Here is a 72,089-nt window from a genome sequence, read left to right as displayed (position 1 = left end):
GATCTAGGTATTGCCATCTTTAGTAGGCAATTCATAAGTGGCTCTCATGATAGTTTCATATGGAAATTTTATTTTCTTTTTAGGTGTTCCATTCCCTTTTTTAATGGAAATTGGAATCTAATATTCCCTTCCTTCATATGAATAATCGCACCAACCGTTCTAAGGAAAGGTCTACCAAGAATAATAGGGCAAGAAGGATTGTAATCTATATCAAGAACAATGAAATCTACGGGCACATAATTCCTATTTGGAACAATAAGAACATCATTAATCATTCCCATATGTTTCTTAATAGTAGAATTTGCAAGATGCAAGTTTAGAGAGAAATCATCAAAATTACGGAAATCTAGCAAATCACACAAAGTCTTGGGAATAGTAGAGACACTAGCACCCAAATCACACAAAGCATAAAACTCATGATCTTTAATTTTAATTTTAATATTTGGTTCCCACTCATCATAGAGTTTTCTAGGGATAGAAACTTTCAACTCAAGTTTTTCTTTATAAGATTGCATCAAGGCATCAACAATATGTTAGGTGAAGGCTTTCTTTTGACTATAAGCATGTGGAGGATTTAGCATGGATTGCAACAAGGAAATAAAATCAATTAAAGAGCAACTTTCATAATTAAATTCCTTGAAATCCAATATAGTGGGTTTAGCAACATCTAGATTTTTATTCCTTTCAATCCCACTTTCATCAATTTCATCATAAAGATCTAAATACTCCATATTTTTAGAACGCCTTCTAGGTAAAGGAAGATCATATTCAGTTTCATCAAGATTCATATTGCAAAACAAAGATTTAATAGGAGACACATCAATAACTTTTAGATCTTCATCTTGATTTTCATAGGAATTGGAAGAACATGCTTTAATAAAGGCATCTTTGGAAGCACGCATCCTAGCGGTTCTTTCCTTGCACTCATCAATGGAAATTCTCATGGATTTGAGAGACTCATTGATATCATGCTTAGGAGGAATAGATCTAAGCTTTAAAGAATCAATCTCAAGAGAAATTCTATCAATGTTCCTAGCAAAATCATCAACTTTAAGCAATTTGTCTTCAAGCAAAGCATTAAAATTCTTTTGTGAACTCATAAACTCTTTAACACTATTCTCAAATTCAGAGGGCATCTTATTATAATTTCCATAAGAGTTGTTGTAGGAATTCCCATAATTATTAGAAGGATTACTAAGATATGGCCTAGTATTAAAATTCCCTCTATAAGCGTTGTTACCAAAATTATTCCTACCAACAAAATTCACGTCCATAGATTCATTGTTATTCTCAATCAAAGTAGACAAAGGCATCTCATTAGGATCAGAAGAAACACTCTTAGTAGCAAATAATTGCATAAGTTCATCCATCTTTCCAGTCAAAACATTGATTTCTTCTATCGCATGCACTTTTTATTAGAATATCTTTCAGTATGCCATTGAGAATAATCAACCATAATATTATCTAGGAATTTAGTAGCATCTCCTAAAGTGATTTCCATAAAAGTGCCTCCCGCGGCCAAATCTAAAAGATTTCTAGAAGAGAAATTCAATCCGGCATAATTTTTTTGTATAATCATCCACAAATTCAAACCATGAGTAGGGCAATTACGTCTCGGTCGTGGTATTTCTCACGGGGGGTTTGCGAGTCGATAGATGCCACAAGGGCTTAGTGTGAGGGTAAGACTGCTGCTGATAGGCCCGGGAGCGGGTATGCGAGTAGCACGCGCTAGTTACTGAGGTTCGGGGCTCTCCGGAGAGATAATACCCCTACTCCTGCATGTCTGAGTATATATGTGGGGTGTACATCGGGCAGTACAAAGTGCTCCTGGAGATGTATCTGAGATCAGTGCCAAAGGCATCTGATCTCGTATATATGTGTAGCCTGAGTGCCTTGTGGCCGGCTAGTCTCATGGCATGCATGGCCGTGAGGGCATGTGTGTCCATGCGTGAGTGTGAGCATGTGGTGGATGGATGGATGGGTGGTATATATATAGGTGAGCTAGCTTACTACCTAAGCTAGGTAGTGGCGTGGGGGACAAGTGGGCATGGGACACCATGCCCATGAGAGATGTGTATGTGACGTGCATGCCTCCTTGTCCCTGGGGCACTTTATAAAACAGTGCCCAGGGACAGATACACTATAGATGACGTCGCGGTATGACCGTCTCGTCGATGTCTTGTCGGTGTCAGGTCGGGCTGCAGTCGGCAGCCGGCTGGTTGGTGTAGTCGGCAGCCGGCCGGGCAGAGCAGTCGGACGGGGAGCCGGCAGGAGCGGCCGGACAGTCGGACTGAGGGGCTTTCCTGGCCCCGATGTCTTGAAATATCGTCTGGCCGTCCTCGGGGTACCCGTGGTCGATTACTCCGACAGTAGCCCCCAGGCTTCCAGGCAACTTGGCAAAGTTGGGTGGAGGTTTTTTTGGCGAGTGTTCATGGATATTGTCAAGAAAAAAGAAAAAGTTAGTCCATGGAGATATATCAAATGTTTGCTTTTAGCGTTGCAAGTTTTATGCGGAGGGTGCCGACTCGGTTTCGTCCGAGCCCCCTTAATCTTTTTCGTGTTCCCTCCGCTTTTTCGCTTGTGCTCTTGCTTGCCGAACAGCCGCTCTGCGGTCTGTGGCTAAGAGTGGGCCGCGAAGTGGAGTGTACAGTACTCAGAGTCTCGGAGCAGATTCAACCGAGTAGATACTTGTAAAGGAAAACGGACGGGTCCCCCAAACCGTTTTTCTTCCCGCACGTTTTTCGCGTGGGTGGCCTCCAGCATTCACCCTTGCTAGCCGGACAGCCGCTCTGCGGTCTGTGACTAAAAGTGAGCCTTTGGTACTGCGCATGCTACTAAGCCGTCTGCGGGAACTAACGTCTCAGGCCAAGCGGCCAGCCTCGGGCCAACTCTGGCTGGCGCCGGGGCGAACAGTGATGCAACTGTAATAAAAAATGCGGAAATAGCACCCGAGCATTGCTAGGGGTTATCCGTACTTGCGTGATGCAAAAATATGTGGGCGAGGAGCTCACATTGATTTTTGCGTAGTCGCGGTCGTCGAAAACAGCCGGCGCAACTCGGCGCTCGCGGAGCGCGTCGGCGCACCCGCTGGGTATAGCCTTTGAGCCCCCGGGTGCTCGAAGGGGGGTCCCGGCCGGTCAGGCTCGACTGGCCGGGCGGCGAGGCGTCTTGCAACGCCCTTTTTCTTCTTTCCTCTTCTGCCGGCTGCTGGCAGCCGGACATAACTCTTTTCTTGTCTGCAATCTTCGTGGGGGCGCGCCAGCGCACCCGCTGGGTGTAGCCCCCGAGATCTGGGCCGACTGCTGAGCAGTCGGGCCGGATCTTCCGGCAACTACTTTGTCTTCTTCTTCGCGGGAGCGCGTCAGTGCACCCGCTGGGTGTAGCCCCCGAGATTCGGGCCGACTGCTGAGTAGTCGGGCCAGATCTCCCTACGACTACTTTATCTTCTCTCTCTCGCGGGGGCGCGTCAGCGCACCCGCTGGGTGTAGCCCCCGAGATCTGGGCCGACTGTTGAGCAGTTGGGCCGGATCTTCCGGCAACTACTTTGTCTTCTTCTTCGCGGGGGCGCGTCAGCGCACCCGCTGGGTGTAGCCCCCGAGATTCGGGCCGACTGCTGAGCAGTCGGGCCGGATCTTCCGGCAACTACTTTGTCTTCATCTTCGTGGGAGCGCGTCAGCGCACCCGCTGGGTGTAGCCCCCGAGATTCGGGCCGACTGCTGAGTAGTCGGGCCGGATCTTCCAACGACTACTTTGTCTTCTCTCTCTCGCGGGGGCGCGTCAGCGCACCCGCTGGGTGTAGCCCCCGAGATCTGGGCCGACTGCTGAGCAGTCGGGCCGGATCTTCCGGCAACTACTTTGTCTTCTTCTTCACGGGGGCGCGTCAGCGCACCCGCTAGATGTAGCCCCCGAGATTCGGGCCGACTGCTGAGCAGTTGGGCCGGATCTCCCGGCAACTACTTTGTCTTCTTCTTTTTTCTTCATTTGCGCAGGCTGAGAACAATCGGACACAGCTGTTTTTTTTGCAGTCGGCCCGTCTCAGCCGGATTGGGCACTCGGCCTCTTCCCAGCCGGATTGGGCACTCAGCCTCTTCTATTTTCCCCGAGCACCCGACCTCATCTGGCTTTTCTTTTTCTTTTCTTTTTCGGGCACGCAACCGCAGCAGCCGGCCATAGTGGGAGCGCAGCAGCCGGCCTCTTCTTTTCTCTAGCCAGATGGGCAGCCAGCCCCTTTCTTTCTTCAACCTCTTTTTTTAGGTGTCGCTCACAGCAGACGGCCGGAGCGGGGACCCGGCGGGGCACAGCCGGCCACGGCGCTCGCGGCGGGAGCTATAGCCGGCGAGGCGGGGCCGAGTGGCGGAGTCGGCCAGGGGCGGGTCGCGGGCACACCGAGCCGAACGCGTGAGTCGCAGCCGAGGGGAGGCGGAGGCGGTGATCCGGCCACCCGTAGCCGGCCCGGGCCTGGCGTGGGGAGGCGACCTGGAGGAGCCGGCCAGCGGGTGCACGGCGACCCGACCGAGCACGGGAGGCGCGGCGCGCGGGGCAGAGTCAACATGCGGGAGGGCGAGGCGGCGCAGGAGCCGGGACCTGGTGCAGCGACGCGGGAGGAGCCGGACCCGGCAGCCGACTGGAGCGGAGGCGTGGCGCAGCCAACGCGCATGGAGAAGTCGGCACGGGGTCGGAGAACCCGGTCGCCGTCTTACGGAAGTGGAGCCAGCCGGACTGGTCGAGGCACGAGCCGTAGCCGGCCGCGGCAAGCCGGCGAGGGGCACCCGACCGCGGGTCGGCGCACGGGAGAGCGAGGCCGACGCGGGGCTCTGCAGCGGCGCGAGAGCCGGCAGTCGGCCGGGCACAGAGGCCGTGTGCGAAGGAGGAGGCGGCCCCGCGACGCGGATATGGTCCGGCACACGGGTGCAGCCAGAGGTGACATGACGGTGGGGGACCGGCCAGCCAGCAGCCGGCGCGCGCGCAGCCGCGGGAGCCGGAGCGGCGCGTGGGGACGAAGGCGCATGGGCAGCCGGCCGCAGCCGAACGTGCACGAGTAGGCCCCAAGCAGCATCCGTGCAACGCAGCGGGGGTCGGGGCGAGCGGCCCGACGCGGTGGGGTGGAGTCAGGACGGATAGCCGTGCACACGCGTGCGGAGCAGAGGCGAGCTAGGGTGGCCGCGGGCGATGTGGACGCGGACGGGGGAGCGGCAGTAGACCGGGAGGCCGGCGGCTCATGCGCTGGCAACGAGCGGGCGCAGAGGTCGCCCGCGGTCAACAGGTGAAGCCAGACGAGCTGCGTAGCAGGCCTAGCGCACGACCATTGTACGGCCATTGTCCAGGGATTATACGGTGATTATCTGGCTTGGGTATGGCCATAGTCTGGGATGCTCATGGCTATGGTTTGATGCGTGTTGGCTAATGGTTTAACCATTGTTGACTTGAATCTAGCTAGCTCGTATAGATGGGATATGGAGTGGCAAACACGTGTTCCGGTCGGAAGCAAGGCGCAGCGCGGAGGGGAGCAGATGCGAACAACGTGTGGATGGACACGGGCGACCGAAGTGAGCCCGTGCACGGCGCGCGTGCGGACGAACTGTCGGCGTTGCAACGGTGGTGATGAAGACGCACAGCCCAGCACGGACGCGCTGAGGGCGTGCTGATGTCGAGCCCTCAACCGGCGCCGGGGAGGTGGCGACGCCGCAGTGATGATGAATATGGCGAGGCCGATGGTGAGGACGCGCCGCCCCTCGTGACTGCTCCGCGGGCATGTCTATGTCGGGCCCCCGAGCGCTACCGGAGAGACAATGGCGACGTTGCGGCGGAGATGACGAAGATGGTCCCGCCCGGACTGCGAAACCAGCAGCAGCGCGGTAGCATAGTACCGCCCCATGATGGGCGCCAACTGTCGTGGTATTTCTCATGGGGGGCTTGCGAGTCGACAGATGCCAGAAGGGCTTAGTGTGAGGGTAAGACTGCTGCTGATAGGCCCGAGAGCGGGTATGCGAGTAGCACGCGCTAGTTACCCAGGTTAGGGGCTCTCCGGAGAGATAATACCCCTACTCCTGCATGTCTGCGTATATATGTGGGGTGTACATCGGGCAGTACAAAGTGCTCCTGGAGTTGTATCTGAGATCAGTGCCAAAGGCATCTGATCTCATATATATGTGTAGCCTGAGTGCCTTGTGGCCGGCTAGTCTCATGGCATGCATGGCCGTGAGGGCATGTGTGTCCATGCGTGAGTGTGAGCATGTGGTGGATGGATGGATGGGTGGCATATATATATATATAGGTGAGCTAGCTTACTACCTAAGCTAGGTAGTGGCGTGGGGGACAAGTGGGCATGGGACACCATGCCCATGAGAGATGTGTATGTGACGTGCATGCCTCTTTGTCCCTGGGGCACTTTATAAAACAGTGCCCAGAGACAGATACACTGTAGATGACGTTGCGGTATGATCGTCTCGTCAATGTCTTGTCGGTGTCAGGTCGGGCTGCAGTCGGCAGCCGGCTGGTTGGTGCAGTCGGCAGCCAGCTGGTTGGCGTAGTCGGCAGCCAGCTGGTTGGCGTAGTCGGCAGCCGGCCGGGCAGTACAGTCGGATGGGGAGCCGGCAGGAGCGGTCGGACAGTCGGACTGATGGGCTTTGCTAGCCCCGATTTCTTGAAATATCGTCTTGCCGTCCTCGGGGTACTCGTGGTCGATTACTCCGACAGTATCATTAATTTCATTCTCTCCCAAGCTTGTGCAACATGTTCATGATCAAGTTGCTTAAAGTCCATAATATCGTTTCTAAGAGAGATGATCTTAGCGGGAGGGAAATACTTAGAGATAAAAGCATCTTTGCACTTGTTCCAAGAATCAATACTATTTTTAGGCAAAGACAAAAACCAAGCTTTAGAACGATCTCTAAGCGAAAAAGGAAATAGCTTCAATTTAACGACATCATTATCGACATTTTTTTCTTTTGCATATCACATAAATCAACGAAGCTATTCAGATGAGTAGCGGCATCTTCACTAGGAAGGCTAGCGAATTGATCTTTCATAACAAGATTCAACAAAGCAGTATTGATTTCACAAGATTCAGTATTGGCAAGAGGAGCAATCAGAGTGCTAAGGAAATCATTATTGTTGGTATTGGTGAAGTCACACAATTTGGTAGTATCTTGAGCCATCGCGACAAACAAGCAATCCAACACACGAGCAAACAAAAAGGCAAGCGAGAAAGGAGAGGGAGGATAGAGAGAGAGAGAGGGTGAATAAAACGGGAAGGGTGAAGTGGGGGAGAGGAAAACGAGAGGCAAATGGCAAATAATGTAATGCGAGAGATAGGGATTGTGATGGGTACTTGGTATATTGACTTTTGCGTAGACTCCCCAGCAACGGCGCCAGAAATCCTTCTTGCTACCTCTTGATCTTGCGTTGGATTTCCCAGAAGAGGAAGGGATGATGCAGCAGAGTAGCGTAAGTATTTCCCTCGGTTTTTGAGAACCAAGGTATCAATCCAGTAGGAGGCCACACTCAAGTCCCTCGTGTTGGAAATATGCCCTAGAGGCAATAATAAATTGGTTATTATTATATTTCCTTGTTCATGATAATCGTTTATTATCCATGCTAGAATTGTATTGATAGGAAACTCAGATACATGTGTGGATACATAGACAACATCATGTCCCTAGTAAGCCTCTAGCTGACTAGCTCGTTGATCAATAGATGGTTACAGTTTCCTGACCATGGACATTGGATGTCATTGATAACGGGATCACATCATTAGGAGAATGATGTGATGGACAAGACCCAATACTAAGCCTAGCACAAAGATCATGTAGTTCGTATGCTAAAGCTTTTCTAATGTCAAGTATCATTTCCTTAGACCATGAGATTGTGCAACTCCCAGATACCGTAGGAGTGCTTTGGGTGTGCCAAATGTCACAACGTAACTGGGTGGCTATAAAGGTACACTACATGTATCTCCGAAAGTATCTGTTGAGTTGGCACGAATCGAGACTGGGATTTGTCACTACGTGTAAACGGAGAGGTATCTCTGGGCCCACTCGGTAGGACATCATCATAATGTGCACAATGTGACCAAGGAGTTGATCACGGGATGATGTGTTACGGAACGAGTAAAGAGACTTGCCGGTAACGAGATTGAACAAGGTATCGGGATACCGACGATCGAATCTCGGGCAAGTATCGTACCGCTAGACAAAGGGAATTGTATACGGGATTGATTAATCCTTGACATCGTGGTTCATCCGATGAGATCATCGTGGAACATGTGGGAGCCAACATGGGTATCCAGATCCCGCTGTTGGTTATTGACCGGAGAGTTGTCTCGGTCATGTCTGCATGGACTCCCGAACCCGTAGGGTCTACACACTTAAGGTTCGATGACGCTAGGGTTATAGGGAATAGATATACGTGGTTACCGAATGTTGTTCGGAGTCCCGGATGAGATCCCGGACATCACGAGGAGTTCCGGAATGGTCCGGAGGTAAAGATTTATATATGGGAAGTCCTGTTTTGGTCACCGGAAAAGTTTCGGGTGCTATCGGTAACGTACCGGGACCACCGGGAGGGTCCCGGGGGTCCACCAGGTGGGGCTACCTGCCCCAGAGGGTTGCGTGGGCCAAGTGTGAGAGGGGACCAGCCCCAGGTGGGCTGGTGCGCCCCCCCACCAGGGCCCAAGGCGAAGAGAGAAGGGAAAAGGGGGAAACCCTAGGCTCAGATGGGCCTAAGGCCCACCTAGTGGTGCGCCCCCCTCTCTCCCCCCTTGGCCGCCCCCTAGATGGGATCTAGGGCTGGCCGCCACCCCTAGGGGTGGAAACCTAGGTGGGGGCGCAGCCCCTCCCTTTCCCCTATATATAGTGGGGTTTTGGGCTGCCATACACACGAGAACATCTCCTTCTTGGCGCAGCCCTACCCCTCTCCCTCCTCGTCTCTTGCGGTGCTTGGCGAAGCCCTGCTGGAGTACCACGCTCCTCCACCACCACCACGCCGTCGTGCTGCTGCTGGATGGAGTCTTCCCCAACCTCTCCTTCTCCCCTTGCTGGATCAAGGCGTAGGAGACGTCACCGGGCTGTACGTGTGTTGAACACGGAGGTGCCGTCCGTTCGGCACTAGGATCATCGGTGATTTGGATCACGACGAGTACGACTCCATCAACCCCGTTCACTTGAACGCTTCCGCTTAGCGATCTACAAGGGTATGTAGATGCACTCTCCTTCCCCTCGTTGCTAGATTACTCCATAGATTGATCTTGGTGATGCGTAGAAAATTTTGAATTTCTGCTACGTTCCCCAACAGTGGCATCATGAGCTAGGTCTATGCGTAGTTTCTATGCACGAGTAGAACACAAAGCAGTTGTGGGCGTCGATTTTGTCAATTTACTTGCCGTTACTAGTCTTATCTTGATTCGGCGGCATCGTGGGATGAAGCGGCCCGGACCGACCTTACACGTACTCTTACGTGAGACTGGTTCCACCGACTGACATGCACTAGTTGCATAAGGTGGCTAGCGGGTGTCTGTCTCTCCCACTTTAGTCGGATCGGATTCGATGAAAAGGGTCCTTATGAAGGGTAAATAGAAATTGGCATATCACGTTGTGGTTTTCGCGTAGGTAAGAAACGTTCTTGCTAGAAACCTATAGCAGCCACGTAAAAACTTGCAACAACAATTAGAGGACGTCTAACTTGTTTTTGCAGCATATGCCTTGTGATGTGATATGGCCAAAAGGATGTGATGAATGATATATGTGATGTATGAGATTGATCATGTTCTTGTAATAGGAATCACGACTTGCATGTCGATGAGTATGACAACCGGCAGGAGCCATAGGAGTTGTCTTAATTTATTTATGACCTGCGTGTCAACATAAACGTCATGTAATTACTTTACTTTATTGCTAAAGCGTTAGCCATAGTAGTAGAAGTAATAGATGACGAGACAACTTCAAGAAGACACGATGATGGAGATCATGATGATGGAGATCATGGTGTCATGCCGGTGACAACGATGATCATGGAGCCCCGAAGATGGAGATCAAAAGGAGCAAAATGATATTGGCCATATCATGTCACTATTTGATTGCATGTGATGTTTATCATGTTTTACATCTTATTTGCTTAGAACGACGGTAGCTTAAATAAGATGATCCCTCACTAAAATTTCAAGAAAGGTGTTCCCCCTAACTGTGCACCGTTGCGAAGGTTCGTTGTTTCGAAGCACCACGTGATGATCGGGTGTGATAGATTCTAACGTTCGAATACAACGGGTGTAAGCCAGATTTACACAGCAAAAACACTTAGGTTGACTTGACGAGCCTAGCATGTACAGACATGGCCTCGGAACACGGAAGACCGAAAGGTCGAGCATGAGTCGTATAGAAGATACGATCAACATGAAGATGTTCACCGATGTTGACTAGTCCGTCTCACGTGATGATCGGACACGGCCTAGTTGACTCGGATCATGTTTCACTTAGATGACTAGAGGGATGTCTATCTGAGTGGGAGTTCATTAAATGAACTCAATTATCATGAACATAGTCTAAATTGTCTTTGCAAATATGTTGTAGATAAATAGCTCACGTTGTAGCTCCCTGTTTCAATACGTTCCTAGAGAAAGACCAAGTTGAAAGATATTGTAAGCAATGATGCGGACTAGGTCCGTAGTCCGAGGAGTGTCCTCACTGCTACACAGAAGGCTTACGTCTTTGATGCACCGCTCGATGTGCAAACCCCTACAACGTCGTCTGTGGATGTTGTGAACACCTGACAGACACATCCTGATGACTACTTGATAGTTTAGTGCACCATACTTTACGGCTTAGAATCGGGATTCCAATGACGTTTTGAACGCCATAGAACATATGAGATGTTCCAAGAGCTGAAATTGGGATTTCAGGCTCATGCCCGTGTTGAGAGGTGTGAGACCTCTGACAAGTTCTTTTGCCAACAAGATGGAGGAGAATAGCTCAGCTAGTGAGCATGTGCTCAGAATGTCTGGGTGCTACAATCACTTAAATCAAGTGGGAGTTAAACTTCCAGATAAGATAGTGATTGATAGAGTTCTCTAGCCACTATCACTAAGCTACTAGATCTTCGTGATGAACTATGACATGCAAGGGATGGAGTTGATCCCGGAGCTGTTCGCGGTGCTTAAGACCGCAAAAGGTAGAAATCAAGAAGGAGCATCAAGTGTTGATGGTTTAACAAGACCACTGGTTTCAAGAAGGGCAAGGGCTAGAAGGGAAACTTCATGGATGGCAAACCAGTTGCCGCTCCAGTGAAGGAACCCAAGGTTGAACCCAAACCCGAGACTAAGTGCTTCTATTGTAAGGGGAACGGTCACTGGTAGCGGAATTACCCCAAATGCATGGTAGATAAGAAGGCTGGCAACTTCAACAAAGTATATACGTGTTATTAATGTGTACCTCGCTAGTACTCCTGGTAGCACCTGGGTATTGGATACCGGTTCAGTTGCTATTACTGGTGACTTGAAGCAAAAGCTACGGACTAAACGGAGACTGGCTAAGGGCGAGGTGACGATGTGTGTTGGAAGTGTTTCCAAAGTTGATGAGATCACCATCGCACGCTCCATCTGCCTTCGGGATTAGTATTGAACCTAGATAAATGTTATCAGGTGTCTACGTTGAGCATGAATATGATTAGATCATGTTCATTGCAATACGGTCATTCATTTAAGTTAGAGAATAATGGTTATTCTGTTTACATGAATGATACCTTTCATGGTCATGCACCCTATGTGAATGGTTCATTGAATCTCGGTCGTGGTAATACACATGTTCACGCCAAAAGATGTAGAGTTAATAATGATAGTACCACTTTCTCGTGGCACTGCCGCTTAGGTCATATTGGCGTAAGATGCATGAAGAAACTCCATGTCGATGGATGTTTGGAGTCACTTGATTTTGAATCGCTTGACACATGCGAGCCATGCCTCATGGGCAGGATGACTAAGACCCCGTTTTCAGGTACAATGAAACGGGCAAGTGACTTGTTGGAAATCATGCATGCTGATGCGTGTGATCCAATGAGAATTGAAGCGTGCAGTGGATATCGCTATTTTCTCATCTTCACTGACGATTTGAGTAGATATAGGTATATCTACTTAATGAAGCACAAGTCTGAAACGTTTGAAAAGTTCAAGCGATTTCAGAGTGAAGTTAAGAATCATCATAACAATAAGATCATGTTCCTACGATCTGATCAAAAGGGGATTTTCTGAGTTATGAGTTTGGCAATCACTTAAGACATTGTGGAATTGTTTCACAGTTGAAGCCACCTGGAACACCACAAGGTAATGGTGTGTCCGGACGTCGTAATCGAACACTATGAGATATGGTGCGATCTATGATGTCTCTTACAATCTACCGTTTTCATTTTGAGGTTATGCGTTAGAGACAGCTGCATTCACTTTAGATAGGACACCATCTAAGTCCGTTGAGACGACGTCGTATGAACATTGGTTTGGCAAGAAACCAAAGTTGTCGTTTCTTAATGTTTGGGGCTGCAATGCTTAAGGCTTCAGCCGGAGAAGCTCGAACCCAAAGCGGACAAACACATCTTCATAGGATACCCAAAGGTGACAGTAGGGTATACCTTCTATCTCAGATCCGAGGGCAAATTGTTTGTCGCTAAGAACGGGTCCTTTCTCGAGAAGGAGTTTCTCTCGAAAGAATTGAGTGGGAGGAAGATAGAACTTGATGAGGTTGTCGAACCTTTATTTCAACCAGAGAGTGATGCAACACAGAAAGATGTTTTCTGTGGAGCCTACGTCTGTTGAATAGGAAGTTAATGATAGTGATCATGAAGCTTCGGATCAAGTTGCTATCGAACCTCGTAGGTCGACAAGGATATGTACTACTCCTAAGTGGTACGGTAATCCTGTCTTAGATATCATGTTGTTAGACAACAATGAACCTACGAGCTATGGAGAAGCGATGGTGGGCCCGTATTCCGACAAATGGTTAGAAGCCATGAAATCCGAGATAGGATCCATATCAAAAGTATGGACTTTGGTGGACTTGCCCGTTGATCGGCAAGCCATTGAGATAAATGGATCTTTAAGAAGAAGACGGACGTGGGCGGTAATGTTACCGTCTATGAAGCTCGACTTGTGGGAAAGAGTCTTTTCACAAGTTCAAGGAGTTGACTACGATGAGAATTTCTCACCCGTAGCGATGCTTAAGTCCGTCGGAATCATGTTAGCATTAGCTGTATTTTTCGATTATGAAATCTTACAGATGGATGTCAAAACAAGTTTTCTTACCAGTTTTCGTAAGAAAAGTTGTATGTGATACAATAAAAGGTTTTGACGATCCTAAGGATGCTAAAAGGTATGCTGGCTCCAGCAATCCTTCTATGGACTAGAGCAAGCATCTCGGAATCGGAATATATGCTTTGATGGAGTGATCAAAGCTTTTAGGTTTATACAATGTTTGCTAGAAACTTGTATTTACAAGAAAGTGAGTGGGAGCACTACAACATTTCTGATAAGTATATGTGGATGACATATTTTTGATCCGAAATAATGTAGAATTTCTGGAAAGCATAAACGGTTGTTTGAAGAGTGATTTTCAAAGGAAGACCTGGATAAAGCTGCTTACATATTGGGCATCAAGATCTATAGAGATAGATCAAGACGCCTGATGATACTTTCAAAGAACGCACACCTTGACATGTTTTTGAAGGAGTTCAAAATAGATCAGTCAAAGAAGGGGTTCTTACCTGAGTTGTAAGGTGTGAAGTTGAGTAAGACTCAAAGCTTGACCACGACAAAAGAAAGAGGAAGGACGAAGGTCGTCCCCTATGCTCTTGTCATAGGCTCTATACGGTATGCCATGCTGAGTACCGCACCTGATGTGTGCCTTGCCACATGTCTGGCAAGAGGGTACAAAGGTGATCTAGGAGTAGATCACCGGATAGCAGTCAAAAATTATCCTTAGAAGAATAAGGAAATGTTTCTCGGTTATGGAGGTGATAAAGAGTTACGTCGATGCAAGCTTAACACCTATCCGGATAGCTCTAAGTAGAGATATCGAATACGTATAATGGAGCAACAATTTGGAATAGCTCCAAGTGGAACGTGGTAGCAGCATCTACGATATGACATAAAGTTTTGCGAAATACATAGGGATCTAAATATGGCAAGACCCATTGAGTACAACCTCTCTCACAAGAATAACATGATCAAACCCAGAACTCTTTGAGTGTTTATCACATAGTGATGTGAACTAGATCATTGAGTCTAGTAGACTCTTGGATGTTGGTCACATGGCGATGTGACCTATGTGTGTTAATCACATGGCGATGTGAACTAGATAATTGACTCTAGTGCAAGTGGGAGATTGTTGGAAATATGCCCTAGAGGCAATAATAAATTGGTTATTATTATATTTCCTTGTTCATGATAATCATTTATTATCCATGCTAGAATTGTATTGGTAGGAAACTCAGATACATGTGTGGATACATAGACAACACCATGTCCCTAGTAAGCCTCTAGTTGACTAGCTCGTTGATCAATAGGTGGTTACGGTTTCCTAACCATGGACATTGGATGTCGTTGATAACGGGATCACATCATTAGGAGAATGATGTGATGGACAAGACCCAATCCTAAGCCTAGCACAAAGATCGTGTAGTTCGTATGCTAAAGCTTTTCTAATGTCAAGTATCATTTCCTTAGACCATGAGATTGTGCAACTCCCGGATACCGTAGGAGTGCTTTGGGTGTGCCAAACGTCACAACGTAACTGGGTGGCTATAAAGGTACACTACAGGTATCTCCGAAAGTGTCTGTTGGGTTGGCACGAATCGAGACTGGGATTTGTCACTCCGTGTAAACGGAGAGGTATCTCTGGGCCCACTCGGTAGGACATCATCATAATGTGCACAATGTGACCAAGGAGTTGATCACGGGATGATGTGTTACGGAACGAGTAAAGAGACTTGCCGGTAACGAGATTGAACAAGGTATCGGGATACCGACGATCGAATCTCGGGCAAGTATCGTACCGATGGACAAAGGGAATTGTATACGGGATTGATTAAATCCTTGACATCGTGGTTCATCCGATGAGATCATCGTGGAACATGTGGGAGCCAACATGGGTATCCAGATCCCGCTGTTGGTTATTGACCGGAGAGTTGTCTCGGCCATGTCTGCATGACTCCCGAACCCGTAGGGTCTACACACTTAAGGTTCGATGACGCTAGGGTTATAGGGAATAGATATACGTGGCTACTGAATGTTGTTCGGAGTCCCGGATGAGATCCCGGACATCACGAGGAGTTCCGGAATGGTCCGGAGGTAAAGATTTATATATGGGAAGTCCTGTTTTGGTCACCGGAAAAGTTTCAGTTGCTATCGGTAACGTACCGGGACCACCCGGAGGGTCCCGGGGGTCCACCAGGTGGGGCTACCTGCCCCAGAGGGTTGCGTGGTCCAAGTGTGAGAGGGGACCAGCCCCAGGTGGGCTGGTGCGCCCCCCACCAGGTCCAAGGCGAAGAGAGAAGGGAAAAGGGGGAAACCCTAGGCTCAGATGGGCATAAGGCCCACCTAGTGGTGCGCCCCCCTCTCTCCCCCCTTGGACCCCCCCCCCCTAGATGGGATCTAGGGCTGGCCGCCACCCCTAGGGGTGGAAACCTAAGTGGGGGCGCAGCCCCTCCCCTCCCCCTATATATACTTCAGGTTTTGGGCTGCCATACACACAAGAACATCTCCTTCTTGGCGCAGCCCTACCCCTCTCCCTCCTCGTCTCTTGCGGTGCTTGGCGAAGCCCTGCTAGAATACCACACTCCTCCACCACCACCATGCTGTCGTGCTGCTGCTGGATGGAGTCTTCCCCAACCTCTCCTTCTCCCCTTGCTGGATCAAGGCGTAGGAGACGTCACCGGGTTGTACGTGTGTTGAACACGGAGGTGCCGTCCGTTCGACACTAGGATCATCGGTGATTTGGATCACGACGAGTACGACTCCATCAACCCCTTTCACTTTAACGCTTCCGCTTAGCGATCTACAAGGGTATGTAGACGCACTCTCCTTCCCTCGTTGCTAGATTACTCCATAGATTGATCTTGGTGATGCGTAGAAAATTTTGAATTTATGCTACGTTCCCCAACACCTCGTACCTACACAAAATGATAGCTACCCGCAACCAACGCGATTAGGGGTTGTCAATCCCTTCATGGTCACTTACGAGAGTGAGATCTGATAGATATAATATTTTTGGTATTTTTGGTATAGAGATGCAAAGTGAAAAGTAAAAGGCAAAGTAAAAAAGCAAAACAAGATTAAAGTGATGGATATTGATATGATGAGAATAGATCCGGGGGCCATAGGTTTCACTAGTGGCTTCTCTCAAGAGCATAAGTATTCTACGGTGGGTGAACAAATTACTGTTGAGCAATTGACAGAATTGAGCATAGTTATGAGAATATCTAGGCATGATCATGTATATAGGCATCACGTCCGTGACAAGTAGACCGAAACAATTCTGCATCTACTACTATTACTCCACTCATTGACCACTATCCACCATGCATCTAGAGTATTAAGTTAAAAACAGAGTAATGCTTTAAGCAAGATGACATGATGTAGAGAGATAAATTCATGCAATATGAAATAAACCCCATCTTGTTATCCTCGATGGCAATGATACAATACGTGCTTTGCTGCCCCTTCTGTAACTGGGAAAGGACACCGCAAGATTGAACCCAAAGCTAAGCACTTCTCCCATGGCAAGAACTATCAATCTAGTTGGCCAAACCAAACAGATAATTCGAAAAGACTTGCAAAGATAACCAATCATACATAAAAGAATTCAGAGAAGATTCAAATATTATTCATAGATAGACTTGATCATAAACCCACAATTCATCCGTCTCAACAAACACACTGCAAAAAGAAGATTACATCGAATAGATCTCCACAAGAGAGGGGAAGAACTTTGTATTGAGATCCAAAAAGAGAGAAGAAGCCATCTAGCTACTAACTATGGACCCGAAGGTCTAAGGTAAACTACTCACACTTCATCGGAGATGCTATGATGATGTAGAAGCCCTCTGTGATGACGGCCCTCTCCGGCGGAGCTCCGGAAGAGGACCCAAGATGGGATCTCGTGGATACAGAAAGTTGCGGCGGTGGAATTAGGGTTTTGGCTCCTGTTCTGATCGTTTGGGGGTACGTAGGTATATATAGGAGGAACGAGTACATCGGTGGAGCACCAAGGGGCCCACGAGGCAGGGGGCACGCCCTAGGGGGGCGCCCCCCACCCTCGTGACCGCCCCCACCCTCGTGACCACCTCTTTGACTCCTTGGAGTAGGGTCCAAGTCTCCTGGATCACATTCGGTGAGAAAATCACGTTCCCGAAGGTTTTATTACGTTTGGACTCCGTCTTATATTCTGTTTCTCCGAAATACTGAAATAGGCAAAAAACATCAATTCTGGGTTGGGCCTCCGGTTAATAGGTTAGTGCCAAAAATAATATAGAAGTGGAAAATAAAGCCCAATATAGTCCAAAACAGTAGATAATATAGAATGGAGCAATCAAAAATTATAGATACGTTGGAGACGTATCACGCGACGAGACAAGTTCAGTGCATGAATAATCCTCATATTCTACTTCTCAAGACGGGCACATATATATACATGCATTATACAACAGGCAAAGAGGTAATGCAATCATTTTATTCCTACTCCTGAACCCATGAACCAAACAGAGAAAGAAAACAAGAACGGCAACTTCATTCAGATCCTACTAGAACTTGCTCAATAAATACAACTAGTAATTAATCATCAGACACCAATCGAATCCTGGACGTTGTCGTTAAGTATATTCTTATTTTTTTACTCCATAGCCATCTCCTTGGCATAAAATATTATCAAACTGGATTGGGGGTGCTTACCCAAGCTAGGAGCCATGGAGGCGGAGGTTGTTGGCTCAGCACTGCACCGGAGCAGATGACGGCGATCTCGACCATGTGCGGGCCATGGTGATTGTCCTCGTCCATGGAGAAGGGTGGCTGCTGCACCGAATTAAAGAAATAAGTGAGGGGGTGGGGAGAGAAGGAAGAAGGTGAGAGGAGAGAGCATGAATCGAGGGAAGAGGAGAGCTCATCGCGCCGGAGTTGGAGGCAGCCGAAACCCTAATCATGGGGAGGGGTCGTGCGCGAGCGCTTGTGGCCGCGAGGAGCGGATCTGGCTGGAGGGAAGGAAGCACCATCGCGAGGAGAGCTCGTGGGTGTGCTGCGCCCCGGCGAGGGCCGCCGGAAGTAGCCGGAATCGTCCGACGTTGGTGGCGGCGGCGAGGTTCGTGGGAGGCAGAGAGGTTGTTCGCTTCTTTTTTTAGCGGTGGCAGAGGCTGTTCTCTGGGCGTTGTCTACAAAGGAGGTGGGCTGGGCTTAGTTATAGCCCAATGTAGTGACCCGCGCTACCACTACATTGCTAGTGCTAGTGTGGCCTAGCAAACCCACGCTGTTAATATATCTTGACCTGGGGGTCCAGTGTGGCACACTTACCTGTAGCGCGTTCGAGCAAAACCAACACTGCTGCTATGTTATACTAGTAGCGTGTTTTGTACCAAGCGCTACTGGTACTTACCAGTACCGTGGGGGCCTAAATAGGCGCTACTTGTAAAGTTCTACGTATAAGCATTTTCCTAGTAGTGCTCACGGGGACCGTCACTCACTGGGACCAGATCCATAATAACAACAATAGGCACACAAGGTTATGTCTTCTTACCGGGCCAGGGTACCGCACGCACATAACCTTCCCTAGTTGGAGGCACCGGCGAGAGGCACGACAATAGACCCAGTTAGGACCTTCCCATAAAGGTAAGTGTGGTTGCACTGGTCAGTTCGATATGGTGGCACCATGACTCAGCCAACAGGTGTTCAAGTTCAATTTAATCCGGTTAAACTTGAATGCAAATATGTTGAGCCATGATAAAATAACATGATACAATTACAATGCATGAGCATGATATCAACATAGTCATGAGGGTACAACATAACTATCCACCATATCAACAATGAATCATCTCCAACTGAGCATGGCATAATGAAGAGCATGAATATTACCAGTACAACACTACTCATAGCATAACATGACCACTAGCATCAACAATAAACATCATGCAAGAACATATCAACAATGCCATCATGCAAGCATTTAACCAACTGGATGCAATGGAACATGCATAACAACGGTACTCGGGACAGACGGCAGTCATACACCGAAGACCATTACCAACATCAACATGTACTACTAGCAAGCATAAGCATATGAAAAGAGTACTAGCAACTAGCAAGGCATGACAACTAGGTGCAAAACAACATAGCAAGAAAGCAAGGATGAATCCATAAGCATTATCAAAACAACTATAACCATATCTTAAGCAATCAAACATTTAATAAATATTCAAGTTGAAAACCATGGCTACTATATGACTATCATGCAAGTGGGTATTGTGGCTTGCCTGGTGTGACGGAGACTCCAGGAAGAAGTGCGGTGCAGCCGCAGAATGAAACCTCGGACGGTATGTTCTCAGAGGGGGCGGATTAGAGGCAAGGGCAAAATGGTAATTTTCACAGTGAGAACACCTAGTGAAAATGTTACCAAAAGATAGATATCGACGATACGAAGAAGTGAGCGTTGGTTTCACCTCAATCGGAGTTACAGTTGAAAAGTGGTGAAGGTTGGAAGAACAGGGACCAATCTGTGAAAACTTTATCACCAACGGGTCCTTGGGAGGAAACACATAAAGCGCATAACGAGAAATGCATTTTCAGACTGAGCAAACATATTCTGGGTTGAACTAGAATGGGAGTACGCTTTCCAGAGAAGAAAACGTATTTCCGGGAATACGTCTCCACTTAAACACGTGGACCAGGGGAGAAGAGGCTTACAGGTGGGGTCCAGGCGCAGGGGGAGGGGCCAGGCTCTGTCGTCTCCTTCCTCTGTTCGCTCACACGAGGAACAGAGGAGGAACGAGGCCTGGCAGGAGCGCTCAAGCGACGGGGCCGGCCGGCTCCGTCCATCTCCGGCCGAGCCGAGGCCTCCAGCGGATGCGGGAGGCCATGGCGCACCTGTTCAGAGGGTAAGGCGGCGCCGGGGAGGAGTGGAGAGGAGGGGCGGTCGTGGCGACAGGAGGCACCACGAGCTTCGCGTGGCGGCGGCTCTCGACGAAGCATGCACTCCGGCGAGGGGTCAAGTAGGTGGGGCGGCTGAGTGGAACGAAGGGGAGACAGTGGACGTGGAGGGGAGGCGAGAGAAGGCTTGGCTTGGCCGGAATCATGTCGGGGCCGAGGCGGCCATGGCGACCTCTGGCGAAAAGAGGAACAGGCCGAGGGTTCTGGTGGGCTAGGAAGCTTGGGGAGAGGCTGGTGAGGTGCGCAGGGACTCGGTCACTCCTTATATAGACGCGGGGAGGCTTCTCGAGCTCATGGGCGAGCTCCCGACCAAGCTTTAATGGCGGACAAAGGTAGGGCATAGAACGGGCATGGTGTTTGCGCCTCATTAAAGGAGAACCACGATGGGGCACCGATTTAGGGAGACGCAGGGCATCACGGGAGAGCTCCTGGACAAGGTTTGAGGTCGAGACGAGGAGGTAGGAGACGAGCATAGTGGCCTGAACAAGCCAGAGCATGCCTGCAGCCATGATGCCGGCGTGATCATCACGCGCACTGGCGCAAGCGGCGCTCTTTGGCGTGGCCAACCATGTCCAGTGGATGGACCTTGGTGCCCTTAGTCCAACTGTAGAAATAAATCGGTCCAGGGGCAAAGAAGAGATTTGCACTTAGCTCCAAAGGTAAATTAGTAAGAAGTTGTTTGTAACTCTCTGTGGTTAAACCAGCTAGGTAACGTGGTAACTAGTTTGTCTAATGATGATCACATGTTAAGGTGATGCTGATCACCAAAAGTCAGACTAAGAGGAGGAGTTTAGATGGTGGTTGTAGTAGAAAGTGCAATACTGGCCAGAATTGGGGATTTGGATGATGTAGTCACATACTTGATCTTTGTGAGCTGGAATTTGTCAGAGAGGGGTTATATGATGATATGAAGCTGATGTAAAAGTTTCATGCCATTTGGAAATACCAAAGTGGCACTTGCTTCACAAAGCTTCATTCTGGACAGAAACTTGGAAAAATTACACAGGGTAATTGGATTAACCAATTTAAGTAAAACTTGGTGGAAGTAGTTGATATAGGTAGAATCATGTCCTGGTAAATTTTCAGCTCATCTGAGGCAATATAAAATATAGTTGCTTCACAAATTGAAAATCTAACCAGAAACTAAGATTTGGATCTAGGCTCACATAGATGAGTTACATGAGCTCATATTTGGTGGATAGTCATGATTTGATCATATGTAGGACCTTGCAAAATTTCAACTCATTTGGATATGTCTAGCTTGTACTTCCTTCACAATCACTTCCCTCACACAAGAACTTTGAAAAATTGTTCATGAATATTTTCTAGGCAAATTGAGTTGAATTTTATCACAGGTCAATTATTTGTACAGGAAAATATGTCCAAGAAGTTTGGGTTCAAATGGTCAAATATAAATAGCACTTCCTTTGCAAAGTGCCATTTAGGACAGAATAGGAAAAGAATTATTGGAGGATTAGTTTTGAACATGGCAATGAAGTATTTTACCATATTTGAGGAAGATAGGACCCAAAAAAATTTTGAGTCTTATTTGGGAATTCTAGGAGTGACAAAAATATAGGTTGCTTCACAACCTAGGGTTTTAAGGGCTATTCCTTTATCAGAAAATGAATATTCCCAATAAAAGAATTTTTGGGTTAGGTCAAGGATGGAAATGACATGATATTGGGATGATGAAGAGGGTGACAAGCCACTATGAAACCTAGGAAGACATGATCTTCCCAAGTTTTAGAACCACATAGCCACGGAAAAGCAAATCAAACAGGAAATTCGAGAAAATCAAGGGAAAAAGGAAAGGGCAAAAATCCAGGCTGTTACAAACCTTCCCCCCTTAAAGAAATCTCGTCCTAGAGATTTGGTTGCTCAGGGTTAAATAATCTTTTTGACTTGAAGAAACCGTTTCCAACTCAGGATTATTTTATTCATAATATTTCCACTGAATTGGATCTGACTGACTGTCTTGATCCGGGGTGGTTTGCTTCACTGGATCGGACATACTGACAGGACTTACCTCATAGGTTGCTGTTTATACTAACTCAAATTTTCTTTTCATATCTGTTGGCTGTGCTAGCATCCGAAATATTATTTTTACGGACATACTTGTCCTTCCTGATATTGATCCTTGCTGAAAATTTTATTCTATTATCGAGTATCGAGAATATTCCATGGGGTTGGGGAACCTATCTTCTCGTGGAACAAGGAATCGCTTCTATCTAGGCATCGGATTCCTCGAATATACACATGCCTTCGGGTTGAAAACAGTGAGGTGGATCATGCCTGTTTTACTAACAGATTCTGACATCTTGCAGGAGTTTCTGACTTATCTTCACTGGATTCACAGTCTTGAGTATCCAAGTTGTACCAAATGTTTGACTGTCGCTTTTCGTGACTGATAGAAAAATGCACCATCTCCTGATGATAAAATTTGCAGACTTGACTGGCGGTGATCTTGGCAAAGACTCCCATCCACACTGGCTATTCTTTTAATTACATCCCCTATGCGAGAGATAACAATCCTCAAAGTGTATGTTTTCACACTAATTCTTCATTTTTTTCCAGTATGTGCCTGGGAATAATAGTCTGTGCGATGCTCCATCGCAGGTGTTGAGGTCAATATATTGATTTGTCCATGAGTCTGACCGGACAGACTTGGGTATTCCATGCTGATAGTTCTGAGCATACTGTGGACTGAGCCGGTTGCCTCGCTATGAGGTCCTTACCACAATGGAGTATACCTCTTGGGTGGATCTTTGCTTGGGTTTGTCGTGGAATAAGACGGTCTTGGGCATCCACATTTTTCACATAATAACCGACATACCTGTATTGTTGTTCTTGCTCCTTCATTATTACTTTCTTCATCTAGATCTCAACTGAAAGAGTGGGGCCTTTTATATATCCTTGATTATTTTCGCGGCCCTGAATACTGTTACGTACAATATCTGGCAAACATACCTTGTTCTGGTTCCTGTTTTGGGCCTCAGTATATTTATCCGGCTCACGTGTGGTTATACAGATCTCAATACCGTTGTGGATTATGCCGGGCAATGACAGGGTTAATAACATCATATTGTTGGATGTGCGAGTCTGATAGTGATAATCACTGTCAAGATTATTGTCTCAATGTTGTCTTTCCTTCAAGACTTGTTGATTATGGCATCACCCACTGGTTTTTGTTTCTTGAATAACCGGTGAGGTTGCCGGATGTGTACCGTGAATTCTTCCTTGTGCGAGAGACTTGCATCGACTTGGCAGCATACTGAATGAACAAATATCTGATTCTCGAGGCATACCTTTGTTCTGACAGATTTTTTAGACCAAATTATCGCAGATCTGCCATTTGGAAAACACTGTCATATGCTGACAATTCATAATTTAAAGCCTTGTACCAGCGTCGTACAGAAGAAGATTGGGCAGCTTCCGTTGGGAGCCATCAGGATATCGTGTTGAGGAAGACTGGGTGGCTTATGCTCAAAACCTACAGTGGATATCTTATTGAGGAAAACGGGATACCATACCTCATAAGCTCTCCCCCCTTAAAGACATTGCTAGGGAAGACTCGGTACCTTATGCTAGAAGCTTTTGCAATATTTTATCGGGAAGACTAAATATCTTGCATGGGAATCCATTCATTCCCTACCGATGTAGATTGGGAACCTTATCTTTGTATACTTCTTCGATAAATTGTGGAGATGGACGAAACCGATTTTCTTGGTGAATGGAATGACATATATATATTTTTGTCAATCCAGCAGCTGATTATTTATATGGCAAGAATTGTATGACTATCCTTGCTGAATTCATTGTGCATAGCCCATACATGTGACTTGAAATGCACTGTTGATCCAATTTTGTCCTCTTTCTGATTTAATCTTTGCTGCGATAAAGTGTTTCTCTAATAGGTACTTGTTGCTGAAAGTCTGATCAACATACAATTTGTATCCGGACGGATGTCTCCAATGTTGTCAGCTGAAAATCTCATTGGTTTTAACTGAATTCCTTGGTGTATATATGTACTGCTCGCGGCTTCTTCTGATCCGGTGTCGGTTTAGTAATTTCCATAAGGGGGTAACACCGAGGATTCAAATTAAAGAAGCACGAGAAAACGATTTATTGCAACAAAGCACACATCAAACAAGCTACAAAGCTTCTCCACACAGACACACACAAGCATGATACTACAGCGGATGCACAAGCGCTACAAGAAGGACTACCTACGCTTGAGAAAACGCTCGCGAACTGATGAGGAAGCTATGGGAGTACGAGTGGAACCGCTGACTCTGAAACTCCGGATGGACGAGGCAGACGATCTAGAGAAGCTAGCAGAGACTGAGGTAAAGCGACACCAAGCAATATATTGTTCTTCGCTTATTTACTTTTCCGTTGCTACTGTTACCATCACTATAAATCCCAAAAAAAATTCCTTTTGCTACCATTACTTTTTGCCACCGTTACCACTACTATCATATTACTTTGCTACGAAATACCTTGCTGCAGATATTAAGTTTCCAGGTGTGGTTGAATTGACAACTCAGCTGCAAATACTTGAGAATATTGTTTGGCTCCCCTTGTGTCGAATCAATAAATTTGGGTTGAATACTCTACCCTCGAAAACTGTTGCGATCCCCTATACTTGTGGGTTCTCAAGACTATTTTATGGCGTCGTTTCCAGGGAGCATAGCTCTATTCTTGAAGTCACTTGGGATTTATATCTGCTGGTCACTATGAAGAACTTGAGAGATCAAAGAACCAAGATCTGTCCCTCAACTACGAGGGGAGGTAAGGAACTGCCTCTAGCTCTGCACTTGATTCATCTTCTATTATCAGTAAACTTGCGACACCTACACATGCTATTGATTCTGATAGGTCGCATGTTATTGATGATGCCACTTCTGCTTTGCATGATACTTACAATGAAACTACTTCTATGCTTGATACTACTATACCACTAGGTGAATTTCTCGATGAACAACTTGCTAGGGCTAGAGAGAATGAAATTATTGAAACAGATAATATTGATGAAAGTGATGATGAAGATTCTCCCCCTAGATGTGAATTGCCTGTTGTACCTGAGGGTTATGTTATGGATGAAAAAACTGCTAGAGACTTCTTAGCTTGCAATGATAGACCTGATCTCAAGAAATTATTAGCTAAGCTGAAAGAAAAGTCTTTGAATGCTAGAATGAAATATGACCCTGCTTTTGCTACTTCACCTATCTTTATTACTAATAAGGATTATGATTTCTCTGTCGATCCTGAGTTAATCACTTTGGTTGAATCTGATCCTTTTTATGGCTATGAATCTGAAACTATTGTGGCACATCTTACTAAATTAAATGATATAGCCACCCTATTTACTAATGATGAGAAAACTCACTATTACTTTATCCTTAAGTTGTTTTCGTTCTCATTAAAGGGTGATGCTAAAACATGGTTTAATTCTCTTGATCCTGGTTGTGTGCGTAGTCCCCAGGATATGATTTATTACATCTCTGCTAAATATTTCCCCGCTCATAAGAAACAAGCTGATTTAAGGGAAATATATAATTTTGTGCAAATTGAAGAAGAGAGTCTCCCACAAGCTTGGGGGAGGCTTCTCCGATTACTTAGTGCTTTGCCTAATCATCCTCTCAAGAAAAATGAAATACTTGATATCTTTTATAATGGACTAACCGATGCTTCGAGAGATTACATGGATAGTTGTGCTGGTTGTGTTTTCAGGGAAGGAACTATTGATCAAGCTGAATTACTATTGAATAATATGTTGACTAATGAAAATAATTGGACACTTCCTGAACCAACTCCTAAGCCAACTCCGAAGAAAAGGGGTATTCTATTTCTTAGTCCTGAAGATATGCAAGAGGCAAAGAAATCTATGAAAGAAAAAGGTATTAAAGCTGAAGATCTTAAGAATTTACCACCTATTGAAGAAATACATGGTCTTAATTTGCCGCCTGTTGAAGAAATACATGGTCTTGATAACCCGAGACAGGTAGTAAATGTAAATTCTTATGCTTGGATGAGTTTGATGACTTTATGGTTAAACAAGAAAACTTCAATGCTTATGTTGGTAGACAATTGAAACACAATGCTGATATGCTTGAACACTTGGGTGATTATATGTCTAATGTTAAAGGTGAACTTAGACTTATTAGTGAACATGCTTCTATGGTCAACACTCAAGTAGAACAAGTACTTAAAGCTCAGAATGATTTTCTCAATGAATTAAATAATAAGAATAATGATAATGTTGTTAGAGTTATGACTAGAGGTGCTAAAATGACTCAGGAACCTTTGTATCATGAGGGCCACCCTAAGAGAATTGAGCAAGATTCTCAGAGAACTACTATAGATACACCTAGTCCTTCTAAGAGGAAGAAAAAGAAAAATGATAGCACTTTGCATGCTTCTAGTGAACCCGTTGTTGACACACTTGAGAATCCCAATGATATTTCTATTTATGATGCTGAAACATAATCTGGTAATGCACATGAACCTAGTGATAATGTTAATGATGATGTTCATGTTGATGCTCAACCTAGCAATAACAATGATGTAGAGATTGAACCTGCTATTGATCTTGATAACCCACAATCAAAGAATGAACGTTATGATAAGAGAGACTTTGTTTCTAGGAAGCACGGTAATAAAGAGAACCATGGGTTCAGAAACCCATGCCTTTTCCTTCTAAACCATCCAAGAAAAAGGATGATGATGATTTTGAGCGATTTGCTGAAATGATTAGACCTATATTTTTGCGTATGCATTTGACTGATATGCTTAAAATGAATCATTATGCTAAGTATATGAAGAAAATTGTTATTAATAAAAGAAAGACACCAGAAGCTGAAATTTCCACTATGCTGGCTAATTATACTTTTAAGGGTGGAATACCAAAGAAACTTGGAGATCCAGGAGTACCAACTATACCATGCTCCATTAAAAGAAACTATGTTAAAACTGCTTTATGTGATCTTGGAGCCGATGTTAGTGTTATGCCTCTCTCTTTATATCGTATACTTGATTTGAATAAGTTGACACCTACTGAAGTATCTTTGCAAATGGTTGACAAATCAACTGTTATACCTATCGGTATTTGTGAGGATGTGCATGTTGTGGTTGCAAACGTTACTATTTTAATGGACTTTGTCATTCTTGATATTCCCGAGGATGATAGTATGTCTATTATTCTTGGAAGACCCTTTTTGAATACTGCAGGGGCTGTCATTGATTGCACCAAAGGAAATGTCACTTTTCATGTTAATGGGAATGAGCATATGGTACACTTTCCAAGGAAACCCTCAAGTCCACGGTATCAATTCTATTGGAAAAAGTTCAACAATCACTATTGGAGGTCTTGAATTTCCTCTTCCTACTGTCAAGAAGAAATATGATATTCTTATTGTTGGGGATATGCATATCCCCGTCGAGGTAACCTAGTGTTATTCGAAAATTCTCCAGTTTCATGTTATTCGAAATGAGTTTGTTAACAAGACCTGATCAACCTTGCTAGTGGATTCCTTTTGATGAGCATGAGATGGATGAATTTAGAAAACACAACCCTCTGTGCCCTCTTTTTACTTTCTGTTATTTATATTAAATAAAGCAAAAATAGTAATTTCTATCAGTTTTCCGTGCAATAAAAAAATACCTCGAAAATAAAAGTTCTCCAAATGCCCTGAAAATTTAATATGTTTTTTTCTGGAATATTTGAGAATATCTTTGGTAACTGCCCAGAGATAGTGGGCTTCGCCACAGTTCTGGGCTTTAGCCGCCGGTTTTCTCCCACTCACCTTTTAACCTCCGCTCTCCCCGTTCCGCTCCGCTCCCCTCTCCATATCGATGCTTCTTCGTTCCCCTCTTCTCGCAGAGAAGTTGCTTCTCCTGTTTCGCTGCGGGAGCGTCGGCCGACGGGTTGAACCCCAGGGGTGGAGGTCTGGGTGCTCTATTTGCTCCTTTTGGTCTGCGATTTACTTCCCTTGCGTCCTCTTATGTACATATTTTCCCTCTATTTCTAAGCTCTTGCTCTATTGCTGTCTCGGGCTGGATTCGCTAGGGTTCCTTTGCTCTTGAATGAGTGGTTGGCGATAGTGATACTTGAGTCCATGGCAGATTTTGTGTTTGCTTGTAAGAGTTTTTCTTTGTATGGCATGCTTCATTTCTGAAATAGGTCAGAGCCCTAATTTTTGTTCATGTGTCTTGCAGATCTGGTTCGGCAGATTTTAGGTCTGTAGATCTCAATGGGTACATCATCCAGTCCGGACAAGTTGAATGCATGTGATTTTCCCTGTAATTTGGATGATGTTTTAACAGATCTAGTTTTTATGTTGTATAGGTGTTGTCGTATCGACTTTATAAGTTGTATGTATTTTGATAGTTGTTAATTTTGCCCTGGACTGTGTTGTGTGTATAGTTTTGGCAGTTGATGTGACCTGCAGACAGTTTGTAGTACTGATCACCATCTGTATTTTGAAGTGTTGTCCTGGCATTTGAATAGGTTGTAGTAGTCAGTGAAGAACTGGTATGATGTTGAAAGAGTTTTCATTCTGAAGTTTGTTGTGCTAGTGGTGGGTTCATATTGTTTTATTGGGTGCACTTGTAGTGTTCATATAGTTGAACTGATTGCTTGTTCATGTACTTTTTTGCTAATTATGATGTTGTTGTAGATGTTGGAGTGTCGGTGCCTCCTGATTCTGAAAAATTAGAACGCTTTTAAGATCTTGTGAATGTTATTTTTGAGACACCAAATCCGCTAGACGAACTTGCGGATGTTGTTGGTGTTTCCCTTATATTTTCTCTTTTTGATCAGCCTTGAATACATAAATATGCTTAGCTACATTAGTTGTTCATTTTGTTTTGTGTCTGATGCTATGCGCTTTATTTATATTGTCTCTACAATGTTAATTATGTTTTGATTTTATATGTGTGTGCTTATGTTTTTTGGTTTATGCAGTTAATGACAGCCACGGTGCTCCTGAGGACATTGCTGATGTAGTCAAAGATATTAATGATGGAATGTATTCTCTTAATGTTGATGATGTTGATGGCAGCTTGCAGTTTTCTGTTACTCAGTCACAGAGTGTTGATTGCACTGAGCCTGTTACTCAGGCTGAGGATGTTCGTATGCACTTACAACTCGAGGATGAAAGGATAAGAAAGAAGAAGTGTGATTTCGAAAGGAGAAAGGAGTTGGAACGGCGTCAAAAGGCTGCCTGTGTTCAACAAAGTGATCGGGATGTTGCTCAAGCTCCTGAAGGTGTACGTGATGAAGGTGGTGATGCAGCCTTTCAGCTGTTGATGTTGGATCTCATTTAAGTGACATGCCTGTGAAGACAAACCCGATGCAAACTCGTTTGATGCAAGTGTTTACTCGTGATGCAGTTAAGGAGAAGAAAGTTCTTTTGAATAGGAAGATGTTAGATCAAAATCCTAATGGCACACAGAGGCATAGCCCACGTGTGAAAGCTAGTTCCCAACCTCGTAATAGCAAAGCTGATGGGGATAGTGTTGTTGTGAAGATTGGTCCAAGCAAACTTGGTGGCTCCCCTGTCCGTCGTAGTCCACGGGTTTTGACAAATAAGAAGCCTTCTTCACCTCCTCTTCTAGAGCGCTCTTTGTTGAAAGAAAGTAATAAGCGTAAAGTTCATCCTGCGAAGGTGACCAAAGGTGTGAAGAAGCATGCTTGTGTCGAAGCTGAAGATGTTGTATCTGAAGAAGATGATATCGAAGTTGATTCTGAAGATGAATTTGTAGTGGTACGTGTTTTGTACTGTATGTGACTAACTAGTTGTACTTGCAATGATTTAATTGTGTCTGGGCTGGTATGCTGGCCAGGCGAGGCTGGTCATTGTTTGCATCAATCGAGGATGGTACTGATGTTGTTTCAAGGGTTGAACTTGTGCAATCTTTTCTTTTTTCTACTTGCCTTCATATGCTTGTTTTGTTTTCTATATTCATTTATTTAGTGTGTGTCTTCTTTATTTTCAATTACAGCCTGTTAGCGTTATGAGTCCGGTCAAGCCAGTGGGAGGCAAGGCCGAAAAAGTTGCCTTGGATGAAGCTAACCAATGGAAATTGAACTTGATTGTGCGATGTTCGTTGGAAGAGGTTGAAGCTTGTGCTAAATTGCTTGAGAGTCGGCATGTGGCTAGGGTTCGTGCAGCTGGTTTCGGTTCTATCTTCAATTGGAGGGTGAAGTCTGACATTTCCCGCCCTCTGATGGGAGTTTTGTACCTGAGGATAGATCCTGATACGATGACTCTTGACATGGGTGAGGCTAATAAGAAGCTTTGCATCATTAGCGATGGTATATAGCAATTATTTGGGTTCCCTCATGGTGGTCGTTCTCTGCCAAGGCCGTCAGAGGATGGATATGACGACACTCCGATGAAGTCAAGATCGGAGCTTGACATTAGCAGGAACAAAGATATCAAGACAAAGTATTTTAGGGATAAGCTCAAGGTGCTCGTCAAGGATCCTAGCAAAGATGACCTTGCTCTGAAAGTGTTCTTCATTATTGTCTTTATTAAGGTTGTGTTGCCTGGTGCCGCACCGCGTGTTTCTAGAGAGGCAGCAATGTTTGAGGGTCTCGTCTTTGAGGACATGGCTAATATGGATTATTGTCAGCTGATGGTTGATGTGCTTAGAAGGGCTGTTGTCATGTACCAAGATGGTGTTACCATGGGGAAGGCAATCACAGGCTGTGCTATAGGGCCTGTACTAATGTACCTTGACTGCCTTATCCGTGGCAAGACTGCGGAGCCTGACATGCGAGTCCCCTACATATGTTTCATGGATCATGTCAAGCTTTCTGATCTAGTTGATGCAGATTTGATAAAAAAGGCAATGCAGATCCAAAGACTTGGGTGTTTGGGAAGCTTTCGGTGAGTTTTATTTCTTTCGTGTCTTGTAGACCATTTTTTTATTTAGGTATAGCTATTTTTGCTGGAGTGAACATGTGTCCCGCAGATTTACCTGTTTAGATTTTCTCATTTCTTAAGTTTTGTGAGGTTTAGGTATGATTTTTAGTACTGTTGTTTCATGTGTGGTTGAACTAAATATCTTTGTTCAACTGCCCTGTCGGTAAATACTAACAAATTGGCACTAACAGTTAAAGATTGATAGTGCAGTTGATTTAAATCTGTTAATGTCATGTTTTATTTTTCCCTGTGTGTTGCATTGATTAATTAACTCTTTTTCCTCTTGTTTGTAGTGGAAAACTCAAGAGGAGGTTGTTTTTTCCGAGTGTATAAACAACCAGTCCTGGAGATGCCGTCGTCTCAGGTTCCCGAGTTTTCATCTCTCCACGATGAGTTGAGAGATGGTCGTGGTGTTGAGGGTGCTGGTTATGTTCCCCCTGGCCCTAGTAATGCTAGTACTTCACAGAGGCAGGGTTTTGGTATTAATGTTGTTGTTTCTGCGTTGGAGCGCGCTGAGCATATTTTAAGTAATGTGTGTTCTGACCTGCAAAAGGTCCCAACGACAGTTGAGCGTTTGAGCTGTATCAATGGTATCCTTCCTGAAGGTCATCAATTTAACGCTGACGAAGCAGTGGACTATATTGAGATGGACAAAAATTTTATTGGTGATATGCGTGACGGTGCTGCTGATCTAGTTCAGAGCTCGGTTCGTCTGTTGAACAACATGAAGCGTTTCAAAACTATGCAGGACTCTCGCTGCAAGCCATATGAAGAAAGTGTAGATGTTGTTATCAGGCAGATTGAGCAGGATGAGGCTGCTGCCACTGACAGCAGGGCTGGTGATGGCACCGAGGCTAATGCTTCTGATCACGAAACGAATGATGTTGGCTTGGAGCGCCCTGTTGTTGATGTGAGTCAGTCCTCGGTGTTTGCAATTTGTTCTATGTTGTTCTTGTAGCGACACGACCTCAAACGGTCAAGTCTCTGTGCTTCAGTGTCATCCTTGGATCGGTAATGCTGACACACATAGTACTCGAAGGATTTATAACAGAGTAGCAATCACACACTTATTACATCGAATGTCTCAAAAGAGAACTTATTACAGTAAATATGGCTTAAGGCCATCTAATACAATAACAACGGAAGGCTTCGAAGATAAAGTGAGTCCATCAACTCCAACGGCATAGCTGAGCTGCACGGCAACGACCTAACGAACATTACTCCTCGTCTGAAAAGTCTGCAACATAATACGTTGCATCCTAAAACGGGTCAGCACATGGAATATGCTGGCAATATAACATGGTAGAGCAAGAACAGAATAATGCTATCACTATATGCATATTTGGCTGGTGGAAAGCTCTACGGTTATAGTTTTTACGAAAAGCCAATTTTTCCCTACAACAAAGGAATAGATTTTATTTAACTATCATGGTAGTTTAAACAACATTGAGAAGGTTCCTCCAACTCAATCCCAATTAAAAAGTAATTATCAGCCCAACAATATTAATTTAGAGTGATGAGATACATATGATAATCCAAGTACTAGATACTCAATATGTCCATAACTGGGGACACGACTAACCATGATTAGATTATACACTCTATAGAGGTTTGCACACTTTTCCCCACAAGACTCGATCTCCTCCGTTGGATTTATCGCACTATAGGGTGTTAGAGAAATGGATGAAGGAGACACAGTCTTTCAGAAGCATTAACTCTCTACTCCGGATAGACTATACCACCTACAACCCACTACTTGCTAGTCTACCTCTTCAAGAGCTTCACGCAACTTACTCAACTATGCTAGATCCCATAATAGCTTGTGGCTACACACGGAAGTTTCTAGCATGAAATATCTCAGTTCCCTTTGAGCCTGGGTGGCGGCCCGTAGGATTATCACACGGGTACTCCGGGATATCCTAGGACAACACTGGATTCTGTAGGTGCCCGACAAGCAATACACCTAGATGTGTATTAAAGTTGCCACCTTAAGTTGAACCATTAATTAACAATCTCACATCTGTCATGGTTTCACTCAAACCTAATCCACGTCTACAAGCATAACATGACAATATAAGCAATACGTAGAAGTAACTCCCAAGGGTTTGATAATAACATGGCAATAGGTTCTACCTCATCAACTACTTCCCAATCCCACATGTTATCAAGTCCAAACCATGCAATGTGTGAGGGTTGAAACTAATGCATAAAAACTGGATGATAAAGGGATATGATCAAAGTGTTACTTGCCTTACTGATGATCTGCAAAACCTAGAGACTCATAGTAGCACGCTTCGCACTCTGGGTGTTCTATCGCAAACAAACAATAGCATACATAAGCAATCAAGCAAAGAAGCACGAGTAAAACTCAAATAAGAAGATCTAACCAGAAAGTTCAACTTAAGAACTCCGGTTTGCAAAAAGAATCAAATCAAACGGAGCAACAAAACTCAAACTGCAAAAGAAACAAGATCCGATTACTAATCTGGACTAAAGTAAAATTTTACAGTACCAAAATCTTATTCAAGTTGATTAAATAGAAAGAGGGTTCGAGACGAAGATCTAGGTGCTTGAATCGCCTGATTCAGATAAACGAGCAAAAAGATAAACTAAAACGAGAATCGGATCAGAAATCGCGTTCGGAAATAATCGCGGAAAATCCGAGAAAAAGAAAAACTGACGAACAGGCTAACGAACGAACGTTCGTTGTCTGCGGCTAACGAGTGAACACCGTTAATTAAAACGAATGTACAGACGAGCGTCTGCTAAGAAATTAAACCGAGAAAACCGGTGAACCGATCTATTCTAAAAACAAGCCTAGGGTTTTATAAGAAAGACCGACGGTTTTTACCTAAACCAAAAAAAAAACGAACGACAAGATCGGATCGGACGGCGGCGGCTCCGGCGGCGCGGCATGGGCTTGCGAGGCGGCGGCGATGGTGGGCGGTGCAGCGCGGCGGCGGGGAGGTGCGACGGCGGCGCTGCGGGCGGCGAGGCGAGGCGTGGTAGGCGGCGGCGGGGTATTTAAGAGGGGGGCTGCGGGGCGGCTTGGGGAAGGGGCAAGGCGGCGGCGGGGACGAAGTCCTGGTCGGACTCGGCGACGGCGGCGTGGTGGTTGTGGTCTCCTGGAGGGAGATGGCGGCGCGGGACAGTTGGGCCGGCCTGGCTCGGTTGGGCTTCGGCCCAGCCGGGCGCAGAAGAATTTTTTTAAAACGTGCCGTCGAAAAAAAGTCCTAGAAAAATAAATAAAAATCTAAAAATGCCAAAACAAATTGTCACCATCTAAATAAAATATATAGAACAAGATGAACATTTTCTTGTCCCTAAAATGCAATTTTGAAAATGTGCAATTTTTCTAATGCAAATAAAATAGCAATAAAATCCGAATAAAATCAAATATTTGATTTTAATATTTTTCCTCAAATATTTCATTTATTTTGGAGAAGTCATATTATCACCTCTCATATATTTTTACATGAAATATTTTCGGAGACAAAAACAATTAAAACCAAAAATCCTCGTTTCAATATTTTATAAAAATCAAATATGAAAACAGTGAAATTCCCAACTCTCACCGAGGGTCCTTGAGTTTTCTTAGAATTTTGAGGATCGTGAAACGAAATGCAACAAAATATGATATGCAAGGATGACCTAATGTATAACATTCCAAATTGAAAATTTGGGATGTTACAGTTCTCCTGTCAGTATTGTAGTTGAACTTTCTCATCTTCATTTGTTTATTAATTTTTCTTCCATGCAGATTGAGCAGGATGAGGCTTCTGCCACCGACAGCAGGGCTGATGATGGTATTGAGGCTAATGTTTCTGATCACCATACGAATGATGTTAGCTTGGAGCACCCTGTTGTTGATGTGAGTCTGTCCTCGGTAGTTGTATGTTTTTACTATGTTGTTCTGCTGTCAGGATTGTAGTTGAACTTCCTCATCTTCATCTATTTACTAATTTTTCTTTTCATGCAGGAGACCAGTCATAATGTTGAGGCTGCTGTTCACGGTGGAGTTAATGATGCATCTACTGATAAGTGTAAGGTTATTTTTATTTTTATTGTGTTTAATCATATTTTCTTGAATTTTCATGCGCACCAATGTGTCTTGCTTGTTCATTTTTCTACACCACACCGTTAAGAGTTTGCAGGTGGTACCTACCTTTTTTTGTTATTGTGGTTTAATTCCTCGTGTTTATTGTTGCTAATAATAGCATTGTTTTTTTGCTTCATTACATATGAAATCAGGGTCCTGTTGTTGGCAACGAGCCTTGTTCGCCCGTTGGTGATGTTGCTTTGAATGTTAGTAGCAGCAAGATCGATGATGTTGCTGTGAATGCTTCTAAGGTTTGTTTTTCCGTGCAACTCTTGCTAGCTTATTTTTGATTGTTAGTTTTGCTCATATTATTCACTTTTTCTGAATTTTTATTTCTTTAGATGACTGATGTTGAGCGTGAGGCTGTCGTTAGTGGTGGAGATGATGCTCGTGGTTTTCCATTGAGTAGTGGGCGCGAAGTTGGTACCAAAGTTGCTGATGAGGATGTTGGTGTTGCTAGCATACTTGATGCCAAATCGTCTGGTGTTGGTATTGTTGGGAATGAAAATGTTTCTGATTGTGAAGATTTCCCGCCGGGGAATTTCCCGCCTGGAGGTCTTGATTACGGTGATGCATTGCAAGATGCCTCTAGCATGGAGGAGGTGCCATCCGAGGATGATGATTTACTTCTGTCGATTTCTTCTGGCCCCTTGACGCAAGAGGTGCTCGTGTCGTCCCAGGAATTTTTTTCTACAGACCTTGAAAGTGCAGCGATATTGGTGTCCTCTCAAGATCTCCCATCGTCAAACCCTGAAACTGGAGGCATATTGGTCTCATCACAGGAACTACCATCGTCGTCAAATGCTGATAGTGAAGGTAAGGACTTGTAAATGAGGTGTACTTCTCAATTTTGGCATTTTGGACATGTTCACTTGTAGTGCTTGAACTTATTGTTTTTCTTCTTTTTGTGCAAGTAGAAAGTGGTAATGTTGTTAAGGTTGATATGTTTTTCTTCACTTTACGAGGTTGCGCACGAACCATGCGAAACGGTTAGTTTGGGATTTTGCCCGTACCACTTTTGTCTCGTTTTCTTTCTCTCATATGATTATTTTTGTTATTGCAGTAGTTTTAATTCATGTAATCTTTTGTGTTTTCCTAGTGACAAGACGATGTTTCAAAATATAGAATGTGATGCCAGTGTTGGTTCTATTGCTAAAGCACTTGTCCCCACTGGCATGCTCAACTCAGACAGTGCTGACATTGTTTTATATGCTCTACGTCAGAAGTACCGAGACACTGACAAGTTGATAGTTCCCAGATGCGTGACGGTGAGTATTTTGCTTTGTAGATAGGATGATAACTTGTTGTGCCAATTTTCTAAGTGTTGTTGTTCTTTTTGTACAACAGACCAAGATCTGTGATGGAAATATTGACCCCAATGTGCTAAATTGGTTCACGAGATCGGGTGCTGATGGTTTTGACCAAGTAGGTGAACTTGAACTTTTCGTACTGATGAACTAGAACTGTCATGTTTTCTTGCAAGTTTGGGAGGTGGGGGAATGAACTTGAGCAGCCTGCTTTTACCCCTGCACTTATGAATGATGTGTGTTGATACGTCTTTGTCGTATCTATAATTTTTGATTGTTCCATCCCAATATTATTCAACTTCCATATACTTTTGCCAAATTTTTATACTATTTTTGGGACTAACATATTGATCCAGTGCCCAGTGCCAGTTCCTATTTGTTGCATGTTTTTTGTTTCGCAGAATATGCATATCAAACGAAGTCCGAACAGAATAAAAACTTACAGAGATTTTTTTTGGTATATATATGATTTTTGGGAAGAAAAATCCATGCGAGACGATGCTCGAGGGGCCCACGAGGTAGGGGGCGCGCCCCTGACCCTCGTGGCCACCCCGTAAGTCGATTGATGCCCTTCTTTCGCCGCAAGAAATCTAATTTCTGGATAGAGACCGTGTCAAAATTTCAGCCCAATCGGAGTTACGGATCTCCAGGAATATAAGAAACGGTGAAAGGGAAGAATCTGAGAACGCAGAATAAGAGAGAGACAGAGAGACAGATCCAATCTCGGAGGGGCTCTCGCCGCTCCCATGCCATGGAAGCCAAGGACCAGAGGCGAAACCCTTCTCCCATCTAGGGAGGAGGCCAAGGAAGAAGAATACTAAGGGGCCCCCTCTCCCCTTCTCTTCCGTTGGCACCGGAACGCTGCCGTGGCCATCATCATCATCACCGCGATCTACTCCAACACCTCTGCCATCTTCACCAACATATCCATCACCTTCGCCCCTCTATCTACAGCGGTCCACTCTCCCGCAACCCGTTGTACCCTCTACTTGAACATGGTGCTTTATGCTTCATATTATTATCCAATGATGTGTTGCCATCCTATGATGTTTGAGTAGATTTTCATTGTCCTATCAGTGGTTGATAAATTGCTATGATTGATTTAATTTTCTTGTGGTTATGTTGCTGTCCTTTGGTGCCCATCATATGATTGCGCGCGTGGATGACACCCTAGGGTTAGTTGTATGTTGATAAGGCTATGTATTGGAGGGAAAGAGTGACAGAAGCTTCAACCTAGCATAGAAATTGATGCATACGGGATTGAAGGGGGACCAATATATCTTAATGCTATGGTTGGGTTTTACCTTAATGAACATTAGTAGTTGCAGATTCTTGCTAATAGTTCCAATCATAAGTGTATATAATTCCAAGTCAGGGATGACATGCTAGAAGTGGCCTCTCCCACATAATACTTGCTATCAGTCTAGTAAAGTAGTCAATTGCTTAGGGGCAATTTCGCAACTCCTACCACCACTTTTACACACTTGATATATTTACTTTATTGTTTCTTTATCTAAACAGCCCCTACTTTTTATTTATGTACTCTTTATTATCTTGCAAACCTATCCAACAACACCTACAAAGTACTTCTAGTTTCATACTTGTTCCAGGTAAAGCGAACGTCAAGCATGCGTAGAGTTGTATCGGTGGTCGATAGAACTTGAGGGAATATTTATTCTACCTTTAGCTCCTCGTTGGGTTCGACACTCTTACTTATCGAAAACTGTTGCGATCCACTATACTTGTGGGTTATCAAGACCTTTTTTTGGCGCCATTGCCGGGGAGCAATAGCATGGGGTGAATATTCTCGTGTTTGCTTGTTTGCTTTATCACTAAGTAATTTTTATTTGTTGTTCTTAGTTGTTCTCTATCTTTATTTATGGATATGGAACACGAAATACCAAAAAAATTAGGTGTACTTGCTACTCATGGAGATGGGGAACCTCCAAAAACCCTCGATGCTGGTTATGTGAAAAACATTATGTACTACTTTAATAATCCTAAGAAAACCCCATTCAGTTATGTAATGGGAGTAACGTTGGATCAACGTGAATACTTTAGGGATTACCGCTTGACACAAAAAGGGAAACTATTATGGGATCAAATTCATATATTGAATTGGTATGCTAGGCAACTATGCTTGAGATATGATTATACTTGTTGCTCTAGGATGAAGGCTCCACACCTTCCCTTTTTATGCAAATTAAATGATAATAAGAACTTAGCTTCTTATGCTAATGGTATATATGATTACTATGATGTGGAACAAATAGAAGAATTTGTTGCTTTTATGGGTGCTTATGAAATTGAATCTATGTTTAAAGAGTTTTAAGATTTTGATGATTCGGTTTATAGACCTGAAAATTTAGCTATCCTTAAATATTGCTATGAGAATTACGAATACAATTACGAAATTAATGCGCTTATTGAGAAAGTCTCCGCTGTCCAAGAAGAGACTAATATTTTGCAGGAATCTATGGAAGAAGAAGAAGTTGATGAAATTGTGAGCTCATTGGATGAAAAAGATGAGGAAGAGAGCAAAGAACAAAAGGAGGAAGAGCGAATTGATCACCCGTGCCCACCTTCTAATGAGAGTAACTCCTCAACTCATACATTGTTTAATTCCCCTTCATGCTTACCGAAGGATGAATGCTATGATAATTGCTATGATCCTGTTGATTCTTTTGAAATATCCCTTTTTGCTGATGCTTGCTATGCTTGTGGCCAAGATGCCAATATGAATTATGCTTATGGAGATGAACTTGCTATAGTTCCTTATGTTAAACATGAAATTTTTGCTATTGCACCCACACATAATAGTCCTATTATCTTTTTGAATTCTCCCTACTACACTATATCGAAGAAGCTTGTGCTTATTAAGGATTATATTCATGGGTTGCGTTTTACTACTACACATGATGATTTTATAGATATAATACGCATGTGCTTGCTGCTCCTACTTGCAATTATTATGAGAGAGGAACTACTTCTCCGCCTCATTATGTTTCCAATACAACAAAATTGCAAGAAACTATTTATACTATGCATTAGCCTTTACTATGTGTGCATGAATTGTTATTTTATGACATGCCGATGCATAGCAAGAGAGTTAGACTTCGTCATTACATGATATATGTTACCTTGTGCTCACCACTAAATTACAAATCATTGTTAATTAAAATTGGCTTTGATATACCTTGGGATCCGGGTGGATCCATTACTTGAGCACTATATGCCTAGCTTAATGGCTTTAAAGAAAGCGCTGCCAGGGAGACAACCTGGAAGTTTTAGAGAGTCATTTATTTCTGTTGAGTGCTTTCATATAGTTTAAAAACAACAAAAATAAAGAGGGGAACCCTAAACTTTTTCAAAAAGGAAAGTGAAAGTGAGAGAGACAAGCATTGTTGAAGTGGGAGCTAGCCTTGAACGTTGTTCATGCTCACTGAAACTTCGTGAATCTTTATTACAGAAACTTCTCAACAAAAATAATTATCCCCTTGTACAATTCCATTGTATTATGAAAATAATGTGCCAAGGTTTGCCTTTAGGATGTTTACATTTGCTTGATGGTTTGTACGGCGCATGACAGAAACTATGGCTGTAGTGCGCGATTTTATATTTTTAGCTGGAACTTCAAATGGTTCTGATTCTTTTTGCACTGTATTCCTATACAAATTTTTATTTTTCCTAATTTTGGTAGAATTTTTCAAGCATCAGAAGTACGGTGAATGTTCAGATTATTACACACTATTCTGTTTTAGACAGATTCTGTTTTTGATGCATAGTTTGCTTGTTTTGATGAAACTATCGAATTATATTTGTGGATTAAGCCATGAAAAAGTTATATTACAGTAGACACAATGCAAAAAAAATATGAATTGGTTTGCAACAGTACTTAGAGTAGTGATTTTCTTTATTATACTAATGGATCTTACCGAGTTTTCTGTTGAAGTTTTGTGTGGATGAAGTGTTCGATGATTTAGAAGGTCTCGATGTGAGAAGAAGGACGAGAGGCAAGAGCTCAAGCTTGGGGATGCCCAAGGCACCCCAAGTAAATATTCAAGGAGACTCAAATGTCTAAGCTTGGGGATGCCCCGGAAGGCATCCCCTCTTTCTTCAACAAAAATCGGTATGTTTTCGGATTCATTTCGTTCATGTGATATGTGCAATCTTGGAGCGTCTTTTGCATTTAGTTTTCATTTTCCTTTTATGCATCATGCTGGTATGAGATAGTCCTTGGTTGATTTATAGAATGCTCTATGCACTTCACTTATATTTTTTGAGTATGTCTTTATAGAATGCTTCATGTGCTTCACTTATATCATTTGAAGTTTGGATTGCCTGTTTCTCTTTACATAGAAAACCATCATTTCTAGAATGCTCTTTTGCTTCACTTATATTTGTTAGAGCACGGGAATATCTTTTGTATAAATAATTAAACTCTCTTGCTTCACTTATATCTATTTAGAGAGATGACAGGAACTAGTCATTCACATGGTTAGTCATAAATCCTACATAAAACTTGTAGATCACTGAATATGATATGTTTGATTCCTTGCAATAGTTTTGTGATATAAAGATGGTGATATTAGAGTCATGCTAGTGGGTAGTTGTGGATTAGTAGAAATACTTGTGTTGAGGTTTGTGATTCCCATAGCATGCACGTATGGTGAACCGTTATGTAATGAAGTCGGAGCATGAGGTATTTATTGATTGTCTTCCTTATGAGTGGCGGTCGGGGACGAGCGATGGTCTTTTCCTACCAATCTATCCCCCTAGGAGCATGCGCGTAGTACTTTGTTTCGATGACTAATAGATTTTTGCAATAAGTATGTGAGTTCTTTATGCCTAATGTTGAGTCCATGGATTATACGCACTCTAACCCTTCCACCATTGCTAGCCTCTCTAGTACCGCGCAACTTTCACCGGTACCATAAACCCACCATATACCTTCCTCAAAACAGACACCATAACTACCTATCATGGCATTTCCATAGCCATTCCAAGATATATGGCCATGCAAGTTCCATCATCATCATACACATGACTTGAGCATTCATTGTCATATTGCTTTACATGATCGTAAGATAGCTAGCATGATGTTTTCATGGCTTGTCCGTTTTTTGATGTCATTGCTACGCTAGATCATTGCACATCCCGATACACCGCCGGAGGCATTCATATAGAGTCATATTTTTGTTCTAGTATCGAGTTGTAATATTGAGTTGTAAGTAAATAAAAGTGTGATGATCATCATTATTAGAGCATAGCCCCAGTGAGGAAATGATGATGGAGACTATGATTCCCCCATGAGTCGGGATGAGACTCTGGACTTTACAAAAAAATAAAAGAGGCCAAAGAAGCCCAAATAAAAAAAGAGGCCAAAGAAGCCCACCAAAAAAATAAAATAAATAAAAAAATGAGAGAAAAAGAGAGAAGGGGCAGTGCTACTATCCTTTTTCCACACTTGTGCTTAGTAGCACCATGTTCTTCATATAGAGAGTCTCTTGAGTTATCACTTTCATATACTAGTGGGAATTTTCATTATAGAACTTGGCTTGTATATTCCGGTGATGGGCTTCCTCAAATGCCCGAGGTCTTCATGAGCAAGCAAGTTGGATGCACACCCACTTAGTTTCAGTTGGAGCTTTCATACACTTATAGCTCTAGTGCATCCGTTGCATGGCAATCCCTACTCACTCACATTGATATCTATTGATGGGCATCTCCATAGCCCGCTGATACGCCTAGTTGATGTGAGACTATCTTCTCCTTTTTGTCTTCTCCACCATCATATTCTATTCCACCTATAGTGCTATGTCCATGGCTCACGCTCATGTATTGTGTGAAAGTTGAAAAGGTTTGAGAACATCAAAAGTATGAAACAATTGCTTGGCTTGTCATCGGGGTTGTGAATGATGTGAATATTTTGTGTGGTGAATATGGAGCATAGCCAGACTATATGATTTTGTAGGGATAACTTTCTTTGGGCATGTTATTTTGAAAAGACATGATTGCTTTATTAGTAGGCTTGAAGTATTATTGTTTTTATGTCAAATGATAGACTATTGCTTTGAATCACTTGTATCTTAATATTCATGCCATGATTAGATATGTGATCAAGATTATGCTAGGTAGCATTCCACATCAAAAATTATCTTTTTTATCATTTACCTACTCGAGGACGAGCAGGAATTAAGCTTGGGGATGCTAATACGTCTCCATCGTATCTATAATTTTTTATTGTTCCATGCCAATATTATTCAACTTTCATATACTTTTTGCAACTTTTTATACTATTTTTGGGACTAACATATTGATCCAGTGCCCAGTGCCAGTTCCTGTTTGTTGCATGTTTTTTGTTTCGCAGAATATCCATATCAAACGAAGTCCAAATGGAATAAAAACCGACAGAGATTTTTTGGAATATATATGATTTTTGGGAAGAAAAATCCACGCGCGACGATGCTCGAGGGGCACATGAGGTAGGGGATGCGCCCTAGGGAGGAAGGCGTGCCCCTGACCCTCGTGGCCACCCCGTAAGTCGGTTGATGCCCTTCTTCCCGGCAAGAAAGCTAATTTTCGGATAGAGATCATGTCAAAATTTCATCCCAATCGGAGTTACGGATCTTTGGGAATATAAGAAACGGTGAAAGGGAAGAATCTGAGAACGCAGAAACAGAGAGAGACAGAGAGACAGATCCAATCTCGGAGGGGCTCTCGCCCCTCCCATGCCATGTAGGCCAAGAACCAGAGGGGAAACCCTTCTCCCATCTAGGGAGGAGGCCAAGGAAGAAGAAGACGAAGGGGGCCCCTCTCCCCTTCTCTTCTGGTGGCGCCGGAACACTGCCGTGGCCATCATCATCATCACCGCGATCTACTCCAACACCTCCGCCATCTTCACCAACATCTCCATCACCTTCCCCCCTATATCTACAGTGGTCCACTCTCCCGCAACCCGCTGTACCCTCTACTTGAACATGGTGCTTTATGCTTCATATTATTATCCAATGATGTGTTTCCATCCTATGATGTTTGAGTAGATTTTCGTTGTCCTATCGGTGGTTGATAAATTGCTATGATTGATTTAATTTGCTTGTGGTTATGTTGATGTCCTTTGGTGCCCATCATATGATTGCGCGCGTGGATCACACCCTAGGGTTAGTTGTATGTTGATAGGACTATGTATTGGAGGGCAAGAGTGACAGAAGCTTCAACCTAGCATAGAAATTGATGCATACGGGATTGAAGGGGGACCAATATATCTTAATGCTATGGTCGGGTTTTACCTTAATGAACATTAGTATTTGCGGATGCTTGCTAATAGTTCCAATCATAAGTGCATAGAATTCCATGTCAGGGATGACATGCTAGCAGTGGCCTCTCCCACATAATACTTGCTATCGGTCTAGTAAAGTAGTCAATTGCTTAGGGGCAATTTCGCAACTCCTACCACCACTTTTCCACTCTCGCTATATTTACTTTATTGTTTCTTTATCTAAACAGCCCCTACTTTTTATTTATGTACTCTTTATTATCTTGCAAACCTATCGAACAACACCTACAAAGTACTTCTAGTTTCATACTTGTTCTAGGTAAAGCAAACGTCAAGCGTGCGTAGAGTTGTATCGGTGGTCGATAGAACTTGAGGGAATATTTATTCTACCTTTAGCTCCTCGTACTATTGCGATCCCCTATACCTGTGGGTTATCATGTGCTTATTTTTTTTGAAGCTGAACTTATTGTCACAAGGAAATTGAACTAATATGTTTGTTGCAATTTTAACTTGAGTAGCATATATTTTTTGTAGTGTTTTGCTTACTCAATTAGAACTTATGATTATCTTTTTTTACTTCTGAATTTCAATTTCCTTCTTTTATTTTATTGTTTGGAGGCTGAATTTTTTGTTTCATTATGATTTGTTAAATTCATTTTTCCTCTACGATTTTTTGTCAGCTTCTTTTCCCTACTTTTGATCCGCTGTCATTTGCAGCAACCATGAATCCTAGTGAAGAATCTGGGCATTGGTGCTTGATTGTTCTGAATTTGAGGTTCCGTTGTTTCGAGTGTCTTGATTCACTGCGCGATGAAACCTGGAGTGATGCAGTTAGATTCTTAAGGACTATGACACATAACATCAAGAAGCTTTGGAGGGAGTCCAGCGTAGACAGGGTCAAACCGTTCTCGCCGGTGCATATTGATGGTTTCTCTTGCGAGTTTGTGCGGGTGCTGCAGCATAAAAACACGTGAGTATCCATTTTTAATGATTTTTTGTTAGTTGTTTTTGTTGCTGGGAGGGTGGTGTTCCTGTATTTTCGGATTTGTGATGTACCCTTTTGTATTTTCTTTTGTTAACAGTCATGATTGTGGATTCTTTATGCTACAAAGCTGCAAGACCTATCATTGCCGGGAGGATGGAGTGATTGAAATGTTGGATTATAGCCATGAAGACGTTCTTGACATTAGGAAGACTTTCCTGTATAGCTGCGCAACTAGTGATGTGTTTGATGTTGACTTTCTTGGTTTGTTTGGCATGGAACCCTGTACGTAATGCAAGTCCTTTTGTAATTTTTTGCAGCTTGTACTTCTTGATTGGTACTGTCATGAATTATGTATTTGAACTTTACCCTTGATGCGGTCTTTTATTTTTTATTTTTGCAGGTGAGTGGCTGGATCTTGATGAGCATGACTACAGGATCTTTGGCAGCCGGTTCTTAGAACTCGAGCGCGTATCTATTGATCTTAGACAGAGGCATTCTCCAGAAAAGACAAGGTCTGGTGTTATTAAGGGGCGGTTGGGAGCTCTGAAAGGTTCTATGGCTGCTTGTGCAGAGAGCCCCTCTACAACCAAGAATCCTATCGTGGAATTGATAGACATCGATGATGATGCATTTGATAAGATTGCTGGCATGAGAAGAGTCACCAGGAGCGCTGCTGCTACCAAGGGTTTATCCCCACTTGCTGGAATAGTGTCCCGTAGAGCTGGTGGTGCTAGGAAGGATCCTGCTTTGGATTCTGGCAATGCTACAAGCACGAAGCGTGCACCCAGAGCTCCTATAAAGTTTTGCTCCCATGTGCAGTAGCTTCACCCTCATAAATTCCCTCACCTGGAGAAGGCTCGCAAGTTGTATAATCTGTTGCTTAGCGATGAAGCATGTGAGAAGTATGCCGAGTGATTATATCTCATTATGTTTCCTCTTCTTTTCCTCTGCTATTTGTAACTGCTAGATAAATGTGACCTGAACTGTTACTTTTTATACAACTTGAACTGCTATGAATGCCTTATCTTGCTTCCCCTGCTTTTTGTTCTTGTCTGTGCTATAGGAATACATTCTCAATGATACCTTAGCCCGATGATAGCATAACCAACTTCACTGGGAAACGTATCTGGGAAGTTTTTGCACCTGGGCAAATGATGGAGGGTGATGTAATGGACTTCCTCATTGATGATTGGAAGAAAGATCCCGATAGAAATGTTGATTTTGCGTCTGGGAAAAGGGTATTGTTGAGTCCATATTTCATCACGGTAACCAATCAGATCGTTTTTTTTTCTATTAAACAAGACCGCCTATTGTTTTACGAGTTTTGATAATACTTTGCTTTGTTTATCCTTTTCCCCTGTCTATTTCTTTTTTGGCTTTTTTTGCAGGTTGTGCTTTAATGTACGTTTTACAGTGATGAAAATAAAGAGTTTAATGTGAAGAGTGCAGTGAGAGATTTCAAGAGCTATGTTAAAGATAATGCAGACTTGCTCAGTGCCGAACTTGTGAGATATACTAGCTGATTTTTGGTTTTAATTGTTTGTTGTCATGGTGGTTTTTATTTTAAATATTTAACATCTCTTTTTTGGTCATCTGTTTTTAGATCATGATGCCTCTATTCAAGCCTATGGTTTTACCAAAGGATAAGAAAGTGAATCACTTTTCCTTATATGTCATGAATCGTTACCAAATTAGCGTCGACATCCTTGACTCTTTACCTTATCCGAAGAACCATCGTCCTTCAAAGAACACCTATCATAAAGACTGCGAGAAGATTGTGAGTGACATTTATTATCTGTACTGGATTAATTTTTCCGCATCTTTGTTTCTGCTTTTTCTTAGACCTAAAAATGTGTGCTTTCTTTTCTTTTTCTACAGATCTCCAGATTGGTCCAAGTAATGAAGGTTGTGTATGGTGATGCTCAGTACAATGCGAGCAAGCAGCCCAAATGGGAGCTTTTTGCAAAGAAACCAACATTTGTGAAGGTTCCACTTCAAGGGGCGAATGAATGTAGCCATTGTACTCTGAAGTATGCATGATCCTATGATGGTGAAAAGATCGTCCGGAACATTAGAGATAATGATGTGGGTTCTAGTTGAGCTTTTCACTTTTTTGTGTTTGGCTGATTGTGTATTCTTGTTTTTAATGTGTCATGATTTTTGATAATTTGTTGTATTGTTTTGCAGCCTCGTATTGTTGATTGGAAGGCTGAGGATCTGTATAGAGTTGTGTTCAACCGGAATAACCAACTTCTAGTGACGGAGCTTCCCAAGGAGTTTCAGCCTTTGGCTCCTGGTGCATTTAAGAAATGGTCATCATTCGCATAGTGAAATGGATAGTTGTGTGATATATCTCTTGAAAGCATTGTAGGCTTTGATTGTAGTGTTTGGATGTCTTTGGTTTTTGATAGTTGTGTGACATATCACTTGTGTATGTTTCATTGGGAATTCGTTCTGGTTAAGTTCTATTTTTTGTACTAAAGTCTTGTAAACTAGTTGAACTGAAAACACATTTTCCCAAGTTCATTACGAGTTTTTGCTGGAAAAGTGAGATTTATTTTATTTTCATCTGTCCCAACCTAGGTTGGACCTTCATAGGTTTTGTACCCTCTTTTCTTGTACTTATAGTATAGTTATGTTGGTACTGAATTGTAATGTCGTTCAGCGTAAGGCTTTTAAAATTTGGTGTCACGATGGCACTTGTGGATCTAGCGTGAGTGGAGTAATGCTTGCTTGTTATGTAGAACTTATTTCATATAATGTATTAGAACTAAAGTTTTTTTTGGGATTGAAATTATTTACGACCAAGTTGTTACGTGATCTCTAGCCAGATTTTATTTAAGTATAAGAAATTTAGCAAAATTTGAGAGCCAAATTTTTGTTTGAACTTCTTGAATTTTAGTAGTTGAACTTCATAGTAAAAGCTAAAGCACTGGTTTAAATTAGCTACATTTTGCAGATAGACATATAAAGTTCATAATGACTTCACTAGTCAATGTGGGCTGATGCTTCTATTGTTTGTTTTTGTTAATTTTTGTCCTTGGTTTAACTGTAATATATTTGGTTGAGTCATGGCCTTCTTTCTCAAGGCATTAATTGGTATCATCATAGAACTTACTGAATAAACTAAGTTGCACTGAGATTTCAATTGTGCTGGTACTTTGGTCATTTTATTTTCTTGTGTTGTTTGAAGCTAGTGCCTCACTGGTTAATGTGGGTTGATGCTTCTATTGTCTTTCTTGTGATTTTCTCCTTGGTCGAACTGATATCTTTTTGATTTAGTTTGGGCCTTCTTTTTTCTAGGCTGTGGTTCTTCTCAAGGCAATGTTTGGTATGATCATAGTACTTGTCTTATAGACTAAGTTGTACTGACATTTCAGTTGTACTATTACTGTTATTCTTTAGTGTGTCAATGTTTTTTGGAATGTGAACTGAAGCTTCCTGTTCCTTTTTAAATTTTGTAGAATGAATGTACCGTTTGTTCAAGTGTACCAGAACTCTCAGTCCTAGCATGCTAGTGACTAGGAAATACGTACTAATTGTTCTTTGCTTTTCCTGTTGCAATACTCAGTAAATTTCTAACTACTATTAGCACGATGCTGTTAGTAGTGAATGTTTTCCTCGGCTGAAACTTAGTCTTTTCAGTGTTCTTCTGAAACTAAAAACGATTTCTTAGTGTGATAGTACTACCGTAAATGTATAAGTTGTACTGAGCGTCCAATTCTACTATTTGTTGTTGTCCTTAGTTAGTCTGCCACTATTTTTGTTTTATTGTGAAAATATCCATGTGTGATTTTTGTTTCTACATGACTAGTGCTGCGTGGCAGCCATCAAGTTTCAACTTCAACCTTCTTCAACTTCAAATGATAGATGAACAAAATAGGAAGCTAGCAAACTTGTTGAACGACATAAGCAAACGATGTACATGATAGACATAGGCAAACTTTTTCAAACCCGGACACACTTAATAATCTCTACTACACAACCTTCTTCTTGTAGACGTTGTTAGGCCTCAAAGTGTAGAGGTTTGTAGGATAGTAACAAATTTCCCTCAAGTGGATGACCTAAGGTTTATAAATCCGTAGGAGGCGTAGGATGAAGATGGTCTCTCTCAAGCAACCCTGCAACAAAATAACAAAGAGTCTCTTGTGTCCCCAACACACCCAATACAATGGTAAATTGTATAGGTGCACTAGTTCAGCGAAGAGATGGTGATACAAGTGGTATATGGATGGTAGATAGAGGTTTTTGTAATCTGAAAATAAAAAAACAACAAGGTAACTAATGATAAAATTGAGCACAAACGGTATTGCAATGCATTGAAACAAGGCCTAGGGTTCATACTTTCACTAGTGCAAGTTCTCTAAACAATAATAACATAATTGGATCACATAACTATCCCTCAACATGCAACAAGGAGTCACTCCAAAGTCACTAATAGCGGAGAACAAACAAAGAGATTATGGTAGGGTACGAAACCACCTCAAAGTTATCCTTTCTAATCGATCTATTCAAGAGTCTGTAGTAAAATAACATGAAGCTATTCTTTCCGTTCAATCTATCCTAGAGTTCGTAGTAGAATAACACCTTAAGACACAAATCAACCAAAACCCTAATGTCACCTAGATACTCCAATGTCACCTCAAGTATCCGTGGGTATGATTATACGATATGCATCACACAATCTCATATTCATCTATTCAACCAACACAAAGAGCTTCAAAGAGTGCCCCAAAGTTTCTACCGGAGAGTGAAGAAGAAAACGTTTGCCAACCCCTATGCATAGGTTCATGGGCGGAACGCGCAAGTTGATCACCAAAACATACATCAAGTGGATCAATAGAATACCCCATTGTTACCACGGGTATCCAACGCAAGACATACATCAAGTGTTCTCAAATCCTTAAAGAATCAATCCAGTAAGATAACTTCAAAGGGAAAACTCAATTCATTACAAGAGAGTAGATGGGGAGAAAGATCATAAGATCCAACTATAATAGCAAAGCTCGCGATACATCAAGATCGTATCACCTCAAGAACACGAGAGAGAGAGAGATCAAACACATAGCTACTGGTACATACCCTCAACCCCGAGGGAAAACTACTCCCTCCTCGTCATGGAGAGCACCGAGATGATGAAGATGGCCACCGGAGAGGGATTCCCCCTCCGACAGGGTGCCGGAACGGGTCTAGATTGGTTTTCGGTGGCTACAGAGGCTTCTGGCGGCGGAATTCCTGATCTATTGTGCTCCTCGATGGTTTTAGGGTATATTGGTATATATAGGAGGAAGAAATACGTTAGGGGAGCCACGAGGGGCCCACGAGGGTGGAGGGCGCGCCCAGGGGGGTGGGCGCGCTCCCCTGCCTTGTGCCATCCTCGTTGCTTCCCTTACATACACCCCAAGTCTTCTGGATTGCTTCCGTTCCAAAAATAAGTTCCGTGAAGTTTTAGGTCAATCGGACTCCGTTTGATTTTCCTTTTCTGCGATACTCTAAAAGAAGGAAAAAACAAAAACTGGCACTGGGCTTTGGGTTAATAGGTTAGTCCCAAAAATCATATAAAATAGCATATAAATGCATATAAAACATCCAAGGTTGATAATATAATAGCATGGAACAATAAAAAATTATTTATACGTTGGAGACGTATCAGCATCCCCAAGCTTAATTCCTGCTCGTCCTCGAGTAGGTAAATGATAAAAAATAGAATTTTTGATGTGGAATGCTACCTAGCATATTTCTCAATGTAATGGCAAGAATATTCAGATCCATAAGATTCAAGACAAAAGTTTAATATTGACATAAAAATAATAATACTTCAAGCATACTAACAAAGTAATCATGTCTTCTCAAAATAACATGGCCAAAGAAAGCTATCAGTACAAAATCATATAGTCTGGCTATGCTCCATCTTCACCACACAAAATATTTAAATCATGCACAACCCCGATGACAAGGCATGCAATTGTTTCATACTTTTGATGTTCTCAAACTTTTTCAATCTTCACGCAATACATGAGCGTGAGCCATGGACATAGCACTATAGGTGGAATAGAATGGTGGTCGTGGAGAAGACAAAAAGGAGAAGATAGTCTCACATCAACTAGGCGTATCAACAGATATCAATGTGAGTGAGTAGGGATTGCCATGCAACAGATGCACTAGAGCTATAAGTATATGCTAGGGAGATGCCCATCAATAGATATCAATGTGAGTGAGTAGGGATTGCCATGCAACAGATGCACTAGAGCTATAAGTATATGAAAGCTCAACAAAAGAAGCTAGTGGGTGTGCATCCAACTCGCTTGCTCACGAAGACCTAGGGCGTTTTGAGGAAGCCCATCATTGGAATATACAAGCCAAGTTCTATAATGAAAAAAATTCCCACTAGTATATGAAAGTGACAACATAGGAGACTCTCTATCATGAAGATGATGGTGCATTGCCCCTTCTCTCTTTTTCTCTCATTTTTTATTTGGGCCTTTTCAATTGTTTTATTTGGGTCTTTTCTCCTTTTTTATGGCCTCTTTTTTATTTTTTTATTTTTATTTAGTCTGGAGTCTCATCCCGACTTGTGGGGGAATCATAGTCTCCATCATCCTTTCCTAACTGGGACAATGCTCTAATAATGATGATCATCACACTTTTATTTACTTACAACTCAAGAATTACAACTCGATACTTAGAACAAGATCTGACTCTATATGAATGCCTCCGGCGGTGTACCGGGATGTGCAATGAATCAAGAGTGACATGTATGAAAGAAATATGAACGGTGGCTTTGCCAGAAATATGATGTCTACTACATGATCATGCAAAGCAATATGACAGTGATGGAGCGTGTCATAATAAATGGAACGCTGGTAAGTTGCATGGCAATATATCTCGGAATGGCTATGGAAATGCCATAATAGGTAGGTATGTTGGCTGTTTTGTGGAAGGTATATGGTGGGTTTAAGGTACCGGCGAAAGTTGCGCGGTACTAGAGAGGCTAGCAATGGTGGAAGGGTGAGAGTGCGTATAATCCATGGATTCAACATTAGTCATAAAGAACTCACATACTTATTGCAAAAATCTATTATTTATCGAAACAAAGTACTACGCGGATGCTCCTAGGGGGGTAGATTGGTAGGAAAAGACCATCGCTCGTCCCCGACCGCCACTCATAAGGATGACACTCAATAATTAAATCATGCTCCGACTTCATCACATAACGGTTCACCATACGTGCATGCTACGGGAATCACAAACTTCAACACAAGTATTTCTCAAATTCACAACTACTCAACTAGCATGACTCTAATATCACCATCTCCATATCTTAAAACAATTATCAAGTATCAAACTTCTCATAGTATTCAATGCACTCTATATGAAAGTTTTTATTATATCCCTCTTGGATGCCCATCATATTAGGACTAATTTCATAACCAAAGCAAATTACCATGTTGTTCTAAAAGACTATCAAAATAATATAAGTGACGCATGAGAGTTCATCTATTTCTATAAAATAAAACCACCACCGTGCTCTAAAAAGATATAAGTGAAGCACTAGAGCAAATGACAAACTACTCTGAAAGATATAAGTGAAGATCAATGAGTAGTCGAATAATTATGCAACTATGTGAAGACTCTCTAACATTTAAGAGTTTCATATCTTGTTATTTTATGCAAACATCAAGAAAAACTAAATAAAATAAAATGACGCTCCAAGCAAAACACATATCATGTGGTAAATAAACATATAGCTCCAAGTAAAGTTACCGATAAACGAAGACGAAAGAGGGGATGCCATCCGGGGCATCCCCAAGCTTAGGCTCTTGGTTGTCCTTGAATATTACCTTGGGGTGCCTTGGGCATCCCCAAGCTTAGTCTCTTGCAACTCCTTATTCCATAGTCCATCAAAACTTAACGCAAAACTTGAAAACTTCACAACACAAAACTCAAAATAGAAAATCTTGTGAGCTCCATTAGCGAAAGAAAACAAAACACCACTTCAAGGTACTGTAATGAACTCATTATTGATTTATATTGGTGTTAAACCTACTGTATTCCAACTTCTCTATGGTTCATATCCTCCGATACAACTCATAGATTCATCAAAATAAGCAAACAACACATAGACAACAGAATCTGTCAAAAACAGAACAGTCTGTAGTAATCTGTAACTAACGCAAACTTCTGGAACACCCAAAATTCTAAAATAAATTGAAGGACGTGAGAAATTTGTCTATTAATCATCTTCAAAAGGAATTAACTAAATATAACTTTCCAAATAAAAATAGCAGCAATTCTCGTGAGCGCTAAAGTTTCTGTTTTTTACAGCAAGATCACAAAGACTTTCCCCAAGTCTTCCCAAAAGTTCTACTTGGCAGAAACACTAATTAAAACATAAAACCACATCTAAACAGAGGCTAGATGATGAATTTATTACTAAACAGGATAAAAAAAATCAAGGAACAAAAATAAGATTGGGTTGCCTCCCAACAAGCGCTATCGTTTAACGCCCCTAGCTAGGCATGATGATTTCAATGATGCTCACATAAAAGATAAGAATTGAAACATAAAGAAAGCATCATGAAGCATATGACTAGCACATTTAAGTCTAACCCACTTCCTATGCATAGGGATTTTGTGAGCAAACAACTTGTGGGAACAAGAATCAATTTGCATAGGAAGGTAAAACAAGCATAACTTCAAAATTTTAAGCACATCGAGAGGAAACTTGATATTATTGCAATTCCTACAAGCATATATTCCTCCCTCATAATAATTTTCAGTAGCATAATGAATGAATTAAACAATATAAACATCACCTAAAGCATTCTTTTCATGATCTACAAGCATAGAAATTTTATTACTCTCCACACAAGCAAGATTCTTCTCATGAATAATAGTGGGAGCAAACTTAACAAAATAATTATCATGTGAGGCATAATCCAATTGAAAACTAAAATCATGATGACAAGTTTCATGCATATCATTATTCTTTATAGTATACAAGTCATCACAATAATCATCATAGATATCATCTTTGTTCTAATAATCAATTGGAACCTCTTCCGAAATAGTGGATTCATCACAAAATAAAGTCATGACCTCTCCAAATCCACTTTCATCAATATAATCATCATAAATAGGAGGCATGATTTCAACATAATAAATTTTCTCATCAAAACTTGTGGGGAAAATCATCTTCATCAAACATAGCTTCCCCAAGCTTGTGGCTTTGCATATCATTAGCATCATGGATATTGAAGGAATTCATACTAACAATATTGCAATCATGCTCATCATTCAAATATTTAGTGCCAAACATTCTAATGCATTCTTCTTCTAGCACTTTGGCACAATTTTCCTTTCCATCATTGTCACGAAAGATATTAAAAAGATGAAGCGTGTGAGGCAAACTCAATTCCAATTTTTGTAGTATTCTTTTATAAACTAAACTAGTGCTAAAACAAGAAACAAAAATATTTGATTGCAAGATCTAAAGATATACCTTCAAGTGCTAACCTCCCTGGCAACGGCGCCAGAAAAGAGCTTGATGTCTACTACACAACCTTCTTTTTGTATATGTTGTTGGGCCTCCAAGTCCAGAGGTTTGTAGGACAGTAGCAAATTTCATTCAAGTGGATGACCTAAGGTTTATCAATCCATAGGAGGCGTAGGGTGAAGATGGTCTCTCTCAAGCAACCCTGTAACCAAATAAGAAAGAGTCTCTTGTGTCCCCAACACACCCAATACAATGGTAAATTGTATAGGTGCACTAGTTCAGCGAAGAGATGGTGATACAAGTGGTATATGGATCATAGATAAAGGTTTTTGTAATATGAAAATATAAAAACAGCAAGGTAACTAATGATAAAAGTGAGCACAAACGGTATTGCAATGCGTTGAAACAAGGCCTAGGGTTCATACTTTCACTAGTGCAAGTTCTCTCAACAATAATAACATAATTGGATCACATAACTATCCCTCAACATGCAACAAAGAGTCACTCCAAAGTCACTAATAGCGGAGAACAAACGAAGAGATTATGGTAGGGTACAAAACCACCTCAAAGTTATTGTTTCTGATCAATCTATTCAAGAGTTCGTAGTAAAACAACATGAAGCTATTCTTTCCGTTCAATCTATCCTAGAGTTCGTACTAGAATAACACCTTAAGAGACAACTCAACCAAAACCCTAATGTCACCTAGATACTCCAATGTCACCTGAAGTATCCGTGGGTATGATTATTTGATATGCATCACACAATCTCAGATTCATCTATTCAACCAACACAAAGAACTTCAAATAGTGCCCCAAAGTTTCTACCGGAGAGTGAAGACGAAAATGTGTGTCAACCCCTATGCATAGGTTCATGGGCGGAACCCGCAAGTTGATCACTAAAACATACATCAAGTGGATCGATAGAATACCCCATTGTCACCACGGGTATCCCACGCAAGACATACATCAAGTGTTCTCAAATCCTTAAAGACTCAATCCGATAAGATAACTTCAAAGGGAAAAATCAATTCATTGCAAGAGAGTAGAGGGGGAGAAACATCATAAGATCCAACTATAATAGCAAAGCTCGCGATACATCAAGATCGTATCACCTCAAGAACGCGAGAGAGAGAGAGAGATCAAACACATAGCTACTGGTACATACCCTCAGCCCCGAGGGAAAACTACTCCCTCCTCGTCATGGAGAGCATCGGGATGATGAAGATGGCCACCGGAGAGGGATTCCCCTCCGGAAGGGTGCCGGAACGGGTCTAGATTGGTTTTCGGTGGCTACAGAGGCTTCTGGCGGCGGAACTCCCGATCTATTGTGCTCCTCGATGGTTTTAGGGTATATTAATATATATATATATAGGAGGAAGAAATACGTCAGGGGAGCCACAAGGGGCCCACGAGGGTGGAGGGCGCGCCCCTGCCTCGTGCCTTCCTCGTTGCTTCCCTTATGTACACCCCAAGTCTTCTAGATTTCTTCCGTTCCAAAAATAAGTTCCGTGAAGTTTCAGGTCAATTGGACTCCGTTTGATTTTCCTTTTCCGCGATACTGTAAAGTAAGGAAAAAACAGAAACTAGCACTGGGCTCTGGGTTAATAGGTTAGTCCCAAAAATAATATAAAATAGCATATAAATGCATATAAAACATCCAAGGTTGATAATATAATAGCATGGAACAATCAAAAATTATAGATACGTTGGAGACGTATCACATAACATAAGGTAGTGGGTTCAACATAACGAAAGCGAACTACAAATCTGAAACAACAATATTAAGGACAGGCAGAAGTGCGAGCAACATGAATGCAGACTTTCATGCATCTTCATCCCGCGAAGTTGCAGTGGTAGTAGGGGTCAGCCTCCTGCTCTTTTGAAATATCCCAACCTGTCACGACGTTGTCAATTGTCTTCATGACTTGTACATGGCGTACGCATCTATTCCTGCATACGTGATGAGGTTGTCTGGCAGCGGGCTGGTCCACCACAGTTTGTGTTCTCCCTTGTCCATCTTCTTCTTCATGCCGCTATAGAATGGGTGGATTACACCTCCTGCAACATCGGCCAAGGAGTCATAGTATTTGCTGGTCTTTGGATCTTTCCACTTGTGCTGCATGTCAATGAAGTTGTTGGGGTTGATCTCCAAACCAGACTTGTTCAGCATCCGCTTGTCACCTCCAATGCTGAAACCGACAAATGTGTACAATTTCTCCTCCTACAGGAAGTCTTTGAGGCGCTTGGGCCTGCAAGGGGGGAGACACACATTTAAAGATTAGTCTTCTTTTTCTGAAAATTTAATTCTTTTGCTTTTTGGTTTTGAAAGTGATAATCCATGAGGTAGATGCTTATATAGTATAAGTCATGGATGAATGAAGTCCAGAAACTAGTACAAGAAGTCCTGAAATTAAATCCAACCACACCACATTATTTTTCTTTTTTGCTATCTTCAGTGCTTCACCAATTCTTTCACCAAATTCAAGAATCATTTTACCAGATTCAATGATATATGTGCTGCTTGAATCAAGTTTAGTTTTCTTTTTTGTTGAATAAAAGACCTATACCAGTGCTTGATACATCTTTGTGCATCAATTCTATATCAAGTTCAGAAATTAATTTGAGAAACATGTGCATCAAGATATGGACCTATACCACTTCACCAAACATCTTTTAATACATCAATTCTATAAACTATACTAGTGCATCAAGATCAGAATTTATGCTAGCACATCAAGTTCAGAAATTAATTTGGTGCATCAAGTTCAGAATTCTATAAACATTTTTTCAGATGCTAATCTGGTGAAACAATCCACTTCATATTTTCAGAAATGCATGTAAGTTGAGAAACATGTACTCGTGCATCCACTTCACAAACTATAGTAGTTCATCTAGTTGGGAAACTAGTTTAATGAAGTTTTTAGTGAGTAGTACTAGTACAACAGATGAATGAATAGTAGTATGGGTTACCATTTTGTGGCTGCTGCGATGTGGTACACCAAGCAGAGTTCCTCGACGCACAACTGCAGGACTGCCGCCATCTGTGGAGGATCATCGTCGCTGGTGAACTCCACATCAACTCCGATAAGCTCGGATACAAGCCGCCGCCCTTCATCCTTAGCCTGCTCATCACCTCGTCGACCTTGTCTGGTTCACTGGTGCAGACGATCTCCAGCGTCTCTTTGCCGTGAAGCTCAACCCATGTGATGGTTCTCGTGTACTCGCACTTCTCGCCGGGGACGTGAACGTCGACGAGGTTGCTTCTCTTGTCCGACGGCTCGGCATGATGACGCTTGGCAGATGGTTCCTCCGCCATCGCCTTCCTCCGGCAACTGTGGGCTTGGGAGAGAGAGTTTGTGGTTTGTGTGCAGTGGAGATTGAAGCGGCAATGGTTGTTTCTGGCAATGAGGCAGAGATGGAAGACAATGGGTTATTTTGCAGTGCGTCGACAGGGATGTGTGGGAGGTTGTTAGTCGGGGGCGTGGGTGTGGTGGTCGTGGGGGTCCCCGTTTGCAGTCCCTTGTGGCAACCGCTTAGTGGGTGGCACGGGTGGTGGCCTGGAAGAAGCAACTGTCCAAGTCAAATGGTTTTTCTGCTGCACTGACTAGTCTTGTCAAGCTGTACTTATGACCTGCTAAATCCCACTTGCACGTCTCATGGGTGGTGATGATGGCATTTTGGACTATTTATGTGACGTATGCTTTGTGATTTTTTTCAGTGTGGATGTTAAGTATTGTTTTTCCACTAAAGTCTTATAGACTACTTTATCTCAAAACATTTTTCAGTGCCCCGGGAGTTGCTCCACAAAACTGGTACTTATTTTATTTTCATGTGTACTTACCTAAGTTAGGCCTTTATAGTTTTTGTATTCTCATTTTAGTGCACTTATGGTTTAGTGCTGTGTGAACTGAAATGTAATTTCATACAGTGTGCGGTTTTGAAATTTGGTGTCACAGTTGTGTCAGTGGCCTGACTGATCCTGCTTTTTTAGTAGTGATGTCATATGTATGTTTGAACTGAGTTTTTTTTATTTTTTGGGTGGTTTGGGGGATTGAGATTATTTTACGACTAGATCGTTCGTTGAGGTGTGTACTGATTTTTTATAAATTAGAAATTTAGCAGAATTGACAAATAAATTCCATTTGAACTTCTTGCATTTTAGTAGTTGAAGTATTCAGAATTTATATAAATAAGAAATTTAGCATAATTGACAAACATTATATACTTGAACTTCTTTTATTTTAGTAGTTGAACTTGTCAAAATTTATATAAATAAGAATTTAGCATAATTGACAAACATTATATGTTTGTAACTTTTTGCATTTTAGTAGTTGAACTTGTCAGATTTTATGTAAATAAGAAATTTAGCATAATTGACAAACATTATATGTTTGAACTTTTTGCATTTTAGTAGTTGAACTTGAAAGTAACATTTAATTCGGTATTTTAAATTATGTACATTTAACAGATAGGCTATTAAGTTCTCTTCTTTTTAGAGGTTCATTGTTTTTGTATCATATTTTCTCCTTTTTTATCATCCGTGGTGCAGAGCTAAAATGATTTTTATTTAAACTTTTTGTATTTAAAGTTATTGTGTGCGAACTAGTATTTGAATTTATATATTTACAGTATCGAACATTTTTCTTGAAGTATATATTTCTTTGCCTCACCCTCTGGTTTGTTTAACTGGGCTTATTGGTGGGGTGTTTGTAAACGATGCAGGCTATTGGGCTGTTTTTCAGCCCAGATAGCTCTTGATAACCCACAAGTATAGGGGATCACAACAGTTTTTGATAAGTAAGAGTGTCGAACCCAACGAGGAGCTAAAGGCAGAACAAATATTCCCTCAAGTTCTATCGACTACCGATACAACTCTACGCACGCTTGATGTTCGCTTTACCTAGAACAAGTATGAAACTAGAAGTACTTTGTAGGTGTTGTTGGATAGGTTTGCAACATAATAAAGAGCATGTAAATAAAAAGTAGGGGCTGTTGTAAGTAAAGAAGAAATAAAGTAAATATAGCGAGTGTGGAAAAGTGGTGCTAGGAGTTTCGAAATTGTCCATAAGCAATTGACTACTTTACTAGACCGATAGCAATTATTATGTGGGAGAGGCCACGACTAGCATGTCATCCCTGACTTGGAATTCTATGCACTTATGATTGCAACTATTACCAAGCATCCGCAACTAGTAACGTTCATTAAGGTAAAACCCAACCATAGCATTAAGATATATTGGTCCCCCTTCAATCCCGTATGCATCAATTTCTATGCTAGGTTGAAGATTCTGTCACTCTTGCCCTCCAATACATAGTCCTATCAACATACAACTAACCCTAGGGTGTGATCCACGCGCGCACTCATATGATGGGAACCAAAGGACAGCCACATAACCACAAGAAAATTAAATCAATCATAGCAATTCATCAACCACCGATAGGACAACGAAAATATACATAGACATCATAGGATGGCAACACATCATTGGATAATAATATGAAGCATAAAGCACCATGTTCAAGTAGAGGGTACAGCGGGTTGCGGGAGAGTGGACCACTATAGATAGAGGGGGAGGTGATGGAGACGTTGGTGAAGATGGCGGAGGTGTTGGTGTAGATCGCGGTGATGATGATGATGGCCACGGCAGCGTTCCGGCGCCAGCGGAAGAGAAGGGGAGAGGGGCCCCTTTGTCTTCTTCTTCCTTGACCTCCTCCCTAGATGGGAGAAAGGTTTCCCCTCTGGTCCTTGGCCTCCATGACATGGGAGGGGTGAGAGCCCCTCCGAGATTGGATCTGTCTCTTTGTCTCTCTCTGTTTCCGCATTCTCAGATTCTACCCCTTCACCGTTTTATATATTCCCGGAAGTCCGTAACTCCGATTGGGCTGAAATTTGAACACGATCTCTATCTGGCTATTAGCTTTATTGCAGCGAAAGAAGGGCATCAACCACCTTACGGGGTGGCCACTAGGGTCAGGGGCGCGCCCCCCTGCCTTGAGGGCCCCTCGAGCATCGTCTCGCGTTGATTTCACTTCCCAAAATTCACATATATTCCAGAAAAATCTCCGTCAGTTTTTATCCCGTTTGGACTCCGTTTGATACGGATTTTCTGCGAAACAAAAAACATGCAACAAACAAGAACTGGCACTAGGCACTGGATCAATATGTTAGTCCCAAAAATAGTACAAAAATTTGCCAAAAGTATAGGAAAGTTACGTAATGTTGGCATGGAACAATAAAAAATTATAGATACGACGGAGACGTATCAGCATCCCCAAGCTTAATTCCTGCTCGTCCTCGAGTAGGTAAATGATAAAAAAGATAATTTTTGATGTGGAATGCTACCTAGCATAATCTTGATCACATATCTAATCATGGCATGAATATTAAGATACGAGTGATTCAAAGCAATAGTCTATCATTTGACATAAAAACAATAATACTTCAAGCCTACTAATAAAGCAATCATGTATTTTCAAAATAACATGGCCGAAGAAAGTTATCCCTAGAAATTCATATAGTCTGGCTATGCTCCATCTTCACCACACAAAATATTCAAATCATGCACAACCCCAATGACAAGCCAAGCAATTGTTTCATACTTTTAATGTTCTCAAACTTTTTCAACTTTCACGCAATACATGAGCGTGAGCCATGGATATAGCACTATAGGTGGAATAGAATATGATGGTGGAGGTTGTGGACAAGACAAAAAAGGAGAAGATAGTCTCACATCAACTAGGCGTATCAACGGGCTATGGAGATGCCCATCAATAGATATCAATGTGAGTGAGTAGGGATTTCCATGCAACGGATGCACTGGAGCTATAAGTGTATGAAAGCTCAAACTGAAACTAAGTGGGTGTGCATCCAACTTGCTTGCTCATGAAGACCTCGGGCGTTTGAGGAAGCCCATCATCGGAATATACAAGCCAAGTTCTATAACGAAAATTCCCACTAGTATATGAAAGTGATAACTCAAGAGTCTCTCTATATAAAGAACATGGTGCTACTCTGAAGCACAAGTGTGGTAAAAGGATAGTAACATTGCCCCTTATCTCTTTCTCTCTCATTTTTTGTTTATTTTTTGTGGGCTTCTTTTTCTTATTTGGGCTTCTTTGGCCTCTTTTATTTATTTTTAAAGTCCGGAGTCTCATCCCGACTTGTGGGGGAATCATAGTCTCCATCATCCTTTCCTCACTGGAGCAATGCTCTAATAATGATGATCATCACACTTTTATTTACTTACAACTCAACATTACAACTCAATACTAGAACAAAGATATGACTCTATATGAATGTCTCCGGGGGTGTACCGGGATGTGCAATGATCTAGCGTAGCAATGACATCAAAAAACGGACAAGCCATGAAAACATCATGCTAGCTATCTTACGATCATGCAAAGCAATATGACAATAAATGCTCAAGTCATGTATATGATGATGATGGAAGTTGCATGTCAATATATCTCGGAATTGCTATGGAAATGCCATGATAGGTAGGTATGGTGGCTGTTTTGAGGAAGGTATATGGTGGGTTTAAGGTACCGGCGAAAGTTGCGCGATACTAGAGAGGCTAGCAATGGTGGAAGGGTGAGAGTGCCTATAATCCATGGACTCAACATTAGTCATAAAGAACTCACATACTTATTGCAAAAGTCTATTAGCTATCGAAACAAAGTACTACGCGCATGCTCCTAAGGGGATAGATTGGTAGGAAAAGACCATCGCTCGTCCCCGACCGCCACTCATAAGGAAGACAATCAATAAAATAAATCATGATCCGACTTCATCACATAACGGTTCACCATACATGCATGCTACGGGAATCACAAACCTCAACACAAGTATTTCTACTAATCCACAACTACCTACTAGCATGACTCTAATATCACCATCTTCATATCACAATACTATTGCAAGGAATCAAACATATCATATTCAGCGATCTACAAGTTTTATGTAGGATTTTTTGACTAACCATGTGAATGATCACTTCCTGTCATCTCGCTAAATAGATATAAGTGAAGCAAGAGAGTTTAATTCTTTCTACAAATGGTATGCCCATGCTCTAACAAATATAAGTGAAGCAAAAGAGCATTCTACAAATGGCGGTTTTCTATGTAAATAGAAACAGGAAATCCAAGCTTCAAATGATATAAGTGAAGCACATGAAGCATTCTATAAAGCCATACTCAAAAGATATAAGTGACGTGCATAGATAATTCTATAAATCAACCAAGGACTATCTCTTACCAGCATGGTGGATAAAAGAAAAATGAAAATTAAATGCAAAAGACGCTCCAAGATTGCACATATCGCATGAACGAAACGAATCCGAAAACATACCGATACTTGTTGAAGAAAGAGGGGATGCCTTCCGGGGTATCCCCAGGCTTAAACGCTTGAGTATCCTTGAATATTTACTTGGGGTGCCTCGGTCATTCCCAAGCTTGAGCTCTTGCCTCCCTTCCTTCTTCTCATATCGAGACCTTCTCGATCATCGAACACTTCATCCACACAAAACTTCAACAGAAAACTCGGTAAGATCCATTAGTATAATAAAGCAAATCACTACTCTAAGTATTGTGGCAAACCAATTAATATTTTTTTGCATTGTGTCTACTGTAATATAGCTTTTCCATGGCTTAATCCACTGATACAAATCGATAGTTTCATCAAAACAAGTAAACTATGCATCAAAAACAGAATCTGTCTAAAACAGAACAGTCTGTAATAAGTTGAACATTCTCCATACTTCTGATACTTGAAAATTTCTGCAAAAATTAGGAAAAATAAACAATTTTTATAGAAATACAGTGCAAGAAGAATCAGCACCACTTGACTTGCCAGCTAAAAATATAAAATCGTGCACTACAGACAAAGTTTTGTTTGGTACCGTACAAACCATCAAGCAAATGTAAACATCCTAAAGGCAAACCTTGAGACATTATTTTTATAATACAACGGAATTGTACAAGGGGATAATTATTTTTATTGAAAAGTTTCTGTAATCAAGATTCACAAAGTTGCCATGAGCATGAACAAAGTTCAAGGAGCTCTCCCACTTCAACAATGCTTGTCTTTCTCACTTTCACTTTCCTTTTTGAAAAAGTTTAGGGTTCCCCTCTTTATTTTTTTTGTTTTTAAACTATATGAAAGCACTCAACAGAAATAAATGACTCTCTAAAACTTCCGGGTTGTCTCCCTGGCAACACTTTCTTTAAAGCAATTAAGCTAGGCATATAGTGCTCAAGTAATGGATCCACCTGGATCCCAAGGTATATCAAATCCAATTTTAATTAACAATGATTTTTAATTTAGTAGTGAGCGCAAAGTAACATATATCATATAACAACGAAGTCTAACTCTCTTCCTTTGCATCGGCATGGTATAAAAGAACAATTCATGCACACATAGTAAAGGCCAATGCATAGCATAAGCAGTTTCTTGCAATTTTATCATGTGGGAAACATAGAGAGGTGGAGATATAGTTCCTCTCTCATAATAATTGCAAGTAGGAGCAGCGAGCACATGCATATCATATTCATCAAAATCATCATGTGCAACGGTAAAAGGCAACCCATCAATATAATCCTTAATAAGGGCAAACTTCTCCGATATAGTGTAGTCGGGAGAATTCAAAAAGATAATAGGACTATCATGTGTGTATGCAATAGCAAAAATTTCATGTTTAACATAAGGAACTATAGCAAGTTCATCTCCATAAGAATAATTCATATTGGCATCTTGGCCAAAAGCATAGCAAGCATAATCAAAAAGGGATATTTCAAGAGAATCAACGGGATCATAACAATCATCATAGCAATCATCCTTCGGTAAGCACGAAGGGAAATTAAAACAATGTATGATTTGAAGAGTTACTCTCATTAGAAGGTGGGCACGGGTAGCTAATCCGCTCTTCCTCCTTTTGTTCTTCGCTCTCCTCCTCATCTTTTTCATCCAATGAGCTCACAGTTTCATCAATTTCTTCTTCCGTAGACTCCTGCAAAATATTAGTCTCTTCTTGGACAACGGGGTAGTCCTCAATATATGGTTCAACATAGGCATTAGAAGCATAATTATCATAGCAATATTTAAGCATGTCAAAATTTTCAGATTTGTAAAGAGTAGCATCATACGTTTCAATCAAAGAAGCAATTTCATAAGCACCCTTAAAAGAAACATCTTCAATTTGTTGAACATCATAGTAACTATAAACACCCTTATAATACGAAGATACGATTCCATTATCACTAAACTCACATTGATAGGGAAGGTGTTTCTTAGGGTTTCCAGAACAACAAATAATATCGTATATTTCACATAAATTCCAAGCATAGCATTGCAAATGATGAATTTGACCCAGTAAAATTTTCCATTTTTCAAATATCTGGTGTCGCACATAACAAGCATGCTCATCTAAAGATTTTCCCTCAACTAAGCTAGTTGGGGTTTCAGCACGAGCACATAGGGATCGAAGATGGTCCAAGTAATAAGCTTCAGCAGTGTGATAGATTTTGAGTGGTTCTTCAACCATTGGTTTAGTAGGTACAACTAATTTTTTTTGCTATTTTGCGTTTCCTACCCATAACTAAAGATAGAAAACAACTAAGAACAACAAATAAAATTACTTAGTGATAAAGTAAACAAGCACACATGAGAATATTCACCCCACGCTATTGCTCCCCGGCAACGGTGCCAGAAAAAGGTCTCGATAACCCACAAGTATAGGGGATCACAACAGTTTTTGATAAGTAAGAGTGTTGAACCCAACGAGGAGCTAAAGGCAGAACAAATATTCCCTCAAGTTCTATCGACCACCGATACAACTCTACGCACGCTTGATGTTCGCTTTACCTAGAACAAGTATGAAACTAGAAGTACTTTGTAGGTGTTGTTGGATAGGTTTGCAAGATAATAAAGAGCACGTAAATAAAAAGTAGGGTCTGTTGTAAGTAAAGAAGCAATAAATTAAATATAGTGAGTGTGGAAAAGTGGTGGTAGGAGTAGCGAAATTTTCCCTAAGCAATTGACTACTTTACTAGACCGATAGCAATTATTATGTGGGAGCGGCCACTGCTAGCATGTCATACCTGACTTGGAATTCTATGCACTTATGATTGGAAATATTAGCAAGCATCCGCAACTACTAACGTTCATTAAGGTAAAACCCAACCATAGCATTAAGATATATTAGTCCCCCTTCAATCCCGTATGCATCAATTTCTATGCCAGGTTGAAGCTTCGGTCACTCTTACCCTCCAATACATAGTCCTATCAACATACAACTAACCCTAGGGTGTGATCCACGCGTGCACTCATATGATGGGCACCAAAGGACAGCAACATAACCACAAGCAAACTAAATAAATCATAGCAATTCATCAACCACCGATAGCACAACGAAAATATACATAGACATCATAGGATGGCAACACATCATTGGATAATAGTATGAAGCATAAAGCACCATGTTCAAGTAGAGGGTACAGCGGGTTGCGGGAGAGTGGACCACTATAGACAGAGGGGGAAGGTGATGGAGATGTTGGGGAAGATAGGGGAGGTGTTGGTGTAGATCACGGTGATGATGATGATAGCCACGGCAGCGTTCCGACGCCATCGGAAGAGAAGGGGAGAGGGGGCCCCTTCATCTTCTTCTTCCATGACCTCCTCCCTAGATGGGAGAAGGGTTTCCCCTATGGTCCTTGGCCTCCATGGCATTGGAGGGGCGAGAGCCCCTCCGAGATTGGATCTGTCTCTGTGTCTCTCTCTGTTTCCGCGTTCTCAGATTCTACCCCTTAACCGTTTTACATATTCCCGGAGATCCGTAACTCCGATTGGGATGAAATTTTAACACGATATCTATCCGGATATTAGCTTTATTGTGGCGAAAGTAGGTAAATATGTTAGTCCGAAAAATTGTATAAAAAGTTGCCAAAAGTATAGGAAAGTTGCATAATATTGGCATGGAACAATCAAAATTTATAGATACGACGGAGACATATCAATAGCTCGTCCGGGCGGCTGTGCAGTGCGGCGTGCGCATGCGCTCTAGGTTTAGTCCCACCTCGCTAGTCGGGGGGGCTCCGGACTAGCTATTGGTCGAACTTCTCTGAATACTTATCTGAGCGCTTATACACGATGCTAGCTCTCTCTCATGACCTGTGGGCCCTGATCGGTGGGCCCTGCGTTGTGCGGATTACTAGGGATTCGCCTATGGGCTCGAGTTCAAGTATCTTGCAGCGTCAGGGCCTGTGCCTGACCTTGGGCGGTCAGTTTTTTCTTTTTGTTTGTTTGTTTGAATCTAGTACTTGACTCCACCAGTAACTTGGACTGAAACTTTTTGTTCTAGTTCTTGTCAGTTTTGTGTAAGTGTAATTTTAAGATGTACTTGCGTGTAGACTAAGTTGTACTGATAGTCCATTCATAGTAGCTCTTACGAACTGATGCTTCTATGTACTTTTTATTGTAGTAAGTATGTACTATCCGATTAGGTGTACTAGTACTGTGATTCTTAATCTGCAAGCGACCAACATAAGTGTGTGCTGGTGCTTCTTAACTTTTTCTGTTTTTAGTACTTGTTAATTTTCTAGCAGCTACATATGAATGAGAACACTACATGAAGTACTAAGAATTTTTGCTTCAACTTTTGAAGCGTTGTTAAGCAACTCAAATTGTGCTGATTGTTCTCAACATTATGTTTTCTATACAATACTGAATCGAAACTAGACATGGAACAACGTTGTTTGATTAGTTGCGCCATAACTAGTACTTTAGAGCAGCCACAAAGTTCCATTCAGAAGCTACTTTTGAATTTAAAATGATGGATTAACAACATACAAAGCTACCAAACTTATATAATGAGATAAGCAAAACATTGTACTTGATGACATAAGTAAACTTGTTCAACCATGACAAGCACGACATAATCATACTGGTTCAACCCAACAAGAGCAAACTACTAATTTGAAAGAACAAGATAAAAGGCAAGCACAAGCGGAAGTAAAACGAAGGCAAGCTCTGATGTATCTTCATCCCGTATAGGGGCAATAGGGGTGGTCGTAGAATTTCGCGGCCTCCCGCTCTATTGCAAATTCTGAGCCATCAGTGATTTAGTCAATCATGCTCCATGCCTTGTACGTGGCATATACATCTACTCTTGCGTACTCGATGAGGTTGTCTGGCAGCGGGCTGGTCCACCACAGTTTGTAGTCTTCCTGCATGTTGTTCTTCTTCTTCATGCCTTTGTGAATGGGTGGATGACGCTGGCTGCAACATCAGTCAAGGAGTCATACTCTTTTCCGGTGTATGGAACTCTCCACTTGCGCTGAATGTCGATGAACTTGTTGGGGTTGATCTCCATACCGGACAACTTCAGCCTCTCTTTGTCGCTTTCAATGCTGAAACCGGCAAATGTGAACAACGTCTCATGCTGCAGCAACTCGTTCGGGCGCTTGGGCCTTCAAGGGGAGAGACATTTTTGAAAATTAGCATTACTTTGATGTTTGAATTATTCATTTTTTTTGTTTTACAAGCGATGAATCCATGAAGTAGATGTTTATGTACCATAAATAATGGATGAATGTACTTCAAAAACTAGTAAACAAAGTTCTGAAATAAAATTAAGTACATCATGTTATTCTTCTTTTTGGATTATACATAGTTTCAGTCAATGTTGTATGTTCTTCTTTGGTACTAGTTTAGTTTACTTTTGTTGAATAGGATACCACATAAACAATGCTTCACCAAGTCCTTAGTTTATTTTCTTATCAAATTCAGAAAATACTTCACCACATCAAGTTCAGAAACTACACTATTGGATCAAGTTCAGAAACTACACTCGTCGATCAACTTCAGAAATTAATCTTCCACAAAATTTTCCAAATAGTAATCCTGTGCATCAGGTTCAAAAATACATTTATAGTGTATCTACTTGAGAAAATGCAGCGGTGCATCCACTTTTCACAAACCACACTAGTACATCCACTACTAGGAAAAGGGCTATAGATAGGATTGACACTAATGGCGCACTAGGGAGGCAGTGCGCCACTACTATATACTAATGGCGCACCAGTTGGTGATGCGCCATTAGTGTGGAAGACACTAATGGCGCACTAGAAAACAGGTGCGCCACTAGTGATAATTTTTTTTCATTTTTACATACATACTAATGGCGCATCCTACCGAAGTGCGCCATTACTAGTTCTAACTAGTAATGGTGCACCAGACAGGGAGTGCGCCAGTACTGAAATTTTTTTATTCTTTTTTTTGCAAAACTACTAATGGCGCACCGCCTCACAGTGCGCCATTACTAGTTTAAACTACTAATGGTGCACCCTATAGAAGTGCGCCATTAGTATATATTTTGATATCATGAATATTTTTAAATATCATGGGCACTTTTTGATATCATGAATATTTTTAAATTTCATGGGCACTTTTTGAATTCATGAATATTTTTTCAATTTTGATGATATTTTTTCATATTCAATATGATAAAATATTGAATATTCATGAGGACACTCGATCTCGATCCCCCTCCATCTCGATCTCGATTCCCCCTCCATCTCGATCTCGATCCCACCCGCGCCTCCTCTCCCCTCTTCATTTTTTAAAAAATAATAATAAAAAAGTGTAGACTACAATTGTTGTTAAACAACAATTATTACTGTTTTTAGAAAAAAATATTACTGTTTCATATTCATATTCATTTTCTAAAAAATTATTACATGCAACCACAAAAAATTACTTATGGCGCACCTCTGGCTGGTGCGCCATTGCTATATATAAAAAAAGATTACTAATGGAGCACCTCTGCCTGGTGTGCCATTTCTATGTAAAAAAAGATTACTAATGGTGCACCTCTGCCCGGTGCGCCATTGCTATGTAAAAAAAGATTACTAATGGCGCACCAACCGCTGGTGCGCCATTAGTAAGATTCCCCCTAGCTAATTCCCTCCCTCTCGCCAGATCCCCTTCATCCCTCTCCCTCGCCCCCTAGCTAATTCCCACCGCTGCCCCGACCCATGACGCCGCCGACGACCCCCCGCACCCTCCCCCGCTCCACCGTCGCTAACGATCCACCGCACCCTCCCCCGCTCCACCGCCGCCGCCGACCCCCCGCACCCTCCCCCGCTCCACCGCCGCCGTCGACCCCCTGCACCCTCCCCCGGCCCGCTCCACCGCGGCCGCCGACACCCCGCACCCTCCCCCGCTTTTTGATAATATTTTCAAATAACAAATTTGATGATATTTTCAAATAACAAATTTGATGATATTTTCAATTAAAAATAAAAACACAAATTTGATGATATTAAAAAAACAAATTTGATGATATTTGATGATATATTTTGTTCTAGTCCTCATGAAAATAACAAATTTGATAAAAAAACAAATTATTAGATGCAACAAGAAATAATGAAAAAAAGAAGTTACTAATGGTGCACCAGAGGAGGGTGCGCCATTGCTATCAGAAAAAAAGTTACTAATGGCGCACCAGAGAATGGTGCACCATTCCTATGAGTGTTTTTATGGCGCACCCCTCGATGTTGCGCCATTACTAACATTCCCCCCTCTATAGCTAGATACCCGACCCTTCGCCACATACCTCCTTCCCTCTCCCTCGCCAGATCCCCTTCCATTCCTCGCCACACCCGCTCCGACTCCCCCGCGCCGCCGCCCCCGCTCCCCCGCGCCGCCACCCCGCTCCCCCGCGCCGCCGCCCCCGCACCCCCGACCCGCGAAGCACGTGACCGCCGGCCTCCCCACGACCAACCGAGGCGCCCAGGAGGACCGCCGTCGTCTTCCTCTTCGACTACGAGGACCCGGACGAGCTCGGACGCCCTCGAGCCACCCCTTCGACGCCGCCGCCGACCCCGACCCCGACCCCTCCGGCGACTGGCCACGCCCGCCCAGGTACCTCTCCTCCTTCCTCCCTCTCCACCCTTCCTCCCCATTCCCTCCCTCCCTAGTTCTTCTTGCTATATGGATCAGAACATATGGAGCATTACTATTGCTATATGGAGCATTACTATTGTTCTTCTCTGAACCATTACCATTCCCTCCCTCCCTAGTTCTTCCTCCCCATTAATTTGCAGGATCAGAACAAGTTTGTAACAGGATGCTCTACAATGTTGATTAGGTGCATTACTATTGCTATATGGAGCAGCAATTTACTATTGCTATATGCTCTAGTTTGTATCAATGTGATTGTAGTTTTTCTTGTCATCAAGTTTAGTTGATGTTTATTTAAATATAGCTTATATGATCAGCCACTCTATGTATGATTGTGGCTTGAAGGTTCTGGAAGAACGTTTTTCCTTCAAATTCTATCTGGTGGCATTGTCCTAGACTCCCTAGTTGTGTTGTTAATTGTGCTTCTATTAAAAGAATTGGGAGTTACTCACTGTACTAGAACTCTGTAGGTTGAATTTTGGTTAACTAATACTGACGTTATGAGAATGTAAGCACCTATTATTGCTACTGATATCATTGGCTCATTGCTGCCTTTGTGCAATGCAGAACTGTTAAGAGTGATTTGGAGGATTCAAGATTCTGTGAAGCTCTTTTGACATTTAAAACTCAGAACTGAAGGTACTTAATAAACTCAAAAGCATTGATGATAACTCTTGTTGCCTAGAAACAGAGGTAGTTTACATATTGCATTGCTGGTGTTTGTTTATGTTCAGAGTTTAAGCATGTGTAGTGTAGTGTAGTGTAGTGAGCTTGTTCTAGTGTAGTGAGGTCTGAACCATTGCACGATGTAGTGTAGTGTAGTGAGCTCTGAACCATGTTTAGTGTTGAGTACTTCAAGTTTACTGAACCTATTCATTTTTGTGGACTTAGTGAACATGATAAGACAAGCCAGATGCTCTATTTTTAATTAACAGTAATCCATGATCAGCAACAGTTTCTTTCACTAATTTTCAGTTAACAACAATCCATGATTTTTTTCCAGCAAAAACTATTCATGATTTTTTGTTGGGTGACCTATTAGATCTGGAATGGAAGCTCACATAAGTTGAGCTGATTTTTGTCCATATGAAAGCAGAGGACCATATGGTCTGTGGCCTTTTCATCCATATGAAAGTAGAGGCACATTGTGGTGCTAGTTTGCTGGGTTTTGTCTCAGACCATCGTGTCGTGATGATTTTGCAAGTACCCCGAGAGGCCCTTGAGTTTGCCGGAATGTCGATTAACTTCCGTTCCGGAAAATTCGGGTACTCCATATGTTTTATTTTCAGCAAAGGTCATGCTGAAATTTTCCGTGAATTTTAGCATGACTTTGCTAAAAATCGGACATATGGGGTACTTGCTACTAATGCATGGGCCGGGGTATCTTAGTACTTAATTAAGTAGGATCAACTGCCCCGCCATTCTTGCTGCATTAAACCATAGGTGGCAATAGAGCCAAGTGATTAGGCCCAACTTAGAATTCTCGTTAGCATCGATAAACCCTAGATGATAAACCCAACATAGGTGGCAATAGAGCCAAGTGATTAGTGCCAAGTGATTAGGACCAACCTAGGGTGCCTCGGCATCGATAAACCCTAAATGATGAAAACTTAACTTGGCTTCTATAGGGTGCCTCGGTGTCGATGAGAACCTAAATGATGTACGCTTAGGCTTTTAGGGTGCCTCGGCTTCGACAAAACCTAAATGATGAAAGCTTAGGCTTTTAGGGTGCCTCGACGTCGACAAACCCTAAATGGTAAAACCTTGGCTTTTAGGGTGCCTCAGTGTCGATAAGAACCTAAATGATGAAAGCTTAGGATTTTAGGGTGCCTCAGCATTGACAAACCCTAAATGATAAAAGCTTAGCTTTTAG

This window comes from Triticum aestivum, chromosome 4A (assembly GCF_018294505.1).
Source record: "Triticum aestivum cultivar Chinese Spring chromosome 4A, IWGSC CS RefSeq v2.1, whole genome shotgun sequence".
Lineage (NCBI taxonomy): Eukaryota > Viridiplantae > Streptophyta > Magnoliopsida > Poales > Poaceae > Triticum > Triticum aestivum.
This window is presented reverse-complemented; position numbering follows the sequence as displayed.